The sequence below is a fragment of the Electrophorus electricus genome, chromosome 18, assembly GCF_013358815.1.
Source record: "Electrophorus electricus isolate fEleEle1 chromosome 18, fEleEle1.pri, whole genome shotgun sequence".
NCBI lineage: Eukaryota > Metazoa > Chordata > Actinopteri > Gymnotiformes > Gymnotidae > Electrophorus > Electrophorus electricus.
In genome coordinates this window covers 9,912,918-9,985,006 of record NC_049552.1, presented here as the reverse complement: position 1 = coordinate 9,985,006, position 72,089 = coordinate 9,912,918, and the positions used below count along the sequence as shown (strand labels likewise).

The 72,089-nt window shown below is 39.8% G+C and overlaps 3 protein-coding genes across 3 annotated transcripts; 2 read left to right on the top strand and 1 right to left on the bottom strand.

The window, feature by feature from the left end:
- Positions 1-25,990: 25,990 nt before the first annotated feature.
- rnf32 (ring finger protein 32) lies at positions 25,991-35,958 on the top strand. Its single transcript, XM_027022338.2, has 8 exons — positions 25,991-26,008; positions 27,596-27,824; positions 28,198-28,337; positions 31,237-31,269; positions 31,402-31,526; positions 31,707-31,815; positions 34,530-34,706; positions 35,620-35,958. The coding sequence occupies exons 1-8, from the start codon at positions 25,994-25,996 to the stop codon at positions 35,827-35,829; spliced, it is 1,038 nt and encodes a 345-aa protein (XP_026878139.1). The 5' UTR covers positions 25,991-25,993; the 3' UTR covers positions 35,830-35,958.
- Positions 35,957-65,280, bottom strand: lmbr1 (limb development membrane protein 1). Its single transcript, XM_027022337.2, has 17 exons — positions 65,114-65,280; positions 63,635-63,707; positions 63,456-63,495; positions 62,983-63,122; positions 62,290-62,393; positions 52,112-52,238; positions 51,769-51,837; positions 51,508-51,572; positions 51,324-51,396; positions 48,299-48,385; positions 46,849-46,925; positions 46,506-46,583; positions 42,923-42,996; positions 42,224-42,314; positions 41,998-42,064; positions 39,701-39,862; positions 35,957-39,275 (listed from the first exon to the last, which is right to left on the bottom strand). Exons 1-17 carry the CDS (start codon positions 65,174-65,176, stop codon positions 39,190-39,192), a joined length of 1,476 nt encoding a protein of 491 aa, XP_026878138.2. The 5' UTR covers positions 65,177-65,280; the 3' UTR covers positions 35,957-39,189.
- A 1,994-nt stretch (positions 65,281-67,274) lies between these two features.
- On the top strand, positions 67,275-69,124 carry LOC113585046 (cerebellin-1-like). Its single transcript, XM_027022331.2, has 5 exons — positions 67,275-67,426; positions 67,469-67,497; positions 67,878-67,940; positions 68,560-68,694; positions 68,844-69,124. Exons 1-5 carry the CDS (start codon positions 67,275-67,277, stop codon positions 69,122-69,124), a joined length of 660 nt encoding a protein of 219 aa, XP_026878132.2.
- The last annotated feature ends 2,965 nt before the right edge of the window (positions 69,125-72,089 follow it).

The window sequence follows — 72,089 nt, the reverse complement described above, 5'->3', positions numbered from 1 at the left end:
ATTCAATCAAACCCGGAGCAGTAAAACAGTCCCAGATAAATTAAAATATATATTAACATTATGTTCTTTGTCATGTCACACAATAAAATGGAATTCATTAAATAAACTGTTATGTCACTATATCAGAAACATATTTATATATTTTGCAATCCTAAAATGATGCCCACCTTTCTGAGAGGTAATTGTTACACCCTCTGTAATGCTAATAAAAAACCAAACATTTAGCACTGCAATAGTCCTTTACACAGTGTAACTCTCAGCTGAGTAGTGGTGAGAGATACAGATTTGAAACTGTGCTGTGGAAATGAGCACCACACTGAGATAAACAGACAAGAAGAGAGAGAGAGCGAGAGAAAGAGAGAAAGAGAGAGACAGACTGCCATGTAGTATCCACTCATGGGGATTAGAGTGTAAGTCCAAACAATAATGAAATCAAAGGCTGAGTGGCTCTCCTACAAAAGGCGTACGAATTGCCTTTTCTTTTCAGGAATTTCTTTTAGGAATTTTCCAATGTTCTAAAGTTTGGGATTAGCAGAGAGGGGATCTTTTCTCAGCAGAATTCCACTTTGGAATGATTACCTCCATCCTCTCCACCCCCTCAAACCAATAACCTCTTATTTCAGTAAGAAAATAAGGCTATTTGGACTGATCTTGCTAATCCGTTGGAGCTTATTGTCAACCGTCTATAACAATTCTACTCTCCAAGGTGGGTTTTCAAACAGATTAATGCAGTTATTACCTGCTTGCCATAATACTACAGAATGTCAATGCACATTTTCCAGTCATGCTTCTGATTGTCTACATGGCTGTAGTGTAGGTAGTGAAGAAACCTTACCTGTGTGGGAAAGAGAAGCAGAGATCATGGAACGTTTCACTTTACCTCTCTAGGTGCTGCCATTTTGTATTTAAGCACTAACCTTCTTATTCAAGAGACCATTAGAAAAGCATAACCTCTAGTGAATATTGAGAATTAAAAAACAATTAATAATGTAAATAAGAGAAACTCCAAAGTGGAGTTCCTTTACAAGACATGCAAAGTAGTTCATGGTAGGACTGTCTGTCATGTCATGTTTACTACTGAGAATATTCTAGAACAAAATGCCCCAACAGTCCTTGGTCTTCATGTGATGTATAGTAGTGTGTTACTTTGTGTACGTATGGTGAATGCTTACTTTTCATTCTTTTGAAATATACATTTGTGTGTCTGTAAAATACAATTGAAATGAACTAAATTAATTATTATTCTGACACAGACTGAGGAACTGGTACACTGACTGGAATCAGTAAAAAACTGGACTTTTATAAACTAATGAGGATTAACGTCCCTCCTATGGTGCATCTGTATATTGCATGACTATACACCACCACATGCTTAATTTTCATTAAATTCTCCTATTAATCCACAGGGTTTTGGCAGTCATTGGACTTTTTTTTTTCTTAATGGTGTAAGCAACTTGGTCAACATTCACAAATCTCTATTCTTTGATAACATGGCACATACTGGAGCCTGTTCACACAGATTAAAAGATTATTTTTGATCCATGTAAAAAGTTGGAGTGTAAGCATCAGAGCTGTGCAGCCCTTTAAGGAATACCAGGAAAGTGGAGTTCACAGGGTTTCTATTGATCCATACATAAGAAGAGGTTCACTTACTATCTATGTCAAGAAGGACACACTGGGAATATGTCTATGGCCTTTCATGGAACTAATCTAACCAAATTCCAGAGCCATTAGGGGGAACTCTGCATTCTGACAGCATTGAAAACATTTGGACTTAGTGAAGGAGTTCTTTTTAAAAGAGACATGTTCAACATGCTTGTTCACCCATTCTTATGATATTTATTGCCCTGTGTTTTTTCTTTTTGGATTTGTTTTTGTGTTTTGGAGCTATTATTCGCATGAAGTCACACAGAACTAAACAAAATGCTTTATGAAGTGCTCTAGTTCTGGGATAAGACTAACTACAGTGCATAACAGAAAACATTATTGAACCTTTCTCTGAAGAAGCTGGCATTACTACACCACACCTTCCTAACACAATTTCACTTGACATTATAAACATGAACTCATCGGCATCATCGCGTTCACAGCATTTGTCAGATGCTTTTATCCAGAACATCTTACATATTTATCAATATGGGTGTGTGTGTAAAACTCATGACATTGGTGTTGCTACCTGTCCATCAAGGTGGCAGCAGGAGATATAAACTGATCCATTACATCACTGATGTGTGCCGATTAAACCATTGATGTCTGTTAAATGCTTAGAAGCCTGGGATATTATTGAAAATATCAAAATCATTTTGTAAAGTTCTAGTAATTAAAGTATACTATATAATATCATATAAAAATGTATATGTTAATTGCAACTTCAAATTATTCTAGACCCTACATGTTAAGAAATCCCTCCAGTGTACATTTAGATTTACATGTATGGCATTTATCTAAAGTGTAGGTACGTAAAATGTGGCATAGATTAAACTCTATCTTGCATTTTCCATCGTTCAAAGGAAGTTATTGAATTTAACAGAATTTTGCATTTGTCAGAGATTCTGAAGTTTATCCACATCCAAAGCACTCACACTGGTCCTCTGTCTCTTCAACATGAGGCTGTACGAACTGCAGCATCCATCACACTCAGTAACGGAGCAATTAACAGCAGATGATGAATACCTTCTGTCAATTAAGACACCACAGATGTGAGGGGAAAGCCACTTGTTAAAACATGAAGTATTTTGTTTTGCAGTGGTACACAAATGATTTGGGTGGTTTTGGTTATGCCTAGTGTGAGATAATAAAAAAACAAGGAGAATCTTCAGGGCAGGATGATAAACTGTGTAAAACAGTGGGGTCATTGCATACACACTATAAAGGGACAAAAACAGCAGAAGTACCTAAAACCGAAACACTATAATATCTTTTGGGTCTTCCTTCATAGTTGTATGGTGTTGTATGTACACCTAGTCTGCTGCCATGCCCAGAGCAAGATCATATATGCCTGCTCCAAAACACCTAGTCCAGTCCCCAGAACTTCAGAATCATCTTTTATGGAATGATTGGAGAAGAAACTGTGGGTATGCCATGGGACTGCTTCTCAAAGTTGATGGAATTGATTCATCTCTGATTGTAGGTCCACCCATGTCTAGAACTGTAGGAACCGTTCATAAAAGGATTGGCTTTTTCCCAAATAACAATTAACTCCCTTTTGTTTGCACAAAGACACAAACAGTCATACACCGTATACTAAACAGACTTGCAGACCGCAGAGAGCCGATGAACACCCTTCTTGGATCTCATGCTGGATGCTTTAAAGTCTGGACCAAAGAATCAAGGTGTTACTTCACCCAGCCCAGGGTGTAGAGGTATCAACTATCTCTGAATGTGCAACAAAGGCAGTTCTCCTGGGGACTAACATGGGACTAAACATCTAACATCCTACTACCTTTTTATTAATCAGTCCCTGTCCTTTTTTACACATTCAATGCAACACCTGCTAATGTTCCTGTTGTAGATCTATAACAAACCAAGTTGTTTACACTTCCAGCACAGTATACACATCTCTAGAACAGCATGATTAAATAACACTGGTGTTAGCAATTCAATGTTTGGTTCTGGGAGCAGGCTATGCGTTTCAAAGAGTCTGTGGGTCATCAACATTTGAACAAAAGCTGTACTTGAGTCTAAATGTGTGTTTCACATGGCAAACAACCCCAGGAACACAACAAACAGGTCTGTAGTGTTAAATGGGCTTCTGCATGATGGTTTGTTTAATGGTGTGTATAATTGCAGTTTTTACAGAGAGAGGTGTATGGTGGCCTTCGTCATCCTTACATACTGCAATATGTGCATTTTATTGTAATCTGGGAGGAAAATCAAGACTTTTTGATGATTCCTCATCCTTGCAAATTTAACATGTATTGATTTTTGCAATTAAGGTGTGATTTTCGATTGTTCATAGGTAGTGAAGTGTTTCCAGCAGGAACCTAACCAAATTCTGTGTGATTTAGCAAGATAGTAATTTCAAATTATCATGAATTATTGCTAAATTCCTGGGCAAAGGTTGATGAATGTTTGGCGGTAGCAATAGGAACAACAGGACGGATTGCATACATATTAAGATGTAATGAGAGGCTTGAGTAATGTGGGCTAGATTGGTCTCATCTGCTGAATCTATGAGTTGTATCATATTTATTGATCAAATACAGGAAAGATCCTGACAGAAGAGCATTTTCTCTTTGCGTTTTTAAAATTCACATCAATTTAAATAATACAATTGTGGAAGCACCACCAGAATGCAAAATAATAATAATAATAATAAGTAAATAAATAATTGGTTGCACTGCTTTGGTCAGATGCACAACATGTAGTATCAAATGTGCCAAAATAACAAGTGGAAAACACTTTGGCCCTAAAGGACAGCCATCAAATCATGATGGAGGTTATGGTGCAGAGTTCAGGGCTTGGAACCTACCTCTTCATAGACAGAAAGAGGCATATCATTAAGTGCCTTAAGTGGTAAAGCAAAGATGTGATAAAGACTGTTGTGGACCCTTTAATACTCCTTTAAGAGCTTTTCATGTTCCATCTCTTCTGCAGCCAAACGAGCTCTAGTTACAGGGCTGCATCAAGGATTAAATGACTGCTTTTAGGCTTCTGCAGGTGCAATATGGAATATGAAATTAAGCACAAAGATGTGGTGATCTTGAAGTCTATTGCTCTTAGTCTTGAAGATGGGAACCATTTTTGGGAGAGTCCCAGCCAGGCTGATGAGGGAGTTGAATGACTAACGACGTGGGTTCTAGTAGATCATAAAGAACCATTTACACAGGACTGGTTTGTCACAGATGTAAGTGATGTGTTGGACTAATGTATTGATCATCTACAATAATCTACATGATACCATCTTAAATAGTTGCTGTCAATGTGTGCTGAAAAAAATGCGCCTGCTGAATAGTAATCATTAGAATTTTTCCATTCCTGATGAAGAGAAAATGCATATCTTGCACCAATTTTACTCATGGTAGAGAAAGCATTGTCTTCCATCTAGCACAGCTTGCAAGTCCAATAACATTGCACTGCACAGATCTGTATTTGCCCCACCCTGACTCATGAGCTAAATCTTCAACAACTCCAAACCTTGATCAGCTTTTTGTGTTTTATTTACTTTTCCCCTTCCTTCCTGTCATGTTCCATCCACACAGCACTACAACATTGAAAAAAGGCAGAAAACGTTTATAATTTCTCATCATTATTTACTTTTGCATCCCTTCTGCTTCTCTACTGCTCTTCTGCCCTGGAGACTGCAAAGGTAAGCAGTAAAAAAAAGGTTAGTCTGAATGTACGTTTCAGAGGCCAGGCACTGGTTAAAAGGGGAAATTTACACAAAATTTACCATACTGACCAGTCACATGTCCAAATAGTCTCAGTGAAACTGGACAGTGTAGCTTGTAATATTTTTATGTGATCTGGGGACAAACCCATGAGATCTGGGAAAACTGCTGCTAAAACTAATTTGGATTAAGTGATAAAATGTGTTACTCAGAAAGTCAGATTACATAACAACATTACTGGACCGCTGAGTGCATTATACTGCCAAATATTCTGTGCTGTTTTTACTTTTAATCAGACCAGTGTTAGCATGAGTTTTATCTGATGCCTTAATCTGCTCTTCTTTGTGGGCATGCAGCAAGTAACTAATACTTCTATGGCCCTTGGCAGTGCAACAGAGGAAAGTGTCACAAACTAGTGAACTGTGTGCTGGTTAACCATGTGTTGGTGAACTTTATGTTGGTGAAATAAATATGTAAATTGTGTATTGTGAGCTGGTGAACCGTGGGTTGAAAATATTCTGTATCATTCTAAGATTTCACATTTTAGTGAAGTAAATGCTAAATGTGATTTCACTAAATTTCACAGAATTCAAATCCATTCCAAATTATTTGGCTATTTAAGGGCTGTGGTTTTTGAGTTAATGACCCGAAGGATGCTTTGAGACATCTCCTTTTAAGATTAGAGCAAGCTGCACCTTTATTTGTCTCTGACTAGAAATTTACGCTACACCATCAAAACCATTCCACCGAACATCATCAATCTTTCAACAGGCCCCTATCTCAACCCATGATTATTTTATGTGACATTTCAGAATAGCTGACTCATGGGCTCTGAGATGCACAGATGGGAAAATGAACTACTTTTCTTCCTTTGTTCACAATGATTAAAATAAATGGATGAATTTAAAACAAAGTTTACTGCTTTTATATCTACTGAAACATTTTAAACACTAGTTGTTGTTATAAATGTAAAGTAAACTGGATAATTCTGAACAAATGCTTTTATGTAGCCAGTGGGAGCTAGAATAAGCAAATTAGCCTGATACCACCATGAAGCTATGCTACAAAATGTATTATCAACAGTCTAATATTAGTGGGCAGTTTTAATGCTCAAGTGCAATTTCATAATATAGGAAACTAGACATGTCCATCATCTTATGCAAGCATATGTTAAAAAAAAACAAATATATGAAACAAATATAATCAGCCGTGAAAGGTTTTGGTGGCTGCTCCTGGCTGAACTGTCCATGGTCGGTGACTGCAGGTAGGCCTCTGCTTGGGGTTTCTTCTGGCTCATTCTCCTCCTAGTAGACCAATCAGGAGTTATCTTTTGACACATCCATTCTACTTGAGCTCTAGGCTTGTAAAGCCACTGGGATTTTACAAAGTGAATTTGCTATTTTCTTTTTTCCCCTGTTCACCTGAAAAGAACCTCCCCTACTATAGGACGTTGCTTTGGTTACCATTTACAGAAGGTACTAATCTCTTTAATCAATGCACTAATCAATGTCCAGTCTTTACTAAAGATGACATTTCATGTTAATTACTGACATCACTTGGGCACCTCTTATGTTTTGTGAAGCTTAAAAATGAGTGTGGGCTTTTTTGAAGAGCAATTGTCCTTCTCTGGTCCTCTCACTTATGCAAGAAATACACAGAAATGTGGCACGTGCATGTGGCTGACCATTCTCAGTCTGCTCAAGTCTTTACTAGGCACGAGTGAATACAGCTGAGCAGATGCTGAGAGGTTGCTTGTGTCATTTAAAATGTATTATATTAGAAGTCAGGTCATTCACAATTAATATTGTTAAAATTTCATTCAGGAGTCATCATGGTGTGCAGACCAATTTTAGAATGTTGAATTCTAATGATGCCTGTACTAAAACAGCTAACATATATACAGCCAATGATCTTGTGAAACAGGCATTTTAACCCTGGCCACTGTTTCAGAAATTTCTGCTTTGAGATTTAAGCTGGCACAAAGCCATATTCAGCTTTCTTTGTTTTAAGCAAAACCCCGATTATCATCTGTACTTCATATATAGCTGGTTATAATTTAAAAAGAAGTTGATGAAGAAGAAAATTATTATTTTTTTCATGTTTAATGTTTTAATGTTTTAAGAAGAGTGTAAATATGTGAAGCTACAAAAATAGGTATATTTTACTCCATAAAGCCTCACAACATTGCTTACATAGATTTACATAACAAACCTTAAAATTGCACTATGGACTTATTTTAAAACCATACAGGATAGTATTGTGAGGGATAAGAGTGATTTTAAAAAAGAACCAATCTAGTATGACAACATTGTCATTTAATACTTAATATCTTAAAAAAAAAAAAGAAAAAAGAATATGGCTATATAAATGGCTTTATCTAAATTTGAAAAGTCTAAAAATTGCCAGTGAAAGACCGTCGTAATGCTCCAAATACATGCAACCTATTTCCCCTTTCTCTGCATACTGCTAAAATGCCACTGTCAGTGTCAGCTGAGCATATCTCATCCTACCTGTGATTTTGTGAAATTTTAATAGAGACAACTGTTACTTTAGTTGGTGAGATGGTTTTTTCTAATGAAATAATGTAACTTTTTTCTCCAAAAAGATGCACAGTGCTCAGCACATTATTTTAGACAGGGTGTAAAAATGTCAGTTTTCATAATTCCAATAACGTAATCGGAAAAACAGACAGACTATGAAAAAAATTACAAATTTGAACAGCAGTGGTATTTGATCAGCAAGGATAAAAAGACGGCTCTAAGAAAAACGGGGGATGGGGTTTACAAAAAAAAAAAAAGCCAAAAAGTGTTTGAATGAGCATGTAGTGCTCTTGGGCCGTGGCCACAGGCCACCGGTTGCCCGGGTGCGTGTGAAAGGCTGCAGTGGGACAAAGCGAAGGCATCGGAACATCAACGCATCCCAGAGGCTTTTGTGGAGGAAACCTGGTGGAGAGGGTTCTTCACAGGAGCAGCAAACAGCCCAAAGCCCTCGCTACTGCTCTCAGGAGCTCTGCTATTGTGCACCAACATGCATTACACACTTGAGAGAGGAAGAGGAGAAACAAGGTAAAACTAATGAACAGGCTTGAGTGGGCACTTCAGTCTGTGCTTACCCACACCCTTATACAAACACACACACACACACGTATACACACCCGCACACACCCACCCACACACATACACATACATACACACCCACACACGCACTTTTCATTTGATGATAATAATTAGTACACTGGAACACTTCTGTTTTGTTCAGTGTGTAAAGGAAGTGATGAGAATCAGAAAGCATAGTTGTCCTTGAAGACACATCACACACACCAAGCAAGCAGCATGCTTCTTAGCTCAGAAAAATTTTTCCTGTTAGAATCCTTTGTGAGCAAACAAAACCAGTGTGAAAAGATTATGTCTATTCGATTGTACCACATATATTTATCACGTTTGACAGGTGGGTCAGAGCTTGTCCTAGAACAGCCATTCTGCAGTTTTCGCACCTAGCTACAGCTGTATAACGGAAGCTACAGGGCATATGGTCACTGAGCTTGTTTAAGATGCACACAGTGCCATGGTGAAAACATGTGCTTTATTAAAATGAGCCAGCCAGATATGTGCAGAAGCCACAAAGATGGGCTCAAAACAAATATCTTTGAGTAAAGTAACCCTGTTAGTAAAAGTTGAAATATATGGTCGGATAGAGCTGTTTTTGTTTCTTGGTTTACTTGTTTGTTTATTTTTTGTATAGAATGGTCTATGGAGGTAAGGACTCAAAAGATACCACAGCAAAAAACTGATAAATGCTAGATTGACTGTGTGTGCCCCATGTTGTTACCAGGCTAAATACGCAATGATAAAGCCACTGTGGTCTCATGCACTCAAAGAAGACCAGTAGGACTTCTAATGGAACACCTGCATTGGCTGTGGGTGACTTTTACTGATAGGGAGTTAAGCAATTGGCTGTGTCAAGACAGTAAATGAGACATGTTTTTACACTTTCGACTTGCATGCTGTGGCACGGACCGGCAGACATGTTGCGGTTTTAATTATTATATGACAGAGTTGAGTTATCCTTTGGCTTCCTTGTAGTGTATGTGCAAGAGAAAAGCACAAGAGCCAGAGAGACAGCGAGAGAAATATCACACTCTTTCAAAAAATATCCATTAAACATCAAGAAAACTCATTTGTTCAAATTGAAAAAGTGACTTTGTAGAAAACCCTATATTTATTTCGGAATTAATATTTCATTTGTAATGTAAAATGGAGGATGGTCAGTGTGGCTGCAGTTCAGAGCTGTGGACGCTGTGGACATGCCAGACACAGGTGTCACCTGAGTGCGTTGTATCGTATTTCATAATGAAAAGACACTGACGTGCAGATCCGTTTGGTTCGAGAGAATGCTGAGGGAACAGAGCTACCATGAACCCTCTGCGGAGAAACACTCCACACAGCACAGTGAAAAGTGAATTTAGAGACAGCACCCATGTGGGGCAGTGAGAGAGACAGAGAAACAGAAAGAGAGATGGGCAGAGTGAGAGAGAGAAACAGAGAGAAACAGAGAATGCTGAGTAATTCCTTTTGAGCGGTGTTGGGTCAGGGGCAGGTAGAGAGCAAACTAAACTGTAGATGGCTTATCCAACTCAACCACATTTGTAGAGAAACCTGTTACCATTTTAAAAATGGTGCACCATGACAAGAAAGCAACTACATAGATTATTATAATATCAAAAACATGCAGCTAAGTCAACTAGAAAACTTAGCACTTGCTTCCTCAATCCAGCGCTTCCGGTGAAAACCTTGTTCTTTTCTTATCAATCCCATCACCCTTCTGCCTAACATGACTGTGAAATATTGTATCTGGCAGAGTGTCACTGACATGATTTCCACACATAGCTCACTAACCACATGGCATTTTTGCTCAGCTATCTGAAGCATGTCTCACCACCCTACTGTGCTCAGTCTTGTCACAAACTGCCGAAGAAAAACAACTTAGGCAAGGGAGAGCCTGGTCAGTAAAGGAGAAGATGAATGATTTTTTACTCCTCACCGATGGCTCTGTGAAGTCATTCCAAATATATTTACCACAAGTGAAGAATGTTGAACAATGTTCAGATGCATTTATTATAAGAAATGCATTTGAATTATAAGACAGTAGCTCTCCCTGTCTAAGACAGAGATTAAGGCCAACCCCAGAGTTTCTTCCTTACGCCACTCAGGCCTGTGCTCCTGCCACACAGTATCTCCTGTGGTGAACGCTCACGGAACTTGCAGTCAGTGTGACTGATGAACTTACTCACTTACTATTAATTTGACATTGCTTGGCAATTTAAAAATGATTTGGATGCTGGCACCTTATGAAGCTTTCACGTGTGAAAAAGCAAAAAGGTAGTTGGTCATTATGAGTGTAGCACAGAAATGAATAAAGAACACCTGAGTTGCTGAGAAGTGTGAATTGTCTAGTGTCTGTAAAATCTGTTCTTTTCAGTTATGCTTCAGAGTCAGAATTCACACAAGGATGGCCTTTTGGATTTGAATCCAAAGCCTTATATCATATGCCTAGATGATTTTCACTCACAGTATGTCACAGAGTGCACATCCTCATTTTTGTTCACATCACATAATAATACATTAGCAGCAATTATTTAGACATATTATCAGGCCCAAAACGGCTTGAGGGTGGATGATTAAATTATCATCATTTGCTTTGTTTTTATGTTGTGTGTAGTGGATTCATCACAGCTGCAGTCTTCATATTAATTGCACTATAGGTGACCTGTGAAGGCGAGACACATTGATTAAAAAAAAAATAAAAAAATTGCCTGGGTCCCTTTGCGTTGAGTCTGGAAATGAGGTCCTTATTTAAAAATGAGCTCCACTGCACTTTATTCTCATGAGAATAGATCCTAACTTCTAATGATATGCTGCAGAGAAACACTAGTTGGGGTTCATTTAATCCCTGCAAATATTAAAAGTTAACTTTTGAATGATATGGTACTCTGTTAGATTTGAAACACTGATACTGCATTTAGAGCAAATTGTGCCTTCACCTGTAGAGAAATTACAGTTGTCTGTGTGTATTTAAGAGGCTGGGTGCACTTTGGAAGGCAATATGATTCCATGACCACATAAAACAGAGCTTTAATACTCACTGACTTCAAAGGAGCAACACAAGAGCACCAGGAGCAAAATCTGACAGCAAAAACAATAATTTAATCACATCATTATAAATATTAAGTAAAATTCGTATTTCTCTCATCATCTAAAAGTTACTTTTTATGATGTTTACTCAGTGTAATAAAAGGTTAGGAAGCTTGAGCTGCCATGTGACTTTAGCCTCATCTCTCTCTCTCTCTCTCTCTCTCTCTCTCTCACACACACACACACACACACACACACACACACACACACACACACACACACACACACACACACACACACACATACACATTACAAACTCACTGAACTTTTTTCCTTCCAGAATCAATGCTGATAATTCAACTGCCTGTCTTGGTTCCTTCCCTGCATCACTGACATGTTAATTAAAGTTCTGCTTAAACTTTCTTCCAATTTAACCACAGACCAGTAGACAGCAAGGTTTCCCATTAGCTTTAGCCCATACATCATGACAGAAGTTACAAGGATTAATCTGAAGTAAGTCAAAGGACTGTACAAGGCCCATTGCTATGTGCATAAATACTTCAGTCTCAAACCTTTCAATAGGTTGACCACTGACCACCCAGCACTGCAGATTAGCTCATCAAACCTGGAGAACAGATGCCTATATTAGTGTTGGGGGAGGGATCCTTCTGTGCTTCCTGTCCAATCAGAGCATACTCAGCTGCATTCTTGGACCTAATGCTACAAGCAGCACAAAGGACAACTGGGACTCAAACCTGAATTCCAGCATTCCGGTGGGTAGGTCTTTAAACAGTATCAAGCTTGCTTTTGGAGGTGATAATTAAAGCTTTATCTTAATTAACTCAAACGCAGGCTGAGAGTGGGCCAAGCCATTTGACTACAGACATTCAAAATGTAAGCCACAATGCAAATATTTATGTTGCAATCATTCATTCCGTGCACAGGGAATGTCTGAGGCAGTGGCAGTGCAAACAGGGTCAGAGAAGCAGAAGGTTGCAGTGATGAAAACGGGGTTAAGGATGAAAGTCAGAGAGGGTCTGAGAGTATGTCGTAATGTTTAAAAGCCTCCTACCCCTGAAGGCATTCTGCTGATGGTTCTCTCTCTCTCTCTCTCTCTCTCTCTCTCTCTCTCTGTCTCTCTCTCTCTCTCTCTCTCTCTCTCTCTCTCTCTCACACACAGACACACACACAAATAAACGAGGTATGCTCCTAACAGAAGCCAAGTCAGTTTTATTTCCCTAATTCTGAAAAAATCACTTAACTACCTATTTCTAATTCAGGAGGGATTCTTTATTTAAATGCTCAAATGATGGAAAGGGCTCATTCTGTCCTTCAGATGAGAACAGATAACAGACACCCGCATTATTAACCTAAGCAGTGTTTCTGAACATTGCCCTGCCATGCTGTTTGAATAGCTAAAAGAAGATGAGCTGCAGCTAGCCTCTCAGCGTCTAGCTCTATGTAGACAAGGGGAATTCCTATTGTTGGCAGGCAGGGCTCACAGGTCCTGAGGCATTGAGTGTGCATGTCTCAGCTGCAAAAGGCAGTGTTGAGAACACAGACGAAACACATGGGCAAAAAAGGAAAGGAAAATGGTAGAAAGAAGAAGTTGAAGAAACGGATCTGTCACCTGTGATATTGGCCTGCAGGATTGTGACGTGTGGCCACCCTCGACCAAACTGCATCGGTAAAGCACCGGTAAACCAAAGGGACTTTTGTAACACATGATGATAAACATAAATAAGAAGTGAGAGAGAGAACAAGAGAGGGGGGAGAGAAAGAGAGGGGATGGAGAGGCAGAGAGAGAAATTGTGTGTGTGTGTGTGAGAGAGAGAGAGAGAGAGAGAGAGAGAGAGAGAGAGAGAGGATGGCTCGTTGCATGCTGTAGACAGGCAGGGCAAGTCCAGTCTCGTGCCTCAAAGCATTTAATAAATCTTGGGCTACAGGAGGGGAAAGGCCTCCAGAGATTAATGAACTGATGACAGCTTTATGGCAAAATTACTATTGTTGCACTGAGAGCACTCATCATTAGTAATAGCAATGATAAGGTTTGATCATGTATACCTCTGCCACGCTTCTTGGAGCTCTAAACAAGTAGTTCTCTCTCTTTTTTTTTTTTGCTTTTGATTTGGGTCCTAGTCTGTCAGCATCTAACTTATCTATGACAAACAGGTGTCTATTTCTGCCCCTATATGGCACATGGCAAATCTGACAAAAACCTGTAAGTGTTGCTTTAAATGTGTATCTTAAACCAGAACCTTTAAACAGACAGAATTTATCAAAATAGTATTACCCTGCACTACTTAGGAAGAACCTCTCAGACTTCAGCAGATGGAAGATTACTGAAAATTACTATATTGGATATCCAAGTATGCTGGACATAATTGCCCTGCCTCTGAGGACTACGTGACATTGGGCACAGGGTGTCTACAGATCACTACGAATGGATCAGCACATTCTTGTAAGTCTGTGGAGAACCAGGATTTAACAGTTCATGAAACAATATATTTATATTGTTCCTTTATTATTCTGAGGGTATATATCTAACATATACTTTAAGATGTGTTTCTACTCTAATCATAACATTTTTGGGTAATTAAGTATTGTAGTAAAGTTCTTTAAATCTTTTAAATGCAGTATACTTTTTTAGGTTCCACATCAGCTAGATGCTACATTCCCACAATTCTGTTAAACATTATTACTGGGGGATTCAGGTGCTGTATAATACTAGCCTGCATCAAACCTTTGTAGTTATGAAATTCATAAAATTTTATGGAAACTTTTCATTAAAAAATTCAAGTTCAACTTTAAAAAAAAATTACATTCTCTTACAGAATGGTTGCTGTCAATTAACAGAACTCCACTCCTCACCCTTTGTAGTTGTTGGGACCTAAGAAGATCTCCTCTCAACATATATCTGCAAGGATGAGCTTAAAGTAGGCCCAGATGCCCTAAGTATGCACACAAAGAGAGACAAGTCTGTTTCCCAGAGTACTCTCTCTCTCTCTCTCTCTCTCTCTCTCTCTCTCTCTCTCTCTCTCACACACACACACACACACACACACATAGACAGCCTAAATCCCATTCACTTTAACGGAATTGTTCTCCTAATGAGAAGCCTGTAGGAAGAAAGGTCTGGACATACTGCTGGACCAGAGGGCCTGGTCCAGAGACAATACAGAGATACTACCGCACCACAAAGGCTCCCCTCATTAGCACTGGTCAAACACTCCAAGACAGGAACAGCTGTCCTCCAGAGAGACTGAGGGAGATAGCCGGCGGGAAACATGTCAAGCGAGGCAGATCGGAGGGGTCACTGTTCAGCTCCTTTACATAAACACTGACCAATGGAATGGCCTCTTTAAAAGGTGAGGAATGCAGTGGAAACAAACAGTATTGTGAGCACCAGCACATTATGCTGAGAAATGAAAACCAGGAGACTGGAGTTGAGGATCTGCGGATATGTCACATTTAAGGTACAGCAGACAGAATAGAAAATGTTGAACAAATGTGATTGATTAATACTGAATCCTTCATTAATAATAAACTTAGCTGTAGTTAATGACAAGGACCTGTCTTTCAGAAAGGTGCTGCCACTGTATGCCCATTAATTTATATGAAAACATGACACAGTACAGTGCAGACATGAAAATCACATTGTACATTTAGCATTTGTTTGAAATTCAAGTTAATCAAAGTGATATTGCTTGAGATCTACCACAATGTAGGGTTAAGTCCTGTTCAAGCACAACTCACACAATCCTGTGCTGATGGTTATCTTGATGTCCACATGGATGTATGGCACCATGGCTATAAATACAAGTATGAATACAAATTTATAAATATAAATACAAAGTTGGGTGATGTCTACCTAACTTGTATATGACAATGTCTATAGGGAAACATCACAGTGAAAAATGACATGATGGGATGAGGTGGGGGGAGGTCTTACAAAGATAGCCTACTAAACATTTTTATATACTTTCTTTTATGTTTTCTTCCAATGACTATTCAATTAATTACTTTAATACATTAATTCATATAATTCAATTCAGTTCTTGCAACAAAAATGTGATATTACTTTTGTAAAAATCACTTTAACCTGGTATGACATTGTTTGATGTCCTTTATTTTTATTAAAGTGGCATGAAAACGTTTCTTCCGCTTATCAGGCAATATTTTAAATTTAAATGTTTGCTCACACAAGGAAACTCTTTATCTCTGCTGCTATAAATTGATTTTGGCTCTGGAGATATACATTCTACAAAATAAAAATGATAATATAAAGCATTACTATGGCATCTCGATGCAGGCTCAACATCGTGATGTCTGATAGCACTGTTTTTCAGCCCAACACTAGACTACGCTATATAGAAGGCTGTATAAAGAGCCTGGTGAAATATCATGGCTGGTAGCTGAGCATAGCTCTTCTCTAGCAAATTGCCATTGTTGTGGTATAAATTAGGAGACTTCTGCTTTTTCGCTCTGCAGTCGAGAGAGTCTGAGATGAACCAGCGCAGGCTTCAGGCAGCTCCATTTCCCCAGGACCTACACTGATGGACAGAACCAATTTCAACTCTCGATTCCTCCAGGCTGATTTGTACAGAGTAGGAAATGATGTGAGAGAAACTGGCCAATGAGATGTCAATGCTTTTGGGGCTGCCAAGTTACTGTCCATTTATTTCAAGAAAGCACAGCTTTTCTACACGGCTACAACAGAAGTTAGAAGAGAATATCTTGGAGGTCTTGTGCTTTACACAAAATGGAGGTGATTTCCATCTTAATGCAAAAATATTAAGATTACAGTCAATATTAAAGGTTTGCCTTATCAAAACTTTCTTTTTTTGGCAGATCTCTCAGTCTGGCTGAATAAATGTAGACGTGTATGCTAGCTGACTAAGGCTAGGTGTGTATTTAAGCTGGCTAAAGCTAGGAGTGTAGAATGTATTCATCTTGAGGATTTCCAGAAGTGAATGACACTCTTTTGAGGAAATAAAATCACAGAAAAACAGATTAGATTGATGATATTTTAAACACTCTAATCTTGTTGGGTAAAGGCTGAGTTCTAAAGAAGGCATTGCTCATGGTTGTTTACTGTTGTCTCTCCGGTAAATCATTTACCTGGACGCCTCTTGTTCAGCGAATGGGCAGTTGATAGGACATTATAGAATGTGTATAGGAGATCTGCTCCTCTCCATATAGCTACTCTAAGGCAGAAGGTGCCCAAAATATTTAAAACTCTGGCTCATATAGACTTCAACGACCAACCCATCAGCATGTCCCTCTGCACTCCCGCCAGATGTTTAAATGTTCTTCTGACTACAACTACTCATCCGTTTTCTCTGGTTCATCTGAATACTTCTGTAAAATCATTTCATTCATTTAGCTTCTTTATCTTCTATTTAATTTATTCATTTCTAAACTCACAATTCATGTAACTTTATGTTTAAAAACCAATTGGTTAAAAAAACAATATAGTTAATTGCCCAGAGAGTAGGAATAGGAAGTCCCTTATGATCCTTGGTTCCTCTCAAGTTTTCTTCCTCTAGCTCTTATGGAGTCACCTTGCCTTCCTCCTAAGGGCCTGGACCCAGATTCTCTGTAAATCTGATTTCTGCTTTGTTACACTACTAAATACTATACTAGTACATATTGGATTTAAATGAATATTTGTGCTACTGAATATTTGTATGTACTATTTAAGTGACTATGTAAATAATAATTTAAAAGAACTGTAGAAACACCATATGAATAATCAAAACGATTATCCAAAAAAGGTTGGTTTAACCAAACAATGCTTGCTTGTGTAGTTAACCTGAGATCCTGTTAAATACCAACAGCAGGTTTTTATCATTAGTGACATTAGTATTGCTTGGTTTAACCATCCTTTTACTATTATAATTGGAGGGTTTTTTTGCATTATTTGATCCATCATTAAAGTCAGGAAAAGGTTAAGTAGCATACTGGCTGACCAGGATTAGCATTGCACATAACATCAAAGACAACCCATAACCATATCCACAAGCTCAGACATTATTAAACATTTGGGCAGCACTTCTACATGTCTTTCGACATTGTCATTGCCACCTACTTATTAAATACAATCTACTTAGATGTGACATCCTCTTGTCAGCATATTCTGCACAAAGTACACACAATCTACTTTTGATGATGGTACGCTTGTATGAATATCCAGTGTGAAACTCTCAGAGCACATAAGCCGTTCAAAGGAAGAATTCGAATGTGACCTCAATCGTGGGTCATCCTTCTGTGTTTTTCAGCTACACCATTTAGTAACTCCATCTCTGCCCTGTCTCAGAGAGGTGTGTCTGTTTACGGTGAAACGGTGTGAATGCAATGCTTCTCCTTTGTGGCCTGCTGTAGCCTTCTAGTGCAATGCTGAAAGATAAAAGCATGACTGAGGCCGTTTCTCACTTCATCCAAGCTGCATATTTCACTCTGTTCTCATCAACCGTCACTCGAACAGGTGTGTGACAGAAATAGGGAGAGACAGACAGAGAAGCAAGGAGAGAGAATTCCTGTAACACAGCAACCTGTGTCCACCCCCCCACGTCTTGTTTAGTTCATTTAACTGCATGCATATGTGTGTTTGTGTGTGCGTTAGAGATAGAGAGAGAGAGAGAGAGAGAGAGAGAGAGAGAGAGAGAGAGAGAGAGAGGAGAGTCTGAGGCATATACTTTGATATGTCCTCTTGTACTGAACATATACATCAGACTGATGAGCAGGAACTTGTTGGTCCCTTGATGGTTTGTTTATTAATCACGGGGCTTGTGTGATATGTCTCTCATCACCCTTACAGCTGTAATTAAGCTTTGAAGAGAACGCAAAGCTTGATGTGTCTGAGCCTCATCTGTTTTGTTTCATCTCTCCCCTCAACGTCCCCCTTTGATGTGAAGGCAACATGTCTAAGAAACTGTAGAGGACATCAGCAGCAGGTCAGCCATTTCAATGGCCCAAACATCACCAGTACCGAACAGCAGTGTTTCCCAGTCTAGCTTTTGGAGAATGTCACCAATTGCAACCACTGGGTTTTTCCTACTCCATATCCTGAAGGACTTGTTAATTAGCTGCTGATTGGAGTCAGGTGATCCTAAAAGGTGCAGGGCAGGGCTTCTCTAGTGCAAGGAAACACTGCTGCACAGGACAATATATCATTCCACTCCCTGCCACCTACACCAGCCACTTCATTTGCAGATTTTTTAAAGAATAATAACTTATAAGAATAATTGTTAGAACCAGGGATCATCAAGCACTAAATAAAACAGCAACTGCTATTTTCATTTTCATTTACAATTTCAGAAAATTGAGAATACAGAAAAAATTCAATTTTCATTTTCAAATTTTCTGTTCAAACTGCCACACATTTTCTAACTGAACATAAACATGAAGTACGTGTATGAAGGCTGGAAGGTTGACCAAAATGGCAGTAAGCCCAGCTATCAAGTGGAGAGGTCACGTGACCTGGAGCAGTTCCCTGACAGAGTGTTGGTGCACACGGTCACGTGACCTGGAGCAGTTCCCTGACAAGAGTGCTGGTGCTCCTCTTCCACTTCATCCCTGACTCACTTGTGCGCTCAGCAAGGTGGATGAGAGATGTAGAGTGGGACATTACAGAAAAATGTAAACATGTCATGCGTCTGTGCCCTTGATCTTCTATTTCCCTTTGCTGATGTGTGGGCGGGCCTACTGGTTCCTTCTGAAATGTGAGATAGATCAACCAGCCAATTGGAACTGTCAACCAAGTCTAACAGCCAATAAAACTTTGTTTTGTTTTTGTTTTGGAGAGAGCAGGTATTAGAACATGCAGAGAGCAGGTAAGCATTCTTCCTTTTACATCACTATGTACCATCACAGCTTAATACACTGTGTAAACCTTGTAAGGATCTCTTTGCCTCATAAGAGTACACTTGAATTTTAAAATATGTGATTATAAATCTGTAGTCAATATATGTGAGCATCAGTTGCATCAAATATTTCTTGCTGTTCAAAAGACGCTGACCAGCATTCATAGGTATCAGATGAAAAATGTAAAAATACCTAATGACATCCTCTGGCTAAAATACCCAAAATACTAATATTCTCTTAGGGTCTCTGCTTTGGGTCTGCCCGCAAGGCTCAGACTGTGAACTTGCCCTGGGAGCATGCAGCCAGGTGAGGAAGGCACTGTGAGATGAGTCTGCCGAAACATCTTTCTCTCTGCTTCATGTTATCAGAGAGACATGGCTAAGAAGGTGTGAAGTGACAAGAAACACACCTGTTTACTTTGGAAGGTATCACAGACCAGGCCATCGGCCAATGAACTGTCACTCCTGAGACAATCTACCAATCCAATGAGAGATCCAGATACATGACAGAATAGTTATCTTCATGCTTCTTATGAACTTGATTTGTCAAGTACCTTAATCCTAACCAAAGATCCATACAGTTATGAAGGCTTCAGAATATTTCAGTATTAAACAAGTGGAAATATACCAGTGCTTTAAACAGATCCAAGTTATGTCTATAAACAAAAAACACTTGCTTTATTTATCAATACATACAGCCTGAAGTCATGTATCCATCAAAATAAAGATGAAATTTCTTAATTACTTGAGATGTGAGGATCTTTTTAACTGGGGATTTGTTGGTACTTGAAGCTTGTCCATCTCACCTGATCATCACATGCTTAACAGGAAATATGTTCACTTTGAAAATGTCCATGACATTTCAAGATTTCGGGGAATATGTCCACTGGTATGTGGAAACAGATTATCTTAAAGTAGTATGTCACAGTATAATATATTAATTTTAACCTTAATGTTTACATTAATTCAATGTTGTTAAATTTTAGCATAAATCTAAGTAATTACATATATGAAACCATTATATAAAAATGAATACATTGCAAATATGATTTCCAGTTTCCAATGGCATTGCTTTTGGGTCCAGCATAGAATTTTCCATCTCTTTACTGTGTGTTTTCACATCACTGAAATTCAAGACATTTTGTTTTCTCAATGTTAACAGCCTGAAACAGAGCATATCAAACTATCTACCATTCTTCCACTAAGAAAGGGGGGGAATCTCAAACATTATATATCTCAAACATTGGCAAGGCTGAGGTATGTTTCAACGCTCCATATTGAAAGCTTGAATAGCCATTAGCAGATGTCAGTCCAATGTCAATCTTGAGAGCTGCAGAAAAGAACATATGATTGCCAGTGGCTTTACTCTTGTAGCTTCTGTATCATATGTACAGGTAGACAGTCAAGGTAGATATGAAAATATCCTATAAATGTGTACATTGACATAACATATCAGTCTACAGAGTATACATATGCAAGCAATCCACTTTACATTTTTCACAGTGGAAATCATTATTTACCAAAGTACCAAAAATCTAAAGGTGTAACTAGTAGGTAAAAGAAACAGCAAAACCTTCATGCTCATTTATCATATGTAAACATGAAAAAACATTGGACCTGAAAAAAAATCATTCATAAAAATTGCAGATGACTGAGCTTAATGGAGAAAAAGCAACATAGCATTGCTCTTTGGCACAATGAAAAACAAGTAAACATGCTGCTCTAGTTAACCTGTCATCACCATCTGAAATTACAACACAAGGTCAAAGCAGTGCTATCGTCTGGCACAACCTCAACAAGCTTTGAAGTTCCTGAGCTGTGCTGAATGACTCTACTGCTGAACAGTTAGTCAACATGTGTCACTTAGACAGCATTTTGGGTTTTTTTCCCCCATGGGCTAGGATTCAACTCGCTAATCATTTGGATTTTGAGTGAGCAGAGCAATGTTAAGAAGTGAACAAAAGGGATACACTTGTAGTGACAGTAGAGTCTAAGCAAATTCTGCAGAGATGGTTAAAGCAGTGATTGTAGCAATCAGAACAAATCAATGAAACAGTTCAAGATTTACCTCAAAACAGAAGGCTTGTGGTTATCCTAGTAAAGGGTCATACAGAAACAATATCTACAATAAAGGCAATATGTCAGGCCATGTAGAAACATTTTGTCAAACCACAAACCTCAGACGTGTTTGCACTTACAACAGGAAAAGATCTGCATAGCTTTCCAGAGCTTCTGAGAGCTTTGCTGTCTGGATCACTGCAATCCAGCTGACTGGATCTGAAACATCATTTGGCATCACAAAAAAACTTTTTCCGTGCTCCAGCACAAAGACAGCATTTGGTGAGAGCGTTACCCTACAGTCCTCGGAAAGTCCCCAATTATGTGGTAATTCTAGAGAGTGGTTTCGGATCTATTTATTCTTATGGCCCAGAGAAATAGAGCATTTACGAGATTTCACTACAAACATCAAGCCAAGGCAAACTGCTGCCTCCAACGCTTAGTACCATATATGCCACCTGAAGTGAGCTGTGATTTATAGCTGACTTGTAAGAAAGTCTTTGGTCTTATCTCTATTTCACATGGCCATTTTAAATTAGATGAGTTAATTACCAGCTTGCACACAGGAGTGACAGCATTAATGGTTACAGTAATAAATCCACATGTGCTGAAAACATTGATTTTCCATGCTGAGCTGCTCCCTGTGCTGTAAACAGCAGAGAGAAACAAAGCAGGGATCAGACAAGCCAAATGCATCCAGATGAAAGCAGCAGCTCTTTAAACTACCCCTCTCACTTTTTCAGAAAGAAGGCTCTCCCCTCCGCAGAAGGATTCGGGTTCGATTCCACCACAGGTGAGAGACATCCTCTGTGACGAGATTATGAGAGGCAGCTTTGTGCTTTTTTACAGATCCATAATGTGGTGTAAGCATTTCAGAAGCTATAATTTTAATCACTGGCCCCATATATGAAATCAGCAGGAGGGGAAAGGAGCAGCGCGAGGCAGGTTCTGAGCAGGAGGTTAAGGAGGCTCTCAGACACAGCAGGGACCGCCGTGTTCTGTGTGTTAAGCCTTCCTGGGCTACAATTTATGGTCATTACAGCGGCCTATTTTCAGCCCCTGCGATGTATTCTGCTCAATTATCAGCCATTACAGGGACGGGATGGCTTTGAGCTGCGCCGATTTGCAGGCACCACTGCGACATTCAAGTGAAATCTGCTTGGCACTCAGAGAGAGTGTTTAGGGGTTTGGAGAACAACAGCGAAGAATACAGAAGAATTATTACAGATGAGCAAACATATTTCTGATCACAGCCATGTTGGTGGGTGGGAAGGCACATACAGAGAGACTGCAAACATCCAATAGTATGGCATGTAATATTAGAATGGACTTCTAAGACAATAAATGAATCAGTTTATCATTGTGAGATTTTGTAATTTGCTCACTTGGTTTCCTGATGATAGAGGAACACAAAAGCACTTTGTTTCCTGTGGCTTTTGAGCAGAAATATTTTGTGACCTTTACATTCTCACTCAGCAATCCCTTACAGATATAACTTGCAGGCTGATTTTGAAATGCAAACAACTCCCTTCCTAAATTTAAAACAGAATAGACACATGTACACCATGCTAACCCATTTGAGACCTATTATTATCTATATGATAACATTAGTGGGCAAACATATTGTTAGTGAATTCAGCGATTCAACTGAATTCAGAAAGAAACAGTGATTAACCAGGGTACTACATCAAATCTCAGCAATCAAAAATTATAGTCAGTGGGTAAGAAATCCATGGGTTCAGTAGCAGCAGATGAGAAATTATTTCATCCAAACATAGGGCAATGTCTATATGGCATTTAAGCAATTAGCTGAGGCAAATGTAATCCTTTTGACTATGGTCTAGGATCCATGAGAAGACTGCAGAACTGGAGTTGCAGTAGGCAACTAAGGAGGTAGGGATGAAGACGTTCACTATGCAACTCTGCAAGTTTCCTGTGCACTGTGGTGGATGCTCTGACTCTCGATTCACATGCTGCAATTTTGACTTAGCCTTTCTAATTAACAATGAGGAGTTCAGAAGGGTCTTCAGAAGAGGCAGCCAAAACAGAACAACAGAAGGACCCCTCAGACAGATTAAGCAACTGATCGATAACTTCTCAAGTGCTAATAGGTTCTGCCACATTCTGTGATATGTGAGTGTTTGTCATTTTGGCTGCCAAAGTATTTATGGGAAATCCATTGTCAGGTCCAAAGCATGAGGTAATGTAGCACTTAGTGGATGAAATAAAAAACCCAAAGCCAACAGTGATTTGTATTTCATTTACAGAGGACATGTTAGAGCAATATGGACCTCTATCTCTCAAAATACTGTGAATGCTATTTTATTTATTTATTTCATTACTTTTACAGGCTTATGTAGTCAGTGATGATGCAAGAGATGACAGCAGTACTGCATTTCTGGTTCCCACTCAAACCAGCCAAGGAGTAGTTATCCATCAGGTAATTAAAGTCATATTAGGAAATTGTTATAGCTAGCTCATAATATAATTTAATATCTGTCTGTTCTCCACCAGAGGAAACTGGTTTCAGGGTTATTGCTAGAATTGACATAATTAGTAATTAACTGTAACACCCTGACATTAGCTCAGACCCCATCCAATTATTCAAAATCACACAATGCCATATTTTATCATGCATTTTAGGGGAAGGCTTCTATTACTTCTACAGCCTTTTCATTAGGTTAGCTGCAAGTGAAATGCATATTACCACTGATGAGATGGAGAACTTTCAGGAATAGTTGGCTCCCTCTAGCAGACCCAAAGTATATTGTATTTGCATGCGGTCTAAGCCCTGTTTAACTACATATGCCTCCTTGTTATGAGACACAAATTGTGGTGGGGGTTTTTTTGTGGAAAATTACATTTAATTTCTGTCCACAGAATATGAAATCATCCACAGACTTCTACAATGAGTATCATATGTGGTTGATGCAAGCCAATACAAAGGTATAGATAAAAACTGCTCATCAAATTGATTTAATTTAAACATTTATTTTTAAAAAGCCATCAACCCATAAGCAAGGACTCAATCTACTCTCAGAAACATTATTTTTAAAAAATCCATTGTTAAAATGCAGAAAAATAAAGAATGCATGAATATAAAATATCCTCACATCCTTACATTTTCTATGTGTTACTCTTTTTTTTATCTATAAAAAATAACTCCAGTGAAAATATAGCCTCTGGGTGGTTGTTGTTGTTTTTTTGTTTTTTTTAAACACTGTTGATGTTTATAATCATATAATCTATAATGGTGTTTTTCCATTTATTTTGTGTTCAACTGGTCATCCAGCCCCTATTGTCAGTTTACAAACTCAGTAAAGAATGGCTGTTCCTTCAACATGTCCTTTTTCCTATGGTATCTGGACTTGCTTTTTAGATCACATACCTGCTTCTCCTCTTTGAACAGAGATAAATAGCTGGATTACTTGGGCCTTTTCAGGCTGTCTGTGCCTCCTCGAGTTTGCAAAGGAGCTGAGCGGAGGCTTCCTTTTAAAACATCACACCGCCAGACCTCTTCTCACTCTTTTCTCCTCCGTTCCGTAACTCATGAGCTCTTTGCACGACACGCTGAGTTCTTCCTTTTCAAAATACCACAGAACAGGTGAAGAGGCTCAAAGGGGAAGAAAGCCAAACAGAGAAGCCCTTTAAAAATGGCATTTATAGAGAGAGTGAAGACAAACAGTGTCCCTGTTGAAAATGAGAGTGTGCACTGAAATCCATTTTGATGACAGTTTTAAGAAAGCAACCTTTATGGTATGGATTGGGTGCCTATGCCTTTAAAAAAAAAAATTGATTGCCTACTTCAAAACACAACTGAAAGTCTAAGAATCAGAGAGCAAAGAGACAACAAGCTTTTCACTGGGAACTCTAAATTGTTCACTAATAAATTGTTCCACACAGTTTTCTGGAACACTGATGAACATGGTGTACGAACGGCCAGTCAGTGAGACCTGAACTCATGATGCAGGCATGTGCAGATTAGCTTTGTGTGCTGACAGCTGGATGGAATCCTTCACTTTACAGATACCATTTATAGACATCACATTTAGTGTATATTAAAGGAGGTTTTTTTTAAATTAATTAATTAATTAGTTTCATTCATTTATTTATTAACAGGTAATAATTTATGTGTGTATACAGATCATATGTGTGTATATAATAACAACCATTTACTGTTTTTATTAGTTCACTTTGTCTTTGTCTGCAAGATCACATTAAAATAGTAGGACAAATATTTATAATGAATATTGACACTAAAAACATTTGTTCATTTATTTTAAGGAGTCTCACAGAAAGCAATAGGAGCTATGCTGACAAAATGCATAATTACAGCCTGCTAACATTACTAATGGACTTATATACATTGGTTCTTGATATAGTGGGAATGTTTCTTTGAGCTCTTCAAACAGCTCCAAGGAATTGTCCCAAAGAATAAATGTTTCTATGACATAAAACTGAAGTAAACAATCTCTTTTAAGATCACACTGTGGCTTGAAACTCTTACAGCAGTAAATCACTATGCACATTTGCTAAAAAAATAACCAACAGCAGCTACATTGTCTGGGAAGGAACTTCGTTACTAAGCAACCAGCTAACAGAGATTTTTATGACAATGCTGAAGGTAAGCTTTTCCTTGTATAACCTTACTTTATTATTTAGTCTAGCTAAGCTATGTTACATTACTTCTTTTCGAGTCGAGTATGAGTACATTAGAAAATGTAAAAAAAAATATATGCATTTATATATTTTATAGCACTTTACTTATAGCATCTTTAAAAGGTTTGGAATTTATGTTGCTTGTCTGAGGACGCTATTCTAGCATTTACATAGCTAGCTAGGTTACATATTTCATATCAATTTAAATTCATGAATAGTGGTGTTGTTTTAGCTAGCTGGCTACGAGCTGCGTTTTGCATAGTTTTGTGAGCGGTTGTCTAGCTCAATTAATGTTCTTTCAGGCTGAATGTACGTGTAGTTGCCCACCGCTCTAGGTGATTGTGGTGCAAGAAAACTCATAGGAAGGCATCTAGGTTAGCGTAGCTATGTCGCCGTCATTGACTGCCTTCAGTTTCTAAGATATGATGTCTTAAAATGGATGGCAGCGTTTTGATACAGAGGTTATTGAACTGGAACAGGCTTGAAAAGTGTAGCACTGCTAGTATACGTTGCCAGTATACCGACGGTTCAGTGTCAACTGATTTTATTTTACAGTTTTAAGAATAACGTTACAAACCTTTAGTTGGTCTTCTGCATTTTAAACTGCAAGTAGTTAGATTAACGTTACAAAGTACCTTTAGCTAGATTACGTTAACGTTAGCTAAGTTAAATAACAGGAAACATGCGACTATACTGCCCACGTTTCCCACATCACTGTGTTAGCTAGTTAACAACAATCATACATACCTTACATTTGTAAAGAAATTGCATCGTGCCCCCAAAATCACTGCTGCTCGTATACGTCAGCGCTGCTTTTAGATGTATCTAAATGTATCTATTTAAATGTAGCCCTGTTAATGTATCACAGTAGGCACCATTTATTTATTTATCCGAAACATTCGGTTCCAGCAGGACTAGGTGCTTACCTGCCATAGACACAGCAGTAGCTGACTGCTTGAGCAGTATTAAGGCCCTAATTGTTGGTTTTGTTGTATATCGTTACAAGAACATTTTGGAGTTCAACTGTAGGAAATTTGAAGGAAAGGAACAGTTAGCATTTGTTTATATAGCCTATGAGTTTCGGGTAAGACATCTTAAGACACTAAAACATTAGCCGGAAACCTTTCTGCAAGCCACTTTATTTTATTGATTTAAATTACAATGCAGAACAGCTGTTGCAACGAACAATTAGTCAGGCACAATCTAGCCAATTCAACACTTCTGTTTCTGATCACTATTATTACCACCCAAAAGAACTACTGTTCTCAACAGAGCATTGACACTGATATTGTATACCCAAGGTAGTAGGTGTTCTGTCTGGCATGGCACTGTTGCTGGTAATATACATCCCTGTTACTGCACTGCTGGTCAGAAATATACAGCCAACCATAGCCCTGTGGTTAAAAACGTGCAAACTGACAGGCTATAGTCTCTAACTCTACACCTATACTGAATAACATATCCACAGATCCTATTCACGTTCCCTATTATGCAGAGCTGGATATGTGTATGAAAAATGCTTCATGTAATCAAACAGCTTCATGTCACACAGGGGCGTGGCTCTGGAGTGGGGGGAAGGAAATTGGCACTTGCAGCTGTAGCACTGCAGGACCACATCATACGGAGTGATCCTAAACTACAGAGCCTGTGTCTGCCAGACTACGCATGCTGTGGACCCCACAGAGCCCAGCAACCCACGGTCAGGCACACACACACTGAACACAGACCAGGAGACGAGAGAGAGTATGTCCTGGACCCAGCACCTCCACCACTAACACTGGGTATGCTGGTAGCCTAGTGCTCTCACACTGCTGAAGTACTATATGACAAGCCATTCACACAAAGGCTTAGATTTATTTTCTTTCTTTCTCTCCCAAATAAACCTTATCATTAACAGTGTGCACAGTGTAGTTAAATTGAAGACTGTTGAGAAACTTCTGAGAAGAAGCATGCTGTATACATGCTGTATTATAACTGGTTGTACACAGTATGGCAACCAAAGATATGTGATGTGAACTTGAATACATGTTCGTTTTTGATGTTTTGACTGAGACACAGTGCTTGTCTTACTAAGCTCTGAGATGGTTTGCAGCAAGGGATAGGTCATTTATCACCATGGCATATCATTATGTCTGTGATGTTCCCTATGAGTAGCCCAGAGGCTGGGTTTAGTGGCAGCTCCTAGAAGACTGACAGCTGTGGAATGGACAGGCATCAAGTCCAGGTCTCTCCAGGAAGGAGACTCTGTCCATCCTTGTGTCATTTGCAGAGAGGAATTCCGCCTTCAGCCACAAGTAATGTTTATCCATAAGCCACCACAGCCATGAGTATTACATACATATATCCACCAGTATGTGCTTCTCTCAGGTCCACAGTACTCCACATGAGCAATGTTCCACCTGCAGTCCAATTTCCTGTCCACCCACATACTACAAACATAACGACGCATTTAAGTGAATGTCTGCCAATCTTCGGTGTAAGATTTATATATGATCTTTACTGATAATAGACATCTTATAATCATATAATATACACACAAATCACATTGGCTTTTCTGTTATCCAGTGTTTCTAGTGTTTCTGTCTGTCAGGACCCAACAAATGGTCCCCATTTTACTAGAGCCTTTAGACCCATATTAAGTGTTCATTGCCTGTTTTAGGCATGCTGGGTGCTGCAATGTGGCAAAATGTGAAGTGTCTGGGTGGGACATGAGGACTTTTACTAGAACTAGTCTGGACTGCTGGCTCACTGCTTGATTGGGATGGGCTGATATCTTTCATTTCTGAGCAATCTGAGGCCAATCTGGCCAAAAAGTCCTGGGAAAGGAAAGCACCATTTGAACAGATCCACAAAGCCCAGCTGCCATTGACACATGTGTAAATATTAGCTTCTATGTGTGTGTGAATTCACCTCAGAGGCTTTAAGAAAACAAACTTGTTATTCATTTCAGATCAATTAAAGCACAGTAATTGGTTTGGATTGAAATGGGAAAAAATTGCAACAATTTTTTTTACAAGTTAATAAGCAGTTACAGTTATCAAAGCAATTATTATTTGGTATACTTCTCCACATAATTGCCATTTACACTAATAGTAATTACTGCAGACATAAATCAGTAGAGATATAAAATGCTGATTGCATGTAAGGTATAATCATAGGTTTGCAAACTGTAATATATTACCTGTTAATGTGTTTGACAGTCAGCATTTAGGTCTGTGTGGAATCATTATTTAAGTCTTAATGTTCTGGGTTGCTATCTAGATTAGACAGTAATTTAAGAGTTCAAAGCATGAAGCTGTTTGTAATTTCCACTTTTTCATCACACACTTTAAAATGGGAGAATAGTACAGTCAAAGAAATTAAAATATAAATCATACACTGGACTAGTAATTAAACATTGTGTTGTTCTTCAGGTTACCATATTTAAAACTTTTAAGATATTAATGAATACTTTCCTTTCAGACAATTCAATTTGAATTTGTTTAATTTAAATTTAATTTGTTTAAAGGGTGGTAAAGATTACTTGAAAATTTGCATTGTCATTTATTCAGAAGCACCTCCCCTCTATGGTCAAATTGCAGACACATGCACCTTCACTTATTGTTTTTGTTATTTGTTGTTATATATTATTTTATTACTCTTTCATGTTTTAGCTGCTTTATAGAAGAGATACAACATACATACAACTTTTCACTGTACATTTCTATGATGACAGTAAAGATGTCCACATCATCTATGATGACAGTAAAGTTTTTTAAAAATGTGAAAAATTGGTTTTGTGCACATTTATGATCAGTTCTAAAAAGAATTTCAAGTAAAGCTGGAAACCCCTTAAATCTTCCAAAAGATAAAATACATTTAGTGCCTGTTAAGCATATAGATTCAATTACAAGGGATTTCATCAAGATGTAATGTTGTCTTCAAACCAAAATCTATGGCCAAATACAAATAAAACCTCACTTTAATTCCCAGCAATGGGAGCATGATTGCTATTATTTGTGATTGTTACCTTAGTTTGTAGCTTGAAAGCAGCAGCATAGTGACACTTTAGTATAATTATCAGTTTACTAAGGGCACATATGCTTATATAGCCAAAAGCAAATTTTCTAAATCTCCAATTGCTAAAATATCTATTGTCTTTGCAACATGAGCTCTAACATATTCTGATGAGTTCATTTTTGGTTAGACTTTGTTGCTTTCTTATTTCTATCTTTTGTGGATATGTGAGCAAAATTATCTTTGCATTATTTCATGTGTGGACTTAGCGGGAGTGTTTGTGACATTTTACCTGATGCTGCGCATACACACCCCCACACAGACCGACACACTAGCACACTTACAAAAGCTGCAGTAGCTGATTATAAATACTAGAGTCTGCCCTGTGGGATGTTCAGTGTTTTGTCTGAAAACAATGAGAAATCAACGGTTCTCCTTGTTCTGCATGCATGCGCGCACACACACACACACACACACACACACACACACACACACACACACACACACACACACAGAGTACTTCCAAAAAAAACTTAGAAAATAGACTGTGGAAAACAGTCCCTTCTCTGCAAGACCCTAGGGAATATGTCCACACTTCAATCAATCAGACATGAGAACAGTCATTCAAATTTTTCCCGTGTCCCCTGTGAGCAGATATGTGACCAATCACAAGAACGTCTCTACAAGTCTTCTGCTGTGTGCCATTGTTGAAATGCTAATATAAAATTCAAAGTGAATTCTTTGGGTAAGAAAAATAGAAATCTTCTTGTGTGGTGTTGGGCCTGAGACAATAACTACTGAAGGTTTCAATAGTAATCCCCAAACGCACCAGGTATGGCTTCTGCTATTGGTGTGAGATTTGACTAGGCTGTTTCCAGTGTTGTTGCCCATTTACAATATTCCAATAAAGTTGTTCAACGTTCTGTAAGGGAATTGACTTCTACTGTGTCTGCTTGGATGGTTTGCCACCAATATGAAAAATTTGACACAGACAGCTATTTTTATTTATTAACTTTTTTGTTTGTACCCAAGGTACTACATGATGATAATGGCAAGGTTTTGAAATGTATCCAAACATTCTTAAATTATTATAAAATATATCTGTAAATTCAATATAATTGATCCAACATTTAGAAAAAATTAACCAATTAACTTTATTTACTTATTTTCATTTATGTCATTTGTATGTCCTGATAGGTTCTGCTTTCCTGTTCTCATGTATTTCACAAAGTAAGTTAAATCATGGGTTGCCATGGATAACACTTCCATGTGATGCATAAAATAGCTGTGAAGTTTGTGTGTTGGCCTGACAGGCCATCAGCAACCACACCGGTTACAGAGAGATTCATTGCTGGCACGCAGACATGTCTGGAGGCCTTTGAGTGCTTTTCGGGAAGAAAGTGCTGTCCCATGTGCAGGAGAGAGCAGTATGAGACCCGATTGATCCACGATGGTGCCAGGCTCTATAGGGAGAAGTGCACTGTCAGGTATGCCGGCCATGGGCCACAGATGCAACTAACATACATTAAGTAGGCCTAGTCCATTAATGCCAAATGTGTGTATTTGTACAACATAGGGTGGTCTCATCATTCTTAAATGCATTCTGTAGGTATAAATTTATCAGAGGTGGTGTGGTGTCTTCTCTGTGCCCTTTCCCTGTGCTTCAGAATCCAGGCCTGCTGGCGCGGCTACGCTGCTCGCAAATGGTACAGAAATGTCCGGAAGCGGCTTCCTCCAAATGACCCGTGCTTAAGACGACAGTTCTTTGAGGCGAAGGTAAAACAGTGCTTTTTGTTTGTGAATCCAGTGCTTTCAATATAATTCAATCAAATGGCACAAAAGGTGTGAGAATTGGCTGCCCGCCCAGTTTGCAGACAAACAATGCAATCATTAATTTTGAAATACGATGATCATATGAGTAGTAATGTATAAATACATGAATAACTCCAGGGCTTGGATTCTGCTTGACTAAGTGCAATTTTGTTTTCTAATTGTGCATAACAACATACATTTACATAAACATATTAGAAATTACATTATGAGAATTAGAATTATTATAATTTTACCATACCAAATTACACTAACATAATCCTCTTAGGCATTTTCCTCCTTTATGGTTTTACATGTTCAGTATATATTTGTTTCATACACATACATGCTTGTTTTGTCTTTACATAAGCTAAGACAGCAGTGTGATGTTGGGCATCAAATGCAATATATGAGGCTGATCCCAGTTCACATCTGCAGTCAGAGTGTTTGTTATTGATACTTTGTTTTGATGAGTGTGTGTGTGTGTGTGGCTCAAACACGCTGGGCATTTCTGAGGCCCACACAAACACTGCAGCTGTGTGTGTTTTACCTGATTATTCATATTCTCTCTCTCCTTTTGCTTGTTTTGATGGATGATATACTTTCAGGCTCTTGGAGAAGCTTAGGAGTGATTGGCTGCATAAGGGTACAAGGCTGTAAATCCCACCTCCTCAGCATCCATTTAATTATTTGATTCCTGAGAAGAAAATCACAGATGTGTTTATCCTTAAATAAAAGGCTGATTTCATTACTTTTGATCCAATTACCATATGACCACTGGAAATCAGGGCTAGTGGTTTAAAATCTCATAAACCCATCACATTCTGTCTTATGCATCATTACGTACTGTATACCTACAGTGCCATGTCCACTTGTTTTATGTTGCCTTGGGTATTTCAGCAAATTAGAATCCAGAGCATTTATACACCCTTCCAAGTACACTTCTCCAGTGATTTTCACTTAAAAACAACTTATTTTGCAGTACACAAGAATGTAGGCTTGACAGCATTGACATGTGTCCATAGACCATAGTTTTTTCTTTATTTTGTTACTATGACACTTGTTTGGGTTTGTTTGTTTTTTTTACACCCAAGGTGCCTTAGCTGAGGGTGTCCACCCTCTTGTAAGATGTGACTGACAAACAACTGAACGTCACCCCATTCTTTACATCTAAGCATGGCAATTGGTCTGAGTATTGCCATGGTATCAGCAGCCTGCTTTGGCTTGCAGGCCATACTTTAAGGCTGGGTGAGCCACTGGTGAGCCACATTTTGAAACAACCTCAACAAAACGCTTAGAAGAAACACATCAATCTTTGCCTTCCCAAAGGATAACACAGCTTGGACAATGGGAGAAAATAAAGAAAAAAGGATTTAGTCAGTTTGTGGAATTACTGTTCTCTCCCCAGTCAGTTGACCAAATTAAATTGCTTCATGTGATATGAGTCGATATAAATTGCTTGTTGAGATATGAATCAATTATATACCGAGAGAAAGCACATTTGGTCTTTTTTTTCTTTCCAAGCATATGTGTACAAAGTTTCTGATATACGTGATAATGAATCAGGAACTATGCACAGTACACACTACCATGTCCATCTTCCTGCTGTGTTGAGAATGGTCCGGCACCCAGTTACCACCCAGTCAGCAGTGGTTCAGTGCTCAAGAAATAACTAGTGATGAGCTGGAAGATTGTACCAATCTTCAGTTGTGGATGGCAACAAACATGGCTTCAAATCTGTATAAAATGTGGTTGTAAGATAGGTGCACGCAATAAAGCAGCAACTGAGTGTATACACCACGTTTCTATACTCTTGAGTGCTTTACAGCACACTGTATAGGCTTAAAAGGGAGCTGGGGAGTACAGACTGTACAGGCCAGTCATTGCTGCCTGCAGGATTTATTGTCTTGTATTGCAGAATGGGCTGGGAGGGGGGTTTCCTCACATATGCACTGATCTGACCTTGACTAGGTGACGCATGAAGGAAAAGGCTCTGTTAAGGCCTATGATAAAGTAAAAGCATCTTGAATACATCCAAAACATACATTTTTACTCATGCGTGTTTGCATATTCAGGTTTTAAGGATATGAAGTTGCACATGTTGCAAGCAGAAGGATACATGCTTGTTGTTTTTTTTTTTTCTTTTGCCCCCCCCCCCCCCGGAATGTTTCTGCTAATAAAACATTCTTTAACCAGCTCAACAAGTACAGAACCAAGGCAAGCAAGGCAGGGAGCCTTGCTTATCAACTGCTCCCTGTTTTTTCTTTAACTCCTTTTTCAGCTCCCTACCATAAGTCAACACATTAGAGAGGCGAATTGGTGACATTAAGATTGATTGTACCTGCTCCATTCTCTCTGAATAGAGGGAGGCAAAGTTCACATGACTGTGTTCTGTTTGTCTTCTCTTTGAGGAGCTCTTACATGTTCAACTCATTCGGATGTTTTCGTGTATGTTTAATTACTGATCAGGCAGAGTTGTAAAGAAGCCTTTTGTTTCACGCTGAGGGCTTTCTGTACAGTGCTGGGTTTGTGTGGACTTTGTCTTTGGGGATAATCCAGAACTTTCCAACACTTCTTCATGTCTGTTGGTCAGACTTTTAATCCTGTGGGCAATAGCTTGAGCTGTGACAACTAGCCAACTCTCCAAAAACCCATTCTCATGCAGTGTATTTTTTTATCAGTTTCAGGAGCTGAATGACAATTTGGTGCAGTCCTGCGCTCCCAGTGATGTGGAGGAGTTCCTCCGTGACATCGATCGCAGCATTGCTTCCAGTCGAGACATCTTCCGGCACTTCGACAGGAGCCGTTCGAGCATCTCTGAAATGGATGAAGAACACTGGCTGCAGGCTCAGTACAAGGTATGAAGGCACAATGCGTGTGCACACACACAAACACTGCTGTGTTTTTATCAGAGCAGTTCGTCAATGGCCCTAATCCCTATGTGCTGGCAGTCCTGAGCTTTGCCCCTCTACCTGGCATGCCCTCACCTGCCCCGCCAGCGAACCCTGTTCCTCACCACAGATGATTCAACTCATCTGAATCTGTTCTCTGAGAGATCGCTTACGCTACTCATGAATGATGGGATATATGCAGCGTTTATGAGAAACACACAAGTTCCAAGGTTAGGGCAGCCTATGGGCTTTCTTTGACAGCAGGAGCTGAAAAGAAAAGCAAGGATGTTGCTCTGTACTGTCCAGTTGTCATGTGCTATCTACTGTTCTAATTGACAACAGCCCCCTGGTTAGTGGTCAGGTAGATGGCAGCATTTCAATGCTTATTTCAGGACCCTGCTCTTTTGACATGTTCCACTGCTACGTTGACCCATCGAGCCATTCACCTGGCCACCGACCCATCTTACAGTCATCTGAATAAAGCAAGTTCTTGATGGGTTAATGATTAGCAGCGTGCGCCCACCTTCTGTTACCGAGGGTGGTTGGAACTGGATGTACTTTCTAATAGTGACATAAATCCAGGTCCTCCTGCTAATGTTTCCTGGATGCAATGGGTGACGCCTCATTTGTCACCCTGAGATCTTGAGTACACTGCCAGCACCATCACTGTTCAATATCTTGTTTAAGAAATTTGTATATAAAAACTGAACCAACATGAGCTTTCTGTCCCATCCTTCCCAACTCATATACAATTGTGAAAGAAAAACAACAAAAAGGTTGTGGCTCTCAGTTTCAGGCTCTCTCAATCACTAAAGGTACTTATAAACTTACATTTTACCAACATTAAAACAAGCGCTCAATCTGTGCCCTGACTCTCCAGGCTATCCAGCGAGATGTCCGGGACTGCCCCATTTGCCTGACCCCACTGAGCGCCACTGGTGTCAGGTGTACACAAGCCAGACCCCTCCTGCTTCTCTCCTGCTCTCATCTCTTCCACACAACCTGCCTTCAAGCTTTTGAGCGCTTCTGCCTAGACAGTGAGCCCACGTGCCCCCTCTGCCGCTGTTCCTATACTACCAGGCCTGTATAGGACTCCACCATTAGCCATGAACAACCAGCAATGTATGACCTTTACCTGTAGCCATCTGTAGAGAATAAAACTACATAATCAGATTCCTGCTGCATGCACAATAAAGCACAACCATCAGAACACCAAATACACATGAACAAGTTGTCGCAAGTTTTATTATAATCTGAAAAAAGTACAATGTAAACTAAAAGATAGCATGGGACATTATACAAAAACATGAACAAAAATTTGGGGGGGGGGGAAGATGTATACATGGAAGACATAAAAACACTGAGCAAAAACAATTCTCACATTATAAAAAGTAACATGCACAAACACAAAAAAGTTGGAGAGTTCTCTTTGTATCGATCCTCTGGTAGATAGAGACCACGGAGAGAGAGAGAGAGATAGAGACCATGGAGAGAGAGAGAGAGCGCGAGAGAGAGAGCAAGAGCGAGAGAGAGAGAGAGCGCACACTCAGGAAGAACAAGAGGAAATTCATAGACCTCTCAGGCAACGGTGTCATCAGGACAAACCCACCCACCCGACTCAAATTCACATCTGAATAATTCTTGCAGAAAAAAAAGTTCAGAAGATTCTATATATTTTTTTCTTCATTGTACACCAAATCATAAAAAAGTCATAAGAACGGAGTGAACTTTTCAAAGTTTAATTAGTGTAATGAAATATTTGTTTTGCTCTCATACACAAGAGTGGCACACAGAAACCTGCACTGCAGAAAGGGCCAACCTGACAACGTTCCTTTAGGTTTCAGAGAAGACAGAATTATAGAAAATAGCTCTGTCAACCTAGAATATTTATGGACCTTTATTATCTGACTTATGGGAAGAGAGAGAGAGCGAGAGAGTGAGAGAGAGAGCGAGTGAGTGAAGAGAGCGAGAGATTGATTTGTTCACAGTAACTGTAGGATCTAACACCCACATTTTCACCCATTTCTTTACAAAACACTGTACGCTTGTGCAAAACAGGAAATCACATTGCATACTTTATAGATTCCCAAAAAAGCCCTTCATTCACAACACACAATCAACAATTACACAACTTTCAAGCTTAAAATGTATTGGCGATTCAGGGAATTTATTTTTTTTACCTTACCTTTTCACAGGCTTTAAATTCAGTGCCCCTCATATGAATTCTTTCTGTCACAGAATAATTTTTTTTTAATCTAAACCACTAAACCATTTCTTCTTCATATCATTTTAGCCATTATGTATTTGTAGAGTCTTATATCCGAATCTTCATCCTTTGGCCTTTTTATGAAGTGTTCTGCTTTTTGTTTTTGGTTTATACATGCTTTGACTGTCACATGAGGGTTCACAGTGAATTAGTCTATAAAAAGGTGCTAACAGACATTGCTGTCTCCTTCACACACAGTTATTCACGCAAAATACACACATACACATACAAACACACACACACACACACACACACACACACACACACACACAAACTGCACAATGCATGACAACTAATAGAAAAGCCTATAAAATCCTCCCTAGTTAAGGCATTGGAGGTGAATATTTGACAACCACCAACATTGCAGAGTTACGAATTCACTGGCCTATTCTACAGATATCACAGACTGTACATAAGGCTGACAGACCTAATATGTTGTCCATATATTCTGCCAAAAAGACACACACAAAAATACATTTACATTGCATTTTTTTCTTAATGAATAAACAACATATCTAAGAGAAATGTCAAGAATGACCTGTGAGTCTAATGATGAAGACTGAAGAAACTACTGCAAATGCAATTTACATCGAACTAAAAGTAAGAAAGAAATGATCATCATACATCTTAGCTATCTACATCTAGTGTTGCTCTTTACAAAGAGACCTACCTCTACACTGGTCTCAGTAAACAGTAGCTATTTGTAAAGCAAAATATGCTATATACATGCATATCACCAAGTGCAATACCTTGGAATTCACATTTAACTTGAGTTTTTTTTTCCCCCAGAGGCCATGTGTCTGATTTTGTTTCCCCAGCTGTGATAAGCTAAGACCTGGTTTCCGTGTTCCTCGGCTGTTTGCACTGATAATGCACACACTGAGGCTGGCCGAGCTCACCCAGCACGCATGCGTGCATGCACGACGCGCATCCGCCTGTAATGATTTCAGCACAGAGAATATAGCCTGGCATGGGACAGGAAGCAAAGCACCTTTAGCAGTAGCAGCTCTGAGCTCACACGCTGCCTCTGCACACACTTCATTAGGGCCATTAGCACGAATAAGGCAAATTTATATCACTGTTCATTTGATGACCACTACAAAAGTCTTGCCTTGTTTTTTTTTTTCGATGGTGAAGCAAATCACCTTTTTTTCCATGCACTGGTATCCCCCCGCCCCCCCTTCCCAAATCAGTCTTCCTACACCAATATATATGCTGTGCTATACCTATGGAACAGTCAGCAGACTACTGCCTGGCGCAAGCAATAGCTGCATGAAACCACAACTCTTTGTAGGTATCTATAATTCATTGACACCTATAATCGTTCCTCCGTAGCAGGAGTTGTGATGGCTAAGACCCCATCATTGATCGGTTTGCTGCAAAAACCCCGCAGAGACCATTATTGATCCAGTAGCTGCTCTCAGTCTGCTTGTCACAGTACACCTACTTCAACCATGCTTATCAGAGCCTGCTAATCACAAACCCAATCACAAATCATGAGGGGGTGGGTAATGCACAGTCAAAGTGTTGTAAAGCATAATAAAAGTATAAGAGGCTGTGATAATGCAGTGCTCATCAGACTTTCCATTAAGCATTCTGAATAATGTCTTAAGTAGGTGCCCACTGGACAGGTCCAAAATACAACCAAGAATGAGAGAAGAGAAAGAGAATGAATTACTGTGGAACAGGCATGCAGACACCAGAGAAAAGAAAAATAGGTAGTACATGAACTAAAAGAATGTATACATTGCAGATAGCTGGACAAGGTACAAAACAAGCACAGTGCACCAGTGTGCCAAGGGTACACCTGCACACTCAGCCAGTCGGATGGTGGGAAAGTCCTGCTAAAAAGGACACTACAGTGAAACTGGATTCAATATCTGTCTCTCTCTCACTGCAGTTCATGAAGCCATTTCACACTGGTCTGATCTGGCCAAGTGATGTACCATAGATGCCAACCGCTCACTTTCCTGCTAGAAGTTGGATGGGTATCATCATCTTCATGTACTTGACTCAAGAATATTTCTCCCCTCATTTTACAGGCTGTTTAACAACTGCTATCCTTTCTTTAATTGTGAAAACATACCGTATGCTCTTTGGGAGTGAGAGTGAGGGAGGTACATGTGCGTATGTGAAAGAGAGAGAGAGTGCGAGCATGAGCGAGTAGAAGAGCGTGCACACATCTCAGAGAGTCTTCTGATGACCATTGGCTGATAGTTTGCTTGACTCTGCATCTGCTGGGCTGTTTGACAGATTCAGTTTATCCAGACCTGAAACCAAGGAGATAAGAGAAAGTGTTTATTAAGAAGCTTCATCCACTCTCCCAGACAGATTGGTCCTGTCGGAGCTGCTTCACAGAGCAGCCCTTCCCCCACATCTCACCGGAAATGCCCTCAGTTTCAGACGATTGATCTGTCTGGGACCATCCTCTCTTTAGTTTGGATGTGTGTGCATGCGTGCATGTGTCCACACCAAATTCACAGTTCTTTTGCAGATTAAACAAAGACAGCTCTATGGTGGTGGAGATGCAGGCATATGAAGGCAGGGTGAAAGAAAGACAGTGAGGCAGATTGCAGGAACAGGCAATGAAATGCATGTATTTGTGTAAACAGAGAACAGAGGGGAGGGAGGGAGGGAGAGAGAGAGAGAGAGCAAGCGCACACAGGGGTATGTGATGCAGGTGTTAGGCACTTACCCAGGGCTTTAAGGAGCTCTTCTCTCACAGCAGAAGTGAACTTGCGCACCAGACACAGCGTGGTGACCACGGCAAACAGCAGGTTGTAGGACAGGACGATATAGAAATTTCCCAACCAGTTAAAACGGCCAAAATCTCCCAGCAGGTCAAACCTTGTTATTCCTGCCAAAAGACATGGGGGGCACTGTGATGCAATTATCATCAAAATGGACAATTTTACACTGCAGTGACAAAGTCATATGTATATAAACCAATTCTCCACTGCATTGTGTAAAACCATCTTTTCACAACACTTTGCAATAAGCCACAGAGACAGTAGACAGGTGGAGACAGATAAATAGGCTAATCACCGAGGGATTTCAGGCAGAATGTTCGGTTTAGCACCTAAATGTTTCTGATCAATAAAATAAAATGAAGGTGGGGCCATCTACAAGGACTTCCAGCTAAACTACCTACCCACAAATTAATATTTCCTTTATAATCTGAAGTTAACATACAAGTCTATATATACTAAATGTCCTGCCATTAACCACAAAGAGAACAATTGAGGGATTAGGAACGAAAGAGAGACATCAGGGAATCGAGCAAAAGAAAAAATAAAGGACAAGAAAGAAAAGGAGGAATGAGTGAGAAATGTAGGGTAAATATGTGTGTGTGTGTGTGTGTGTGTGTGGGTTGGGGAGGGCATGGATGCTTCTGGAACAAGGCAACTCTCAATCAATACTGTTTGTCTACTTTCCTTTCATCAAGTATAATTCTGACATCATAAATCTTAGCCACCACTGTCTGTAGGTGTCTCTGGGCCATCAACCTCAGCATCTACATTCATTAGAATGACACAAGTCAAAGTTTGCAAACATTTATCTTCACTCCTTCCAAGCTCCAGCTGATCTATCTATCTACTGTACTATCGGACAGATTGATTAGGACAGATTAATTATAGAGTTAGACTGTTTCCATCTGACACTCTTAGCACATAATAAGCACCCACTCATTCTCACATCAAAGTCAGCACCTCATCAATCAGAATGCTTTTCTGACTCATTTGCATAGCTACTCCTTTTATTGCTTTAAGTTAACAGGATGCTGGAGGTGGAGAGTTCCCTGCACTCATGCGTTCAACTGACTCTGGGCAGGCCAGTAATTACTTCATTATCTGCATGCTGACTAACTGGGATCCAACTAACTGCTCAATTACACCCTAATTAGTGTAGGAATATACAGAACTAACTAGAGTAAAATAAAGATTACTAAATATCAAAATATTTGGAAAAAATGTAAGTACATTTTCCTAGTCATTCCACTTTCCCTGCAATCACCAATTTTTAAATTACTCAACGGTCAAGTAAGACCACAAACAGGGAACATTCTAGAAGGCTCTATACAAAACTGTGAGGAACAAACAGTGATGGGGCCTTTAAGATGGCAGAAGTTAATGGTCTGTGTTAAAGTCAAAGCTGACAGCTACAGTTTGCTTTTCCCACCACATTTCAAACACACTCTTGTCCACTCTTGTGGCCCTTCCTTTAGGACCAGATCAGGACAAAGGGTGTGATGGTATTACTGTATCTTTGTGCATCTCTATGTGTGGTTGTGTGCGCATGCAAGTCAGAAGGGGAACTGATGGAATTCTCTCAGATTCTGATTCAAGCAGTTGTTTCTTTTCATCTATTCAATGCTACATAGCAGGACAATTAATATTTCTTAAGCTTTTGATTAGTCATCCATACATACACACACAAAGAAAATTCTCAAATTTAGACAAACACAAACCACATAAAAATTCTGTACTCTAAAACACATATATAAAAATACATGTTTATTATTAGGTAACAGAAATACAGATTAAAAAAATTGTGTTCCCAAATACAATTAGGCACATCAAGCAATGCTACGTGAACAGCGGTGGTGAGTTAAGCATGTTTGTGGCAGTTATAGTCACAGCCTCTTTTTCCACATTTATACTGCAAAGTTACTGAGGCAAAAGCAACTGGTGTGTAGTACGTGGAAATGTGTAAGGATGTCTAGCTGTGTGTGTGTGTGTGTGTGTGTGTGTAAGGAGAGAAAAAGAGTGCTTGAGACCAAGTTAGTGTATGTGTGTTTGTGTGTAAGAGAGACAAAAAGAATGCAAGATAATAGAGTTAGTGTGCAAGTATAAGTACTCTATGGATAAGGAAACCGCTCTTTAAACATTATGCCTTAAGACTGTCTCTGCATACATGTAGATAGAAGCTAATTGGGCTCATCAAGCAGTGAGACGTGCGCCCACACACCCACCAACCCCTGGGTGACCTTACCAAGTGTTCGGGACATGACTGGCAATGCAGAGCTCAAGACCAGAATGGATACACAGCAACCAATGATCTGCAAGAAAATCCACTCAGAATCTCCATGTAGAAACCATCAGGGAATTTTTTTATAAAACAATTTATAAACCAAAAAAACTAGAGTGTATCAGGGAATTTTTTTATAAAACAATTTATGGTTTTAATATGTTTATATGTTTAATATGTTATGTTTTACTGTTGTCATGGTAGTATCGTCCTTCCTAGGTGTGAGACCCTGGAAAATACGAAGGCTATAAAAGCCCACCACAGAGGATACCATCAGGTAACTGCAACAGTGTCAAGGATCGGATCACACACACACACACACACACACACACACACACACACACACACACACACACACACACACACACACACACACACTGCAGCAGCAAAACCACTAACGTTTCCAAGGACGTGACTCACCCAGGCTACAGTATTTTTGCTTCCTGCCTTCTGTACTCCACTTTTTACATTTAATTAAGTGCAATTTATTATTGCTAAGTACACTACTTAGAATCACATTTACACAAACACTTGTGTACACAGATATTTATTCTGTGACCACTTCACTACAGCAGTGGATAGTGCAATAGTTACAGACTCAGACAGATGCAACCTCCTATTCCACTGTGCACCATGACCTCTTACTTCAGTACCTTATATTTCTAAGATTGCATTATAATTCTGACTTTTAACGCATCTATGCGCATGACATCTCACTACTTCTACAGTGACATTAAAGGTATCCTGTATCTTTTATCCTGCAAACACACTTTCCGATAACCTTCACACACTTCTAAACATTACATCTTCAGTTTTCAAACTTTCCCCTAAATCTCAATGGCTACAGTGGCCCTACTGCAGCTCAGTTTTCACCAGCACTGAAGGATACATCATGAGAATGATTTCGACCACTGCTTGTACAACCCCAAATGTGGACAGGGACATGTTGCCAATACCTGGATCCTGAAAAATGTGGAAATTGGGAGAGAGCAGTAGAGAGAGAGAGAGCGAGAGAGAGAGAGAGAAAGTCATTTCCATTCAAGGTGTTTTATAGGTATTGCCAAAGATGGGTTTGGGAATTTTTAGAAAAGTTGTAGTCTGGAAAAAAAAAAAACAAAAAAAACAAACCCTGAAATTAGTAAGATTAAACTGTGCCATAAACATTGCAATATAGCAACTGGAAGATGAAATTGGAATGTGGTGAAAAAAACAAAGCAGCTGGGATTTGAGAGGTAGTGAGATGCATAAAAGATTCACGAGTTACTGCATGAAAATGTAGGAATCTTTATCCTCATGATACCACTCACTCTCCCTCCTATGGCCACACTATGCTGGTGGACAGCACTCCTGCATACACACCATATCTTTATATCTCTCTCGCTCACACACATATATAGAACATTAACATTAAGAGAAATGCATAAAGTTTAGATTAGTAAAGATTCCCATATGGCTTCAGAGTGCAGACACAGAGCCAATGAAAGATCTTTTCAGATTCACTGCCGCTCCACTGAATACGTGAACAGGTGTTCAAACAAAAATTAAAAAAAAGAAAGAGAAGGGAAAACAGACAAATAATACATGCCTATAGAATTAGAATTAATTGCATAGCAAGAGGCTAAACAAACATGTCTTTTTTTTTTCTGTAAATGGATGACTTAGGACCATCAGTAAATCAAAACTCTAATGACACATGAAAGCACGTGACAGTAAGAATGTTCTGAATGAGTACTCAATTTCAGTGGTTATGTTGGATTTTGCACAAAACACTCTGGAGCTGCAGTTCTTCTCTCTTCTTTTAAGACATTAATGTCAACCTGAATTCAAAATGTAATTTTTTAAAACCTTGTTAACTCATGTCATGTCATATGACTCATGATTCACAGTGACAAAAATCATTTAAAAATTCTGGTTCATCTGAAATCTTCAGTAAGTCAAGGTGCAGTGACTTCTGCCCACCTCCAAACAGCTTATGATGTTTCAATATGTCATCATGGACTGAAGGGGGGCAAAAATAATATCAACCAATAATATCATGGCATGCTTCCCACCTAGTCTGTGGTAATATGAGCCATCAGCAACATGGCTAGGAGACATGAATTTGGTTTTTCGTTTTCCTAGTTCCCCATACCTAAAATGCCATGGTAAGGGGCCTGGTGACTCTAATTTTTGCATGTTGTAGAAGGTGGAATATTGCAGAATTCCAGATTATCTTAGAGGCATTTTAGCCAAAATTGTTTTAAGAATGGAATTCAGTACATTGCTATTAATGGACATGGCAATTCTGTCAGAGAGCCAAAATAAGTTTTGCTACAGATAACCTTTGGCACTGATCTGTTCTCTTTTTCACTTTTACTAATGTTCTTCAGCTAATTATTCACCATCTAGCATTGTGTAGTGGCAAAGAGTGTCAACGTGGATTCTCCTCCATGTATAGGCTAGCATTCAGATCTGACACTTTTCACAACCCAATCAAATATCGAATGATGAAATCAAGTTCCGTACCTTTCCCCATTTCACTCAGAAATGTGTCATGTTAAAGAAGAAAATTATGTTCTTTAAGGACTTTAAGGCCTTGAACTAGAGCTCTGATTACTGCACTATGTGTCCATTTACAACTGTCCAAACTTGCCTCCCTCTCACGTTATGATGATGATGATGATGATGATGATGATGATGTCATAATGCAGGGATGCAGCAGTCAGCCTCTGTTCCTGTGGCTGAAAGCGTGTATCCAGGAGTATAAAATGCTCAGGGCTGGCATGGGTGGTTGTTGGTTTTGAGATCTCCCTCCCACTTAACACCTGCACTCAGGTAAGTGTGCTTGAATATGCAGTGTGTGTGTGTGTGTGTGTGTGTGTTGGAGGGTAGGGGGGGTGTCTTGTGCGTTCCTGCAGGTATGCTAAAACAGCCCGCATGCTTTCATGTTCCTCCTCTAATGAAGGATAATGAGGAAGAAAAGCCTTTGCCTTGGATTAGAGAGACATCCCCCCTCGGCTTCGGAAAGCTGTCAGCTGACAAGCAGGCAACAAGATGTCATCAGCTGACTTCTGTCACAGGTCGAGAGGTCAAACAATGAAATCTGATATCTGCCTCATTCTCACTAGTGTTGAACCTCCCCACACTCATTACAGTCCACAACATCCTAGAGCCAAGTTATAATATGTGATATACATTAATATCATGGTGTTAGAATAAGTGATGCACATTAATGACTTTTTTTTAAGTAATGCCATATTTTTTAATCCATAGGAAGCGATTTCATTATTGCTTATATTGCAGTGCTTTGATCAGTTTAATATCTCAGAGCATTACACCCCCTTACCACATTTTACGATAATCACGCGTGTACCAAGTTACCTAAGCTTATCATATCGATCTTTCTAAAGGGTGACTACGTGGGGTTGTTGCGGCAGTGTGTGATGTGAAGTGTGGCACGAGTCCAGCTCATCAAATGCATAGAGCGTTTAGCGGCCTGTCAGGAGGGGCCTCTGTCTCGCGCCGTTGTGACAGGCCTAATTTGGGGGATTTTCAGCCGTGCGTCATGCCAAGGCAAAGATCTCTGCGCTAATCAAATAATTGGAATGCGGAGGGGGGCATTGCTTTGCCACACACACAAAAAACCACACAGGAGCACAGGGACAGAGGTGGAAACAGGATCTACACTGTAGCCAGGGCATGCATGTGCGCGCACACACCCACCCACCCACCCCCAACCCCTAGGAGGGGTGAACACCAGAGAGACAAGGTCAAATATAGTAGAGACAGTCGCTGCATGAATATAAGACATGAAAGCATTCTGAAAGAAAGCAAGAAGTGCAAAGATGTGAAAATAACCTTTAACTGCAAGCCGGAGACCACACCCATCATCCGCCCTCCCAAATTCACCCTCCATCTCTCTCTAGCCGGCTTCACCCAGCAGAGCTGCACAGGCTACTCATATCCAACACTGAAACTGCTTTTATACAAGCAAAAGCACAAAAAAATGAAGAATCCTTGAATCTTCACCAACTGGGTCAGACATTATTAAATAAGTACATTTAAAAGAATGACCTTTAATAAATCTTTACAATCTGAGTTGAAATTTAATTCAAGATAGGAATTCCCACGCCATGCAGCAGGTGAGGTCATATCTGCGCATGGGTGTGTGCTGTGCGTGGAGCGAGTTCGTTGCCTCTACGTGTTTGAGCGCCTCTGAATGGAGTCTGAAAAGCTCCTACATGCAGCACCGCGTTCACACCCACATCAAACGGGGCCGTCCCGATAGCCATCTTGTGCTATCTTCACTCTCCAGGCCCACCTGAGCATATCCGGAATTCTATTTGTGTCAACATGAATTCCTTGTGCAGTGCGTGTCTCTGCTGACTTAACATGCACGTGTCTGTGTATATGTACCCTCATTGGTAGACACATTTGCATTTACAGATGTGTTGTTTTTGTGTTCACATTTTTAAGCGAACATGCCCTCTTACCGTCGATGCCTTTGGCAATGCCGTTTCATCCACAAGAAGGTACAAGATGTTCAGGGCTACCAGGAACACGGAGATGGCCTAGAGATGACACAGGGATACAGGGATGTATATAGCAAACGCCACGATATCACTGAAATAAGGGTGCCTCTCACCTCTCCTGTGCCAGAGTCCAGCACAGATTGGTGATCACCTCCTATACCTGGCAGTTAACTGGGGAGTTCAATTCTGTCATGTCTGAGCGTGGAAATCACTAAACTGTGCTGGATTACAGGCTGCAGTTGGTTTGAATTAACAATTAACAATAGTTGGCATGCATTATTAGTTATGTCGCGCACACACACACCGTGCCAGCAAGAAGAATCAACATCACAATGGGGTAAAGGAGGTTCTTCTCCCAAGCAGAGGCTTTCCGTCGGCGCTCTGAAGGAAGAAAGGGGAGGGGGGAGAGAGTCCATAGTGTGTATGTGTGCTGATGGTCCTTCAGCAGACAGCACTTCACAGTGACAAATCTATGTAGTGGATTTTGGAACTTATATGTACCAAAACACACCCACCCACACACCCACACACCCACTCATAGCAGCTGTAAATTAAATCTCGTTTCCTTTCATTAGCTCCTTCCAGGTGACTTAAGCAATCATCTGGAAACCATCAAACCCAGAGATAAAACAGAAAATATCAGCACAGTCATGGCTGTGTGACGGCTGGCCAATAACTGGTAAAACTGGTAAACTTCTTATTGTTGAACATTCAGACATCACGGAAGATTACACTGAATCAATGAATATTTATGAATATTTATAAATATTTATGAATATTTATGAACACCAAAACCATACCCTTCCCTGAGCCCATGTACAGGCATGGGCTGCTAACAAAATCATTTAACATTTTTAACATTTTAAATAACACTACATTTGGAGCAGTGGCTGTCCAATATATCAGTATCTCATATAATCGGGCCAATATGTTAACATTTTAGGCTTTGACTAATATTAACATTGTTTTTAACTATAAAAAATAGGTTGCTACATTGGTCAGATGTTCACATTTATGTTTACAGAAATCCTATTTTATAAACAGGCTTCTCATTCTAGTTGTGTGGTATATACCTGTGAAATAACTTACTGATAATCACAAAACTGCATTTTAACTTTATTTTATTAATCCAGGGCAGAAAACGGTCTTCGTGAGAATCTCATACATTGTTCCTTACTCCTTACATACCAATATCTGTAGCAGTTTATTGTGCAAACTGTGTGATTAAATATGTAATATTTCATATTTTATAGGCTGTTCTTCTTTGGGGAATAATGTAAAATTAGAATAGGAGTTTGGCACCATACAGACATGTCCTGGCTACCCTTCACCCCAGGTTAGACATGCAGGCCTCTGTATTCGACTAGTTCTGCATGGCATGCCAGCTGATCTCTGGCATGTGCTTTTAGCTGCTTTGAAATGAACGACCTCGCTGGGTGAAATGGCCATGATGAAGTTGGCTTCACCAGCCAATACCCTAAGTGCCTTTGTGGCTTCCTTAACTTCCATCTTGATGTCTAACTGGAATAATTTATAACCTGCCACCCCCCCACACACAAAAAAGGCACCAACACTCACAATTACTACCCAAAAGAAGTTTATTTGGCCCCATTCCAAATTAGGAACTTGGAAGTATTTGCACTGGGAGTCATTCAGTCGGTGTTGTGGAAAAGGGCACACACTGCCAGCACATCTTATTGTGCTAAAGCGTTCCTGAAAAAGCTGCAGTTAAGCATGCTGGAAGGCCATCTTACCAAGCTTGTTCCGCTGGGTCTGCACGCTGTCGAGCTCCTTGTAGAGATGCTGGGAATCAGGGGGCAAATGGTGATGGGACACTGAACCTTGGGGTCAGGGGTAAGTGAAAAACAGGCACGGAAAGTCAGACTTAATGCGTTCTCTCTGACAAATGGCATAAATCATGTTTGCACGCCTGATGCATACTTGCTTCAACTGGTTCTTAAGTGCAAAGGCAGATGATCCACATTTGAGAATGAGAGTGGGATTTTGAGTGTGTGTGTGTGTGTGTGTGTGTGTGTGTGTGTGTGTGTGTGTGCGCCTCTGGCAAAATTAGAGTGTAAAGGGCAAAACCAGAGAGGGATTCTCCAGGAAAACCACAAACCTCAGTCTTAAGCTCTCTAGCCCCCCCCTTTTTTTTTTTTTATAAATCTGTTTCATTCTGCCTGCCTCCCTGCCTTGCTCCTGTCATTCCCTCCCTCCTCAAAGCGGAGGATCGGTTTGCACAGCCCAGGGGGGATGCACACACGCTGGCACAGCCGTGGCAATTAGTTCACTGTTACAGCATTACTGGCGCACGATAAAAACTCCATCTCTCATCCTTCCCCCAAACAGGGACAGCACAGCCAACGGCTTTGATCAATATGCGATTAAGATGATTATGACACGGCTTGTCTCGCAGGGTTGCAGCTTCCTCTAATGAAGATGTATTTAGAAACTAAACTACGTGAGGGTGGGGGGGCAGGTGCATTCCAGGTCTTCCCTCTGTCTCCTGCATGTCTGTACTGGTGATGTTTAGGGGATGTCTGAGTCCTCCAACCAAACTACATGAACAATACAACAGGAAATGTCATGATCAAATAAATAGCACTGGCTCTACATGTCAAAGAGCATTCTGCAGCATTCTGCGCGCATGTATGTTTACACACCCCGACACTATTAACAATAGGCAAACAGGCAGTGGGGTGCTCTGGAAGCCCAGTATGGGGATACTGTGCTGCTCTAAATGGCATGCTGCTCTGGTGTAGCCTCCACCAGACAAGGAGATACGTGGTAGCTGTGCTGCAGAGGTGAAGTTGGTGGCTGCAGAAAAGATGATGTCAGCGCTCTGGGAAGGCATTTCTGCCCAGTTTCCACATTACATCAGAGCTTATTATGCAGAGTCGGGGGTGGGGGGGCACGTCACGGCTCACTTGGCAAGGTCACCCTGCCACTGCGCATCTGGACAACAATGAACAGAGCAAGGAACAAGCGAAGACCAAGGACAGAGAGAGAGAGAGAGAGAGAGAGAGAGAGAGAGAGAGAGAGAGAGAGAGAGAGAGAGAGAGAGAGAGAGAGAGAGAGAGAGAGAGAGAGAGAGAGAGAGAGAGAGAGAGAGAGAGAGAGAGAGAGAGAGAGAGAGAGACACAGACAGACTTCAACTGCATACAGCACCTAGAAATTGTGTGTCTGAACCTTTATTTTGAAACCTGGATAAAAACCCTGAGACAGGCAGATAAACAGACAGGCAGTAAAACACTGTAAGGTGTTTAATATCCTCCTAAACCTTGTGCACATCATTAACAGGCAGGAGCCAGACAAGAGATTCTAAGGCCAGAGCCATTAAACTTCCCAAACAGGGAGAATTGGGATCGTGTTGACAACCCTCGCCCTAACCCCTGTAAGTGAGGGAAGCAGGCTGAAGCAGGAAGAATAAGGGTGATGCCATGCTGTGCCAGCAAGACCCTCACAAAGGCTCTTGGGGTGTCGCTTTTGAAGAACCATGATGTATTTGGCCCTGTTCTGAGTTCTGATACCAAGTGCCAGTAATTCATATTACTGGGCCCATAAAGCAGTTACAATTACAGGATACATTCCTGCTCATGCCTGCATAAACCACTCCAATCTCTGTCCAACTGGTGGTAAGCAGACCCAGACCTTGTATTTTTTGAACAATATTATGGTCCCACCAATTTACTGGTGAATGCTAAGTGAATACTGTTTAAAGTCTGCTTCAAGTCTTACATGCAAAGTTCAGATTCTGCCGCTGCAGACTCCTTTATCAATGTTCCCCAGATGCATCTGATAAACACACAAGACTGCATGCAGACTAAAGCCAAAGATCTGACTGAAGGTTAAAGATGGACACCCACACTGGGCTCAACCTAGAAAGCAGGACAAGACACTGACACAGAGGGGCAGGGGTGGGGTATGAGCGGGGCAGGGGACCTTCTCTGAATCGGAGCCTGCATCACCTGTCATTTCCAAACTCCACTAAGACGGAAAGAAACAGAAAGAAAAAAACGCTTTACATTCCTGATAAGGTCTGCTCTGTCCTCCCCCTCTGGGGCTGAACGGTATCTTCCCAGGTTGTGGAGTGTTTAGGCATTCTGCAACACCACCGGGCTTTTGTTGCTCTGCCTCGGTGACTGCCACCACCGCACACATCAAACATGCATTATAAAAAAGAAAAAAAAAGAAAAAAAAAGGAAAAAATGGTTGGCACAGATTACACTTTTTTATCGGGTTTTCAAAGCGGCTGAGCCATTGGCGTTAACGCTACGAAACTAAACAACTAAATGAGAGTCTATTGAGAGGCAGCTGCGAGAGCGAAGGCACTGGGCTCTATCAACCGGGACCATCTCGCTTACCTCCGCGAATTCTATAGAGAAGCAGCTCCTGCTTCTTCTTGCTGCTCGCTGATATCTATACACTTGACTGCGTGCTTGAGTGGACTCTAAAGTCAAGTTTGGCAAGAGGCCTGAACACTTCCTGCGATAGGAAAAACCTTGCCCCCACCCCACAGCAATAAAAGTCGAATGACGAGGCAGTGCGTGTTAATGTGTGCCTGCACACATGAGAGAAAGGTCCTATTACAAATACAGCCGTCGTTCCACTATCAGCTCGACATCTTTCACTCGCAGGTCCTCACACAAGCTCCTTCATTAAAAATGTAGTTATTTCAAACGTGATTAAGGGTCAAAGATTCAAAGTAAGTCCAGCAATGCAGTTGTCCAGCCACTGTTGCAGACATCGATCTGGCTAACACAATGAACAGACACTCACCATTCAGCTTGTGATGCAGGGCCTCCTCCTGAAGCTGGATAAGGTACATCTGTTCATCCAGGTCCTCTAAAATCTGAGAGAATGAGAGAAGGGAGAAAGAAGAGTGAAAGACTAGCTGTATTTGAACTACTTTACTGTAAAACATTTCAAGTTAACAGTTGAAGAGTTTTCTGGGTGCACATACCGTGGGCTTCACTAGCAACTGCCCCATTACAGTAAACATTCGGGACAAACCGACTGGAGTACACACTGCCAAAGACACACACACAATTTTTTGGGTTACTCAAAGGGAACAGTTGCCACACTGCACTGTTTTTCGTAAAGCGTGTCTCTATATGTCTGTGTGTGTGTGTATGTGTGTGTATGTATGTATGTATATGTGTGTGTGTGTGTGTGTGTGTGTGTGTGTGTGTGTGTGTGTGTGTGTGTCTGACAGAGGGCTTACTCAGCAGCAGAAGGCCTCCCATCAGAGAGATGCAGGAGTAGAGGTAGGGCAGGTAGAATTCCCATAGGTCTGCACACAACGGTAGACTATGTTACTCACACACTCCACGTGGCACGTGCACGCGCACACAGACACAGACCTTAGGAACAACAAAAGAATACTGGACCTTTCAGATCTTCACAAAAAAATAAAAACATCCCACAGACCACACAGTACTTGATCATCAACTGTAGAAAAATGTACCTGTAATGTCAATTTTCATTTTGACAAATTTCAATCGTCATTTTTTTCCCCCTACACAGCCAAACTTAGTGGAGTATCAGTCCCTCACACACCCCCTCACCATAGAGGGACTCCATGCTCGCTGCATCATTGTCAATAAGAGCTGACGCCACCCATACAATCCCCAGAATGAGCAGGGCCAGCAGGAACAGCATGACAAAGGTCTCCAGCACACGTGCCTTAATGCCCTAGAACAGAGAAATACACAACACACCCAGACACATTACAACAGCATCGAGCAGATGTTTTTCACCTCAATACAACCTCACTACTGCAGCATGTATTATAGGTTTGCATGCACTCACTCATTTGCATGCATGCGGATGCGCATGCATACACACATGGGTGTGCAGACACACCATTATAACTGTGTCTAGCAGATGTTTTCACCCAAATGCAATCTCACTACTACTGCATGTGTGATAAGATGGCATGCCCTCACTCATTCGCATGCGTGCACATGTGCACACATGCAAGCACGCACACACGCAGTGTACAGCAGGTGTAAATGAGGTTCTAATTGGGGAGTTAGCCCTAAAAGCTGCAGGACTTCCCCTATAATACATTACATACTGACTCAGCTGACTGTCTGCACACACACACCCATACCCACAAACACCACAAACCACAGACTCAAAGAGACTAATGATTCTCTCTCTCCCCCCCCCACCCCCCCCACACACACACACACACAAAAAAAGTGAGTAGTTCCTGGAGAAGCGGAGGAGCTCTCGCTGCCGTAGACTCTGAGAGTGTGGCCAGAAACCCAGCTGGAGTCTATTAGCAGATTCATTTGAGCTTTTCCGGGTCACCAAGAATTGAGTGGATCATAAAAGTAAGTGGGTGTGTGGGACTGTGTAGACTCAGCAGTGTTACGTACAGAGAAAAAGAATGAGAAAGAGTGCGAGAGAGTGAGGGAGAGAGCAAGACATTAGGACGTTTTTCGCGACATTAAAGTCTTACATTCCCCATGCCACAGTTTGTGAGATATCTAAAAGTGCTGGGTAAACGGTCATAACCTTTTAAGCACCTCTGCCCATAATCAAAATCAAAAAGCCACCCACTCCTTCAAAAGGTGTTGATCCCACCTAGCTACTGACCCACAATGGTATGGCAGCCTGCAGTCTGGCTGTGGTTGTCAGGGCCAGTTCCCAGGTGAGTGGCTCCCCCTTCCTCCAGAAGCTGGCCCCTGTAGGACCGTCTCATCCCAACATGCTACTTAAACATTCACACCAGTGAGGGCCTGGTAGCAAGGCGTACATGTACATATCGCCCCCTAGCATTCATGAATGGTAGCACATCTGGGTGAGTGCTTCCACCCAGAGGCGATCCTGCTCCAGGGGGCTAGGTGACTGCACAAAGCTGTAGATGCATGTAGCTGCTCAGGGAAGCACACCTGCCAAGAGGTGCTGGAGGAGGCTTTAACATGGCCACTGGTCTGAGAGCTCACGTTGGCTCACAGCCGTCTAGCTTATCGACTGGTCGACTGTCTCACTGACCATGGGCTCGGGGCCATGTGTGGAATTTTCCAGACTCTGAGAGTCACTAAACCGACAGCACCTCCATCTGACCATCACAAATACTGCATCAAGACTTTCAGGGTCATCGCTCGTACATGCAAGATCACACACACTCGCACAACCATATCTTTCTTCCTCACACACATCTATACCACCACTTCTTTCACGCTCCCTCTCTCCCTCACACACACACTTTTTTCACTCACACACACACACACACACACACACACATTCTAAAAACAGCCTGAAGTGCACTTTGTCTGCAAAATGGAACGAGGGAAGAGATGAAGCAGAAGGAAGGAGGAGTTTTCTCCGCTGGCAGCCAGAGATGAGGTGAGCTGCACTATTCTAGCACGTCTAAAAGTGAACAGCACCAAATATAGCAGCTCTGAAATATTCACAGTCCACATCATTTCAATCTCTCTGTAATACATACACAAACCTGGACAGAGCTCCTGCTAACACTACACTGCTTACCAGGAAAAGAGACAGAGAGAGGGAGTGGATGTGCACATATGCATTTTTTTTGGCCCTAGTCATCCTCACAAAGCTACTGCTGACCTTGCATATCCCTAGCAATAATGAGGGACACACATGGCTGAGGAGGGATTGTACATATACATGTATGTGTGCATGTGCATGCGTGTGTGTGTGTGTGTGGGGGGGGGGGGGGGGTGTGCACAGGAATAAGAGAAACCAAGAAAGTAGGAGAATTAAAAAACAAGAAAATAACACAGGGGGCAAACATGTGGATACCATCAAACTCCTAGAGAAAACAGCAGTTCAGACATATACATTAACCGATCTCTCTCTCACACACACACACACACACACACACACACACACACACACACACACACACACACACACCCACACCCTTATACTCAATTTATCACTAACTCTCATCAATAAAGAGTTAGTAGATGATACAGATAGTAGATAGTAGCAGATAGTGGCTGTACCTGTCTAGCTGGGCCTGTAACACCAAGAGCAGTGTCCGAGACAAAACACAGATCGATTGATTGATCGATCTGTCTCTCTCTCTCCCTCACACACACACACAAAATCACAGTCCCACATGCCTCTCGCTCTTTTACAGCTCATTCATGTGTAATTCTCACGAACATGTTACAAGACAGTGAACGACCAAAAAACAAACAAACCAAAAAACAACAACCAGAATGTGTATGTTGGTGAAGTGTAAATGAACTGTCCTGTCCTCTCATGCCTCTTACAGTAAACCAATCTTTTTCCTGTTAGCATGGGGCATCATACAAATATGTCTTCAAAAAAAAAAAAACAAAAAACAACAAAAAATACAAAACACACCATCACCTGGCATTTGGCAAGTGGCAAAATCATACTTAGGAGGCACAACAAGGACATTTATCCAGAAATAAACACAAATTTCAAAATCATTTTAAGATGTGCAGTGGAATGCAAAATGTGATTAAAACAGCATGTTAGCATCACACCATTACTCAGCAAATAAAACTATTTGGTGCTTCACTCTCACACAAAGTTTCAGGAAAGTGCATAAATACCAGTCCAAATTACGATTCCTGGATATAACAGCAGTGTCACAATTGAACGCTAATTTCTGAGGGAACATGAAAACAACCACTAAGCTGTAGTCAGCAGGCGATGCTATGCCCATACTAAACCAATCTCGCCACAAAGGCCAGGAGACCTTCAAATGCAAGAATTGGCTCAGCGTTGTGTAAATTTTTCTTTACTACCATTGCAGCAGAGAAGCTCATATGTTGCCATAGACACTGGCGCAGAATGCCAGAGTTGAGCAAACAAGAAGTGTCGCGGTTGAGCCCTGGGAACGAAAACAGCAAGCACACAGCTCAAACATAAACACCCGAGCTATTGTAGAGCGTCCACAAAGAAAGACAATCAGTGTCATCGAGCGCGCACGCACACACACACAGACACACACAGAATGTTGGGTAAACAGTTGTTTAGTCATCTCTAAAGTTGAGCCCCTAACTCAAGATTGCTGTACTGATTCATTTTGGGGACTACAACCTACTGGTCAATTTTCTGTTATTTTCTGCAGAATTTAGGTAGTGGTCCAAATGATCAGAGTTGGTCAAGAAAGAACTACGTTTAGGCGCTTATGCGTGAACTCCTTTAATAGAGAAGCTGCAACAGTGCCACCTTTAGAACGTCAATGGAACTGTAGATAACCCTTACATCGCTAACAATTTAACAGTATAAACCTATACAAATTTCTGTTTTTTCAATGCAATTAAAAAGGTCAGCTAAACTTTATGTTATGTTGTGTTATAGCCCAACATTCAGTACTATGTTAGTGGTTAATGCAGTTTTGTTTCCTCTCAGGAATGTAAGAATAGCATGTCCCAGGTTGCCATAGTGAAGGTCATTTTACATCTCTCTCACTGCAGTCTTGCCACCATAATTGACCTTTGGCTTTATGCAGAATGTTTGGAATCTCACCCTCGTTCCCAAGAGATCAGAACATGACCTAGGAACAGCAAAGCACTAAATATGCATATGTAGTTCATAAATGTTACTTTCAAAAATACATTTACATACAAATAGTTATTCAGAGATTATCCTTGTATTATTTTGTGATATATGCTCTAGGATCCAGACCTGCAACTAAACTATCAGTAGTAAAACTGTGATCCTTGCATATTTCAGGTTGCTCAGAGTTTAGTTCAAAACTATGGAAGAAGGAGAATGGAGAAAGAAGATACAATGTGTGCATGGTCTCCTCTGGCATTTAAAAAAATAAAGAACAGGTAAAGTAGGTTAATCTAAACTAGACTAAATTCTATAACCATGACGTAGAGGGAACAAAGAAAGCAACTTCATGCACTCTCAGTAAAAAGGCTATACCTTCCCAGAAGTGTTTCTCTTAGCACCATGCAGTAAAACTCAACATGAAAAAACACTAAAAACCTCTCCAGTCATAGGTAAGGTTCTAATGCTTTTAACGGAAAAAACCCTCAAATCTGTCTTTTATGGAGTTCTATGGCTAAAGACTTGACCCTCCACTGCATGTGTAGGGGCCTTTCATGAAAACTGCAGCCTCTCTGGTCATTTCCTCTCTTTACACACACACACACACACACACACACACACACACACACACACACACACACACACACACACACACACACACACACACACACACACACACACACACACACACACACACACACACTACACGAAAGGCTACTCCAAGACGTGTAAGCCAACATAAAGCAGTGCTTCCCTCTGTGCCATGTTTATGGATGATCAGTAGGCAGAAACGGCCGCGGCCCAAATCAAAGGTGATGGAGCACGGCGGCAGAGGCTGGCTTCTCTCCCCTGGCCCCACGCAAATGAGCCCTGGACCCTGTAAACTACAGTAGCAACTAACATTTATGCAGGTTTGCCAAAAAGGACACAAACCAGGAGCCACTTCCAACTGTGACCCATGCAGGACAGGAGAGGGCCTTAACACACTCCCTCATTCCACCCCCCCACCCCCCTTTGCTAGTCTGATTTGGATTTTCACCATCTGTCTCCGTGGAGAGAGCAGCATTGCTGGGCCTCACACTAATTTATGATATGAGGAAGCAGAAGGAGCGGTAGATTCTTTTTTTAGTGTGGGAAGGTGGGGAGACGTCTGAAGTTTTATTTTTCAGGATTTTTAAGGGGTTGTAGTTATGTGCCCCTAATAACAATAAGAAGCATGAGAGAGTGAATAAGTGGGAGTGAATAAGTATTCAAGAATTTTGTGTGTGTGTGTGTGTGTGTGTGTGTGTGTGTGTGTGTGTGTGTAGGGGGGGACTGGAACACAGTTTAAAAACAAGTCATTTCTGATATCAAACTCAGAAAAAACATTTCAGGAGTTCACAATTCACCCGGTCTGGATGTTTCCATTAAGTCCACAGTACAGTCTCTAATGAGGCCTGTGTGCTGTACACTGCTAGCTATGTGGGACACTATAAAATGCAATAAAATGCAGCTGTTAATCCACCGATCAGGCTAGCAAATACTGTGAACGAGTGTGCACTGGACAGAAAGAAGCCAGTGGCAGTGTTGTTCTATATTCAAACAGGTGAATCACTGCTGCCTCCTGCCCCCAGTTTGTGCATAAGCTATACACCAATGCCTAGGTATAGATCTGGATCTGGGGTGCATTAGCATTGAGTGTTATGGTAAACTGGGCTGTTATGATGCCGTCACTTCACCTCTCTTTTGTCACTCAAGTTTCTTAACTGAGTGCTGATGTTCCAGGGTGCCGTCATGCCTGTGGTTCCTTCTGGCTCTATCCTTTTAGCTATGCTGCCAAAGCTAGATCTGCCGGAGCCCATCTTTGCACATTATAGTTCCCCAATTTACACACCTTCGTACCTGGACATGCCTAATAATCCATTCTCTCTTTCTGCCAAGGTACAACTACCTCTGATGTCATGATGTTACTGAGCCTCAAACCGTCTCAGCTGGCATGGCTACTCCCACCCCACCCCCTTGATGTCCCCTGCTGTAAGCCCTTGATAGACATTCTCGCGCAGGGTTTCAGACACGTGCACTCCATCGGGACCAGACTAGGATTTCTAGAAAACCAGACTGGACATTTAATGCTTATTTTTTAATGTACTGTTATTTATTTATTTATTTATTTATTTTTCTCTTTCACTACTTATTCTACTTCTTATTGACTACATCATTACTACTGTGGTATTCGTTGTCAGCCAGAGTAGGATGCCCCCCTGGGCCTTGGCCCCTCTCTAGGTTTTTTCCTCCTGCTCTAGGGAGTTTTTCCTTGCCACCATCAACTATTGTCAGTACATTTAATTTTCTCAATTCTCACCCTTGAGCATCCTTAAATAAAAACCAACCTATTTATACATTTAAAACCTATACTGGAATAATTCCAGCTCAAATTAGGAATGCAACAAATGCTTTGTTAATCAGCACTGATAAATAAGCCACCGCAAAAAATATACTTATGTATTTTCTATAATACCTTTAGAACCTCTAGAGGGTGAGAAAGAACGAAAGAGAAAGGGAGCGGAACTGACGAGGGTGGAGATGCAGCCCAGCAGATAAGGAAATGCAGACACATGTAGAGACAGACAGCAGAAGAGAGAGGAGTGCAATGAACACCTGTATCCAAAAGGAACAGCAGAAAACGAGGGAGAAGTTACACGTTGGGAGGAGATGCTGTCCACACTGCAGAAAAGGAATGAAACTATGGAATGCTAGCTGCAGTCAAATGTGTGAAAACAGCACTGAAGGCAAAAAGAACATAAGTGAAATCCAAGAACATCATCTTGCTTCTTGCTACACTTAACACTTAGCCCAACACTCTCTCCCCACCTTCAAAGTCCACCAAAACGAATCTCGGCTGTTGCCCCTGCTTACATTCCAGGTTCCTCTATCAAATATGCTTTGCTTCTAGGTTCTGCTGAGGCAGAACACAGCTGCAGTGATCCGAGAAGGCTGAACACCTCAGAAGAACAATAACAGAAATGTCTCCAAAGATTGCCACATACACAAAGTCAGACTGCACCATCTTAACAAAGAAAATCTGCTAGCAGTTTGTTTTAGCAAATGAACACAGAAAGATGGTGTTTGGGTCTTCTGTTTAGGTAAAAAAAAAAGAAAAAGAAAAAGAAAGCAGACCTGTCCTCCACCCGTCTGCTCTATGCCTGCCAATTACCTGCATCTTTGTAACCAATGTTTGGACTCGACTTCTTCGCATGACTGTAATTTTAATACTTTAATTAACCATCGTGGTAACACTAAATATTGGCAGCTGACATCTGAATGTTATGGGGGGGGGGGGAGAGAGAGCACATGAATCCATGCTCATTTCATTTCCAATAAAAAATGTAAAAATATACTTTTTCCTTTAAAGAACCATAAACCAGGTTTTGTCTGAGAAATGATACAAGGGTTGTGATGCCATATTAGTGGATATAAGCTCTGGAAAGGGATGCCACACGCTCTCATCACCAGAGTATCAAAAAAATCACCTTCTCTCACCTTCAGTCTCACACTGATTCACACTCACAGTCCAACTCTGTTTTGATAGCTGTAATGATAATGTTATCCTAATGATTCAGTAGGATAACCAGTTAGTAGAGTGATAACAATTATCATAGTGTTTGCCCCCATTGCTGCTATAACTGCCTCTACTCTAGAAAGACTTTACACAAATTATTGGAACACTTCTGTAAGGATTGGTTTAATTCTGCCAGGTAAGGTACAAATGATAGACGATTAGTTCCGGATCACAAATGCCACTCCAACGTTTTTTGGTTCCGTATACGGTATGGTGCTTGGTCCAGTAAACTGGAAAGTCAGTTTTATGTGGTTGTGAGTTAACTAAGAATGCTAAGGTCAAAAAGACAATGACTTTAAAGTTTACATTTCATATTGATATTCATAGCCCAGAAACAAAAAAGCAATATTTTAAAAAAACAGTCTATGTCAAAGTTAATTCTCCTTGGAGATGATCTAGTGTGTGTGGTTCCCAGCTTTCATCCTGTGAGGGCTTTAGCTGTTTTCACATACTTCAGCTCAGGCAGGTGTTAAAGAGGTGATTAGCTGGATCATATGTATTTGAAGTAAGATGTGCAGAGCTTGGAGTTTTAAAGTTCAAAGCTCGGAGATTTGGCTCTAAATGATAGCTTCCCTGTTCACAAAATTTACCAACCACCCCATCATCTACCACCAGCACACTCTATATAAAATAAACCACAAATGGAAGGATCACCATCTATGAAATGTTTGCACACAAGATCAGTAACATCAGCGTAGTGTGCAAGTAAATAAGGATTTACAAACCATTGTCCTGATATGGCAACTATTTGAATGCGGAATATGTTCATGTAGTTTTCCATTTAAGTTGTACTGTGGCTGTAGCATCCTAGTTTTGGTGCCCCCCCATATGTCAGGCCAAATTTGCAACAGCCCGATCACACCAACAGGGTTTAAGCAAGATGGCCATAATTGCAAAACCTTTTTGTTTTTAGTGAGGAATTTATGCCTGTTGCATCAAGTAATGATATGCCCTGTGCTTAACTGAGACCAGTGCACATCCGTGTGAAATGCGTAACAATGGCAGTTTACTATAGTACTTGCACTAAGCAGAATTGCTACTCGTATTTACTGTGGCAAGCATATCTGGCATTCCCTATAAGTCTACCAACTACAGAATAAATCAAATCTCGCTAAATATATTTCATAGACAGTGAAATATGTAAATTAACTGAATTATACATATTAAATAAAGCCACACTGACCTCTAAACAAAACAGCATAAATTATTGCTTTATATATATATATATATATATATATATATATATATATATATATATATATATATATATATATATATATATATATATATATATATATATATATATATATATATATATATTTATTTATTTATTTTAAATAAAACCCCAGTTAACCTCAAAGAGTTCTCTCGTACTAAAGTTTCTCAGTTAAAGCTGTGTCCAGGCTCTCACACTGTGATATGCCAGGTAAACTGTCAAACTAGCACGAAAACCCTAAACTTTCCAAAGAGAATGTGAGTGAAAAACTACCAAAGAGCCTCTAGGGTTGCTCTCACAGACGGAACCTTGGTACAACACATTTGGTTGAATCAATTCTAAACAATTCAGAGCAGTTCAGCTATACAGACCTTGTGACAGAAACACATCTTCCACATGACTTGATCTGAAATAGTTGGGACTAAAATGATCTGTTTTTTCCGAGCAAAAAGAAAGCATCACCATTAAGTATTTTATCACACAAACACACACAAAAGTCCCACTCCCAGTCACATCCCCTTAAATAGCAAGTGCTTTTGAGAAGGTAGCCATCTTCAGAGCACTGCACAGGGAGCTTGACAAGACCTGTGAGTACTGGCACTATTCATCTTTGGCTAAATGTGTTAGTGAGCAGACTAGAAGCCTTAAATAATACGTAGAAGTGAAGCTCCCCTTTGTTGCAGCGACTAGGTGACATGAGGGGCATGTGTGAATTTGTGTGGCATATCGAGAAGCAAGTCCTTTACATTTATGACTGTTTGAGGGGGACAGTAATGAATGACACTCCCTTCTAATAACACAGAGGAGACACCGGCTGCGACTGCTCCACCGTCCCTAAACACTGCAATGAAATGAAGATCATGTGGAGAATACATGAAACTCTTATAGAGGTGTGCATGTCCTATTTACACAATGAATTTTGGAAAGGTACACACACAGTGATAATCACACCTTGGGTTCTTTGACACCCAAGTATACATTTCCACACAGATTTTAACATCCCTGGTATGCCATCAAATAAAACAGGACTATGTTTAGCCATGTACATTTGCGGGATGTATAAGACTCGACTCTCCACTCACATGTAATCCGCTTTTTCTTTTTTTAACTTTCAAACAGATTGATTATGTTTTACCTTGAAGTGAAAAGCCTAAATAAGTCGCTTTTTTCTGCCGTTCCAAAGGCCAACCTGTGTCTGTGTTTTGAGTCCAGCATCAAGGTTATGAAATGCTAAGGTAAGTGCTCAAATTCCAATGCACTTTCACTATATTCATGAGAGGATAATAAGCATTTATGCTTGCATAAAATTTGCCCAATATGCAAACTGCAGATTTATTTAAAATGAATAATTCACTGGCTAGTGATGTAAGAGGATGTGATTTCTGACATTTGTTACATGTGTTGTGCACCTTTTTTGAGCCAGCGAAACCCTCAGACTCCAGGAAGAAATAAGCGAAAGGCATCAGCACGAAGAGACAGAGGTTGGAGAAGAGCGACACAAGGTTCCACAAGCCTATGGAAACACATGAAAAATAGTTTTTTTCAAGAAACCTCATTCAGATACATAAGTTACAGAAGGTATCAGATGAAAGAAGTCGTTTTATATATTTAAACTCTATACAATCAATGTATAGTTTAATCATTGTTAATTATTAAGTATGTGAAGGTGTTGCTCAGAAGTTGACTTTTTGTTCTCTGTCCTCAAACCTTTAAGCAAACAGTAGCCTGCACCAATATTAAATTCTGATGCCCCCTGCTGATCATAAATGAAATTGCTCATTATATTCCCACTGCAAAACCTTGGAACTACTTCTACACCAGGCTCTAATTATATACATATAATACAATAACTTTATTGCAGAAAGTCAAATGTGACAGATTTATGAAACACAGCTATTTTAGTGAATGAGTATCTCTAGAAACATCACCAGTAACACTGAAAACTGTTAATGTTGTGCATGTGCATTCGTCAATGACCACAATTTGATCGTGAAACAAATGTCAAGAACGTAAACAGAATTAATCCCATATGAGAACAGTGCGGGCAACCTCTTCCAGCACCTAATAGGGCACTGTTTGTGTGGGCGGGGGCTGACACTGACCGTGGATGAGGGATCCGTTGAGCCATTGGATGTAGTAGTTTTTGGGGAGGGAGAGGAGGATCTCATTACTGATTATAGAAAAGGGCAGCAGGAGCACTGCCCCTCCAGACACTGCCAAGGTAAAAGTACACAGGTACATGCTAATGAGGGGGAGAGAGATAGGGAGAGAGGGGAGGGAGACATGCAGCCAGCCAGACAAACAGACAGAAAAGAGCAGGTGAGAAACAGGAAAAGTTATTAATATGCCAAGAAGTAATTAACATCAGTTGTACTACAAAGCAGCTGATTTTCAGCTTTGTGTCTAGGGTCTAAGGTGTCTAAGTTTGTATGCAATAGTGTCCAAATTTGTTAATGTATCAAGCAGATTTTCTCTAATTATTACATAAAAGTAGGGGTGGCAGATTAGCATTACAAAAAACTAAAAAATTGTTTAAACAGAGCCAAACAAAATCAAGTTGCATTAAGTGACTCACGATATTCTGTTAACAACTGCGTCTTCGTCTTCCTGTTCATCTGTTGACATGAGACACCGGTATTAGTACAACATCTAAATATCTGCTAATGTACAAAGACTCTGTTAACAGACCCACATCAAAGCTAGCACATTAAAACAACCTTTTTTCTTTTTTAGAAGTGGGTTTTGAGTTCTCACCACTTTTTCTCTTGTAACGAGTGATGATACAGTAAGACACGATGTAAAGCACTGCAAACAGGAGGAAGCAGATCTGAAGAGGGGGAAAAAAAAGAAAACCAATTACAAGAACTTAAGAATGCGGTATAAATAAATATATAAACATACATTATGTACACAATACATTTTCATTTTTAGAATACTAAAACTTATTAATAAATATTTTTATTATTCAAAATAATAAATAATATTAACTTATCAGTAAAACAGCTAGACCCTGGAATTAAGACGACTGGTACTCTACTTAAGAAATAACCTGTGGTCATTATTTTAGATGGCCTATTTAAAAACAAATCTAGCAATGTGTAAAGGGCATATTTAAATCTCATTTCACTGTATTCTAACTCAGCATACTTATGACCTGTTACATAACTGAGCCTACTGTGTTCTGAACAAAGGATGCAGGTCTATTTTAAGAGGACAGTTTAATGGTTGTACATATCTGGATGCCTTTCGTAAAAGTAGTCTTACACCTAGAAGAGCTCAAACCTCCAGGACAAACTGGCATTACCAGATAGTTTACTGTATGTCATTTAACAGGCTATTCATCACATGGGAGGATCATTTGTTTAAATTATTGCACTTCAGCACAGAAACTTGAGTGTTTTCACTAGTTAAAAAAGGCTTTGGATGTTGAAGCTGTGAAATAACCACAAGCAAGAAAATCATGCAAGATTTGTATTTCCAGAGCAATTTTGCTTTGATCGCGGTCAGCACTGTTCTGATCACAGTGAGGTGCGTTCTTATTCATCAACCTAAATTGAGTTAAATTTTTGCTTGAACTAGCTAGTTATGACTATGAACACTCCTCATCACTCTCAACCGACATATCAAAATCTCTCATAGATTACGACAAGTAAACGTACTGATTGGATAATCAGTGGATAATCGCTAGACGTTATTTTTTGTTTATAATGGGTTGAAAACCTAGCTGCAAACATAACTAATGGGGTAGATAGCCAGCTACCTACCTGGTGTACCGATAACTAGTTAGTTAGGTGTTTAGCTAGTTAGTTACTAACGTAACGTTAGTCTATGTAATGTTAATCCATAGAGCTAGATAGCTACCTAAATTAATCAAAGAGTTAGCTAGCTAGTTTAACGGTTCTAAATTGAAAAACGTGTCGCTAGCTAGGCTAGCTCCCTAACATGCACCCAATGACTTCAGCTACTCAAGCTATCCTATTAGAGCAATAACGCTAGCTAGCTAGCCGGATTTATAATGTGCGGTAAAGCGATAAACGACATTATACTTAATCACATTATCTAGCTGATGTCTCTGTGTAACTGCACAATACCCCGAACGCGAAATTACTACTGCATCTAGCTATTAATAAACAAGATAGGTTAAAACACACAACTAGCTAGCTTCAGTTAGCTAGGTTAGCTATCTTGTTATCGCCCAGCTAGTTGGCTAACACTGTATGGTATTTTACTTACAATGTACTCTCGAACTTGGCTGTGGAAATTCTGCTCTCTGATCGTGACATCGTCTTCTTCCATTCTTCATATTGCAGATGCACATCACTTTCTCATAAAGTTCGCAACGACACTCCACTAGGGAAAATTGCTGAGCTCCAAGTAAACACTTCTCACCTCTAGGTGATCGGCCCCTTTCTTCTGAGTGGTCGCGCGATATTAGATACAGCCAAAACAAAACAAGGACAAGCTGCGTCATCATTCTACTACCCGATGGAGTCGTAAATGAAATGTAAATGTAAATGTAGTTTATACTATGTTTTTTGTTTTGTTTTTTGTTTGTTTGTTTGTTTGTTGGGGGGGGGGGGTAAATCTTTTGTCCATTTCAGTTTTGCCAAGACAATTACTGTGACACTTAAATTTAAGATCGTTTTCTTTTGTTGTGTTAATTTGCTTGGTCGTTTTTATTATGCATTATTTAAAAGTATTTCTTTGATTACTTGTAGCAAATCCAACCAGCATATCTTATTATGAATTTATTAATGATGGCATTGACCTCTCCAGCGTAAAGTAAGCTTTTGGGGAAATCGTGTGACAAGAGTATTTACCATGCCATGGGTCCAGGAACCTACAAGAGCAGAATCATTTTCCAACTGAATGGGCCTGGGCCTTGATGGAGATGGAAATAACCTCTCTTCCAACAGAATTGTCACTCACACAGAAAGCTGAGGCTTCAGGTTTTCTGTTAGATGGGGCAGAGATACACCTTCAGCAAGCCTCTGGTTCCACATAGTCCATAGCTGTGGAAAGGGTGACATTTGTGGCAAGAGGCTGGTTGCCACTGTCTTACTATTCTATCACTTTAGAGCGAGACCACATGGCTTTGATGATGGTAACGGAAGCCTGCTACTACCCTGTACTATGTTAAAGCATAGCCTGCAGAAAAGTACATGTTCTCCCTGGCTCAGCAAAGCTTGATTATTATGTATTAGTTTAAAATCTGGGTTTTTAGGGTGTTCAGTCTAGGGTGTTTAATTTCTCCCCCCTTCTCTTTATTTTCTGTCATTGTTATGTTTATAAAACAGGAAGTAGTTTTTTGTTCTGTTTTTTTTTTTTGTTTTGCATTTTTGTTTGTTTTTTTTTGCTCAGTGCACCAACATATACACATTAGAAAATACCAAAATATAAATATAAATACCACAATAGAAAATACCAAAGAATAATGTCACTAATAATATTGAAGACTTGTTGCTATATTGGCTTTTTAAAGAGGACTTTGTTCTATGCTGCATGTTAATGTCACACAGTTATATTACAAAACTAACATTCTCCTAGTTTACGCCTACCAGTGCAACCAACTGAACACTCCATTTGCAGTTTTTTCCAGACCCAAATTTTGTAGTATAGGCTACTTGGGCCATTTAGCTGCTGGTTGATCATCTTTCTTATTTTCTGTTTTCATCGCCATTTCATAGATGTAGACAGACAAAATCAAACCACAAAAGGAAGCTTGTTTCTCTATTTAGGTACCAGGATGCTAAAATAACGGGAAGCTGTGTTAATATCTTAAGAGAGATATTAAAAACTATCCAGTAGTTAGTGCCAATGTCTGAAGGTGATGTTCATGGAACAACAATCTCCAAGTCATTCCCCATAAATGTCAGTTCTGGGAGGGAGCAAACACACATGTTGTTACACAAAAACTGCTAATTGTCATATAGAAAAGATGCTACACATACTCAAATAAACACACTTAATTAAAAGTACATGTTTACTTTGAAAGTAACACACTTCTGTAATACTAGTGATCCCGGACTGAGCACAGTTCAGAGTTATCCATTAAAGTGCAATTTAAAGATGCACTTTGGCTACTATTGAGCCAAACTCCTTAAGATTACTGCTGTTAACAAAGACTGAAATGTTGATGCTATGTGCATGGGGCACATATCACCCAATGTGAACATTGTGAACATTGTCCACAGATTTCCAGTAAGCAAACAATACTGTGAACATTACAGAAGTACAAATTGCCACGGTACAAAGTTCTTGTTTGTTTTGGAAGTAACACTGATCATCACAATCTGAGCAGAATCTAGTATTACCCCTTAAAAGACTTTAAAGAGACACTTTGACTATTATCAAGCCAAACTTCTTATGAATACTGCTGTTAACAAAGGCAGAAATGTTGAAGACAGTCATCGTGCCACAGTTGGCTTTGCTGCTATGTGCATGGAGTACACAGGCACAGGATTTCATGTCACCCAGTGTGAACATTGTTGCAGAACTGGCCAAAGTAAAGAATATGGAAGAAAGACTTAAAACATCAGAAGCAATGTTGCAGAACCAGAATAACTTAGTGACTCAACTAAACTCCAGAGTGGAAGGCTTGGAGACAGAGAATAAAGGTAAAAGTCAATATGACTTTCAGTCTGCTTTACTTTGACATTTTACTTTGATTGATCAGTAGTTTTAAAAGAGACAAAGCCAAAATCATGTTTAACAAAATGATGCTTTTTCTCTGCTCAAAGTTGTTCTTTTCTTGTCTCAAATATTGAAAGCAACTGATGGGAGGTAATAGTAGCTCTCAGTGATTTGAGTGATTTGAATTTTTACTTTTAAATAAATTTCAAATCCAGAGATGACTTTCAAATCTGTTGTATTTCAATAAAAGTTCTTGATAAAAATAAAACTATAAAAACTAGAATGAAAGGTTGTGTTCCCTAAAGTGAGCAATACATAATTGTTGTTCTGGTAATGTGTGAAGCAATTATTTTTGTCCAAACAGCTCTGCAAGCAACGGTCTTAATATCACAGGATAAGGTGGAATCACTGCAGAAAGAGAATGAAGGTGAATTAGACAATAGTTGTATACGTCACTCATGAAAAGTTATGTGAAGGTTATGAATCTAAATGTATTCTACCAGTTCTAACAGGTCAGACAGAGATAAAGAAAGAAAGATAAAATCTGGAATAAATCTGGTTAATGTGTTGCCATATTCAGAACCATGGAAAATGAAGTTAACGATGTGTACTTGCATCTTTATTGACATGGTAAAGAGTTTAGTACATTTGCTAAAGTAATATATATAAATATACAAATATACAGCCTTATTGATTAGAAGAATGATCTTTATCCAAAAATGGTGCTTCAGAAGCAAATTCAAAGAAAAAAACATCTTCAAATACCATTTGGAGATGTTTTTCTTTAGGAGGCAACACAGGAACTACAATGCTTGCAAATCATTTGATATTTCAAAAAAATTAATGGCTACATGTATAAATGATTGTTTTAAACAGCTGTGAAGATGTTGGCCAAAACATCACAGGATATGGTTGAATCTTTACATAAGGAGAATGAAGGTGAATCATATGTCATTGACATAAATAGTCACAGCTGTCAGTTACATTCTTCAAACCTTGTAATGCTGCCATTTAACAAAAACGGATTCATTATTGTTTGTTTCCAGCCAGAAAGGTGGCATTTTCTGCATCACTTTTAGAATATGCAAGTGGACATAATGGCCCTTTCAACAGTGTGACATCTCCAATGATCTACAAAAACGTCTTTACTAACTTTGGAAATGGTTATGATTCAAGCACAGGTATACTCTATATTATGTTTACTTTTATGTGATATATTGCTTATGCCATCACACACTGTGTGTGAGTATGGTCCAAAACAGTCAACAGAAATAATGCTTTTCTGTTCATAATCTGTAAACTAATTCCTCAGTGTCTATTTCTTTTTCAGGAATTTTTACTGCACCAGTAAAAGGAGTGTACTATTTCAGATTTTATGCTCATTGTCATGTTGGCAACAAAATGGCTGTCAGTCTTTACAAAAATGGTGCCATGCAATGCTCAGTGTTTTCTTGGAAGCCTACCAACACCAATGGCAATGCAAGCAATGGTATTGTTCTTACTCTAGAGAAAGGAGATCAGATCTTCACAAAGCTTTGGGACAAGACTTGGGTTTATGATGATCCTGCAAGCTACACAAGTTTTGGGGGATTTCTACTTTTCCCCTTGTGAATGTTTGCTAAAATAACCTGTATCAAGCATATACTAGCAAAGTACTGCTAGTTCATCGCAAGTTCATATTTTCCATAGAATATGTTTGCTGATGGCCATCAAAGCAACGTTTGCTTTTTCTAATGAAAACCATCCAGAGAACTCTCTGTAATTGTTGGTAACGTTGATAATAAAGATGTGAAAAACAATATTAGAGACCATGAAAGAATATGTTTATTGTTCACTCAAATTTCTCTGGTCAGTCAGTCACACTTTGTACATTCATATTGTGTGCCCCAAACAAGGTCAAACAAAAATTATATTTTAGTAGTTTTGCTTGCACACCATAAGAAAAAAGATAGCTACAGACTATCAGACACCACAGGCAAAACTGTACAAATATGTATTCTCTCAGTGTACAGTTTTAAAGTCTTCCTTGACCAAGATAATGCACCTAAAATGTTTCACTGCATTAAATCTGGATCTACCAGGCCAGATATAAAATGATAAAAATAGTGCAAAGTAAAATTTTATACAGCATTTCACAACAGCCATTGTCACAAAGCCACTTTAAACATGTCCGAGTCCTAACCCCAGTGAGCAAGCCAAGGGTGACAGTGGCAAGGAAAAATTCCCTAGAGCATGAGGAAGAAACCTTGGGCAGAGCCAAGACTCAAAAGGAGGACCCATCCTCCTCTAGTCAACAACAGACACCACAATAATGCTGGGCAAAAAAAATTATAATTCTTCCCAGACTAAAACAGTGGACCTTATAGTATATTTTCTGCCAAATTCAAATCTGTGTTTAAATGTTTCTATCATGTTTGTATAACCACCCGAGTGCTACAGGGCAAAGAGCAGGATGCACAGACGCCCTCAGTGTGGACAGACATTTATTGATGATACACAAACAGTAAACATAGTGGCACTCATGTAGAACGTGCAGGGTGAGCACCAATAGCATCTAACATCGACACAACAACCAGGATCATAAACAGAAACGAAGACCGACAAAGAGGTGCACACCAACAGGGGTTTAAATACATACATAAAGACAAATCATGTGTAGGTGTGTGCTGACAGAGGTTACAGACAAGACAATTAATCCCACTGCATGCAGCAGGCCATACCGCATAAACAGTGACAGTTTGGGTCACTATACTATAAGGTCATTTTCATTTTCTCTTTACCATTTGCAAAGCTAGCAGAGGGCAGCTGTAGCTCAGTGGTTAAGGTGCTTGACTTGCAATTGGAAGGTTGCTGGTTCAAGCATTGCTGCTGCTAAGTAGCCACTGCTGGGGCCCCTGAGCATGGCCCTTATTGCTCAAGTTGTATTCAGTCACAATTGTAAGTAGCTTTGTATAAAAGCCTCAGGCAAATGGTTTTTAAGTGTGTAAATTTGACATATATTACTTATTCATAAATAAAGCTGTTATTGCGCTTAAAATGTGTACGAATGTACTTCTAAATGTACAATATATGGGTTTTGCCTAAATTTGGCCTCAGGAACATCCCTCTTCAGTGTTCAGGAGCAGAGGGATCAAATTTCCATTATACCATTATACCCTGTATAATGACATATGAGATTACTGGAATCAAAAACAAAAATCACAGTTGACAAATTCACTGACAAGTAATTAAATAATTTGAGTCTTATTGATTATTATTAATTATTATAAATATTAATTAATTTGGAGTTTCACTGATTATTATTAATTATAATAATTGTTAATTAATTTTGAGTCTTATTGATTATTATTATTATTATTATTTATTTTTTATATTAACTTCTGCTAGCACTTTCTTTAACCATACATACTAATCCAGTATTCAACACACAGCCATAATAATTAATGAAGATGTTAGGTGGAATGGTAGGAACAGTATAACACTCAACCCTTAATGTGTAAGGACATGTAGCATTTTATTTTTTGGAGGGGGAGGTCTGCAATGTCTGCAGCACTTTGGAATATTATCTGGACCTGTAGCTTTAGACATTTTCAAGTACTTACATCTGGACTTAATAGCTGCACTCTGGCTTATCCTCAAGTAAATCTTTTCATCATTATATGTTTTGGTGCTGTCGTGACATCTTCTGAAGGGTCCATCGACTGAGTTGATTAGGCTCAACCTGAGCCAGGAGGCTGTAGCTGTTTTAACACTTTAATAAATTGTCACTCACAGTTGATAAAGTTAATTTGGGCACCACCCTGATTAACAGGGAAACTATTAATTTGGACTAATTTACTAATCATTAATAATTTAGTCTTAACTCATGTAAGTCTCCAGATCGATAACGTGATTGTCATGGTACATGTAGTTCATAATTGTTGGTGTCCTCATGTTTCATTTGTTAATGGCTGAAGGCGTCATTTATTCTTCTTGTATTTCTATTGGGTGATTCCAGTCATATGATTAGACTTCATCGTTCAGTACAGCCATATCGCAGACAGCATACAGGAAGCAACTTGTGCATCAAAGCAGTTCTTTATCAATTGCAATCCTTTCATGTTGATCCTTGGAGAAGCTTTGCCGTGAGTTATATTGTCTATTTATGTTATCTAATATCATTTTCTAAATAATTATTTTGTGATTATAATGTGCTCTGCAAACTGCTTACCTTTACCACTATACTGTTAACCCATCCTTTATTTCAGTGAACAATTGTCAGTTTGTATTGCTTAAACCATTGCAATGTGTTTTGTTTTGCATACTGTAGTACAAGATGTATTAGAAAAGGATACATTTATATTTGTTATTTCAGTTTCACAAAGAAAAAAAAACACTGGAAGCTTACATTGTTGTTATATAGCAATGTTCTCAAACTCAAGGACACTTTACAAGCACTCACCTGACAAGAAGCAGCAGCCAATTTGCACATGACATACTCTCAATCAGAATAGGACAGAACACTGACCCCCACAGGACATACATGTACATAGGGAGTATCCAATCAAACTAACAGCCATGTTTTTTAGACTGTGGG

Excerpts from the sequence above, each read along its gene's own strand:
- rnf32 (XM_027022338.2), top strand. Across the intron at positions 27,825-28,197 it reads ACCTCCACCACTAACACTGG|CCCAGAGGCTGGGTTTAGTG; the intron begins GTATGCTGGTAG and ends CCCTATGAGTAG. Across the intron at positions 31,816-34,529 it reads GACAGTTCTTTGAGGCGAAG|TTTCAGGAGCTGAATGACAA; the intron begins GTAAAACAGTGC and ends TTTTTTTATCAG.
- LOC113585046 (XM_027022331.2), top strand. The coding sequence starts at position 67,275 with ATGTTGAAGACAGTCATCGTGCCACAGTTGGCTTTGCTGCTATGTGCA. Across the intron at positions 67,498-67,877 it reads CTTGGAGACAGAGAATAAAG|CTCTGCAAGCAACGGTCTTA; the intron begins GTAAAAGTCAAT and ends TTGTCCAAACAG. Across the intron at positions 68,695-68,843 it reads TGGTTATGATTCAAGCACAG|GAATTTTTACTGCACCAGTA; the intron begins GTATACTCTATA and ends TTTCTTTTTCAG.
- lmbr1 (XM_027022337.2), bottom strand. The coding sequence starts at position 65,176 with ATGGAAGAAGACGATGTCACGATCAGAGAGCAGAATTTCCACAGCCAA. Across the intron at positions 63,708-65,113 it reads GCCAAGTTCGAGAGTACATT|ATCTGCTTCCTCCTGTTTGC; the intron begins GTAAGTAAAATA and ends CCCCCTCTTCAG. Across the intron at positions 48,386-51,323 it reads CCTGCATCACAAGCTGAATG|GTTCAGTGTCCCATCACCAT; the intron begins GTGAGTGTCTGT and ends CCTGACCCCAAG.